Here is a 72,089-nt window from a genome sequence, read left to right as displayed (position 1 = left end):
CATAGTTTGATACGTATTCGTTATTCATACAGTTTGGGATAAACAAAACTTGAGAAGTTTTCCATTTGGAATTGTATCATCGGTTGCTAATATTATCTCCGAAATTCTAATACATGTCATTCTTTCAGAGAGATTCGGTTTCTCCGTTATCACATTTAGAGTTAGCCGATCTAAAATCGCGCGAGTGCTTGCCTACGAGTACGTTCTATTTTCATATGTTAGAGACTTCGCTAAGCATTCTATAACATTTCTTTTTTTCTTTTTTTTTTTTTCTTTTCTTTTTTTCTTTCTTTCAGCAAAAACCTGAAAGGCTGTTTTCAATCTAGTTTCTATACGGATCTCAAATAATCGTTACACGTACATTTCCTGACACGTTGTGTATTAATTATCACATACATACACGATAAATTCAACACGATACTAATGTTATAATGCACGGTTACATATTTGTTTATTTTTTGTAGGTACGATACGATACGATAGCCCATACGATAGTTGTACGTGTCGATTGTACATCGTTATCTTAGTAGTTATGTAATAATTTTAACGAAGATGCGATCGCAAACAAATAAGTAGACGGGGAACCATGCGTAACAATGTCCGATACGGAAAACGATGCAAATGAGATTTATTTCGGTAGCGTTTCTCGTTTTCCGTTTCCAATCAAAATAAGCGGCGATGAACGCACGCAGCATCCGTTCCGATTGAAATGTGCGTTATGAATGAAACTCACGTGTGAGTCACGTTGCTGTTCGGTATCCATCCTTTTACGCTAGAATTTTCTTTGTCATTACGATTGTCTTATTTTTCGTTTAGTAACCAGTGGTACCAGAAGCTCGCATATTCTCAATAGGTGTAATACTTACATTGTACGTACCGTCATTTGCGTTTTTCGCAAGCGGATGTGCTTCAACTATATTAATAACACGTACTGTGTGTTTTAGCGAATACTGGATACCGCGACAGGATTAGACAGTTGCTGCTAATGATGGTCGATGATAATTAGAACCGTTTAATAACACGAACGTTCTACAATACGATGGCTCGTCGTGATACTCTTGTGACATAATTTTTGCTCCAAGTATATTCCACGCGCTGTCTGTTAATATTTATCCGACAGTATATGATAGGATAAATATCGATAACCTAGCCAGGATACGCTGGTTCTAGTTAGTGTGCGCGAATAAATCGTATATCGAAATCGATTGTAGCTCGGCGCGCAGCTCGTAACGACTTTATTAATAGTAATCCTAGCCACGTTGTCGCGCGTTCAAGGATATTCAGAGAAGAGAGGGAAAGTCTGTCATCGAGAAAGGCAGATCCTTTTGTAACTCGAACGAACCGCGTTTGCTTCGCGGTTTCGTTCGCTTCGCTTTGCATTACGTTTCCCGTTTCCCGACGACGCGTCTCATCGCGTCAGGGAATCTCTGTCTGTTGCAGTTTTTCGATCGATCGAGATCGCACACCGTGCGATCGCATGATACGCGCCCGGAAATTCGATTTCGCTCGGTTATCTGACGCTCCGCACAACGTCGCGCCTCGATTAAATAACCATCTACCTGGAGAATACTCGGTCATTAGCTAATGTTTGACTTTGCGCCGCGATTTGCTCGCGCGCACGCTTACAGCAGGTAATTCCTATTCGAGGGAATTACATTCTTGCTCGTCGCGCGCACACGCCGAGCCGAGTTGTTCCGATGTTACGAAGTACATGTTCTTCTGTTTTTCTATTGACTGTAAAGGTACGCTAGATTGGTAGCTTTACCAGCCACACTGTTGCGTTATCACAACTTTTTTAACCATCATACCTTTTTTTCTAGACATGAATTTTCGCGTTGTTGGATCGATCGACCACGAGGTATTTATTTAACCGTAGGTAGCCACACACACACACACACGTGGTAGAATTTCATTTATCCGTAATAGTTGGAAGACAAATAATTGAAACAACTCAAGTTCGAATAACGATAGTTGATCGGTTTTTCTATTACCGTCTACTACGATAAAAAAGTTAAGTTGTCTTCAAATAAACGGAGTTCTACCGTATATGATAGGTTGAAAGACAGGAGGAAAATCAAATATCGCGTATCATCGTCGGACGAAAGTTTTGCTGTCATTGTTTCTTCTTTATCTGTCTGAGAAAACAAGAGCTTCGTCCGTTTCTTGCCGAACCGTAACTTTTTCGATTATATCACAGCGTGAACGAACAGGCGAATCTCGTACGTAGCATTCTTCTTGGTAGGTAGAATCTGATCGAAACGTCCTATTTACATTATGGAATCGCACGCATTATCGACAATACTCTCCTTGCCAGTACCTAGATTAATCATTGTTTACGTAACGAGATCGATACAGCGAGGGGTATTTACGTAAAAAATGAATGACACAGATTTCGTAGTAGTTGATCTTTATTTGGTGGAAAGAAAAGCATGACTCGTAGCAGGAATTACGTAAGTTCGTATAACGTCGTTCGTCGATTCGCGTTGATTCTCGTTTACCTGGCGAACGCGTTCGTAAGACCTACGAACCTGCGACGTGATAATTTTTCAATAACCTTGTAGCTTTCGTACGATCTTTATCATCGTTTCGATCTCCAGCGAAATACATGGAGAATAGGTATATAGAAAAATGGAAATTATTCCGTGAACCAGCGTGCAAATGCGTTTCGTTCCGAGAAGCATTCTGGTTATCCTTGTAACTCGTTGTTGCGCGTATGCATCCAAGAACGGAATCAGAGTAGCTTCGTTCCAGATGATATAATCTATCTCGTTGCTTTCGTTGGCTGGCTTTATCGAAATAGCTTCTTCCCCGCAATTTCTCTCGGCTCTTTTTCTCATTCCATTATTTCGTAAGCGAAATTCGTCGTCGCTTTATCGATACCAGTAATCAGAAATTTCTGACGAGACCGCGTTCCCTTACGTCCCGTTGATCCGATCTCGTTGATTCTATCGCGTTTATTCTATCTACGTAGATGAAATTACTCGATAGACGACTAGTTGCTTTTCGTCTGATAATCGAACGTAAATTTGCCGGTTTATCGACGAGTTTGCTTTGCCCCTATCGAGGCCAGCGAAACTTTTAGCCGCTCGAAGTACTTTCGCGTTCTCGCAAATGTGGCGACTGTCCATGCGTCGTGAATTTGTTTTTGTTCGGATATACCTAAAGAGGTATAAGGTCGAAAAATAGTGGAACACGCAGGATCTCTTCTATCTGTTTTATGTGTTTTTATGCTCGCGTGAATGCGTGCGTGCACGCGCGTGTAAATGGAGCAGAGATGAGCCGGGCTATACAGTGACTCACGAAAGTATTCGAACGTTGGTCGTTAAAGCTCGTAACGATTAGAGTGTGCACGTTACTCTTAAGACCCGAAAAACAATGTTATAACTGCTGTAAGATACAAATATCAATTATCGTAGGACATCATTTGTAGAGATATTATGAAGCATTTATTGCAACGATGTGCAAAAACAAGGTCCGGGAAGTGATCGAACGTGTAAATGTTAAGCGAGTTAAAGTTTGCATGCATTTCTGTGCACACGGTGGAAATGTTGGTCGACTCAACTGTAGAAATATCGTGTACCGAGCTTCGTGTTTCGCTGAGAATAATATTGGCTTGCATGCTGACAAGGAGTTACAAAAGATCGGAAACACGGATATTCGAGAGGGAATCGATATTAAAACCGAGATAGATAAAACGAGTACGCGAAGATGGGAATATAGGCAGATCGACAAATTATTAGATAGATATGCGTTTACGATACGTTGTATTTTCGAAAAATCCAAAGAAACCGAGGAAACAGTCGCGTACAGACACCGCACAGACGGACCGGAAAAGCTAACCGTTAGAGAGAAAAAAATGATTATACGCGAAATAAAAAAGGATCGAAGTATCTCGCGCGACGATACTACTTCGGAAAGAACGTTCATGCGGAATTATGTCACAGGATTTTGCGAAACAACGATTTCCATGTTAGTATTCCAAGAAAAAAATCATCCATCGATAAAACGTATCGAGCCAGACGTTTAAGATTCGCAAAGGAATTCATAAATAAAGCGCATATCATAGAAGCAGTAATCGAAGCCAAAGGAGGCGCAACTAAACATTAACGTAAAATAAGGTAGGTATAATTAATACCGTTCGATTATTTCCGTTACCCTGTTTCTGTATATCGTTGCAACGTTTCGTAATTTGTACGAATGTTATCCGATTCGCTCCAGGTTCTAGGTATATAATTCTCATACTTGTATCTTACAGCAGATATGATACTATTATCAGATCTTAAGATCGACATGCATATTTCGGTCGTTTAAAGATTTAATAGCGGCCGTTCGAATACTTTCGTCAGCCACTGTATATCGCAGCCAGCGCGAATAAGTGCACAGCTCACGTACTGTCTGTTTTCTTTCCTTTCTTCCTTTTAAAAAACGTGGGAGCGCACTCCGTCTGGTTGTCCGTGCAATCGACGATTAAACCCGATTAAGTCGCGCCTCTCGTTTGATGCATACGTGGAAAGAATTTCACGGCGAACGCGACTCTCTGTCCTCGAGTAGGCAATGGTGCGTCAGCAAGATGACTGAAATTGCAGAAGGAACGAGACCACGGATCGCTACGTTCTCCTTATTCTCCAATAGAGAACTTTGCTATTTCGTCTAGCCGCGATTTTGCACTTTTTCAATTTTATCCGCTGTTTAAGTTACGCGCGTTCGTTTGTTTTGGCCCGCCACGATCGCCATCACGATCATATCGCCGCTATACGGACAGGCGCGTTATCGTTGCGATTTCAGTATCGCGGTGATGATGAATCGTTCGACAGATTTATATTTCCCGTAACTCGATATTGAAAATATAAGGCCCGGCCTGGAGTGATGTAACCTCGTCGAGATTTTGTAGCGCCAACGACGTGATTCGGCACCTTCGCTTTCTCAACAGAGTAATCGCGCGCCTCTGTGCGTCGTTGCACCGTTGAAAATGTAATTCCGCTAAATGTAGAGTCGCTGCCGCGAAGTTACAACGACGTTCGTTCGCGTCGGGCCTTATTTTCCCAACGATGCAATAATCCACGGGCGTGCGATCTTGTTATCGAAAAGGTAAAGTTGCCGAATCACACCGCCGCCAGATCGCTGTTACATCGCTTTGCTCGCATACGCCTGGCGGTCTCTCCCCGCGCCCTAACGATTTCCCTCTTTATCTCTGTTAACGATCCGAGAATTATCGAGAACCAATCTCAGAACGGTTATTAATCGGCGTAGCTATCGGCCGATCGGGCAATTGGTTCATCGACGTATCGACAAGAAGTTTCGGTGTAGATGCGGTACGCGATGGCTCGTGCGGCCACCTTTCGAAGCGGTCGATAAAAGCCGCGCGCGCGTCACTACGAATGGATCGTCGAGACATTCGAGTTACTCGATATTGCTGGAGAATCGGCGATATTGTTGTCCCCGTGTTTCTATTGACGTTACGTAACAACTGGATACAGTAGACTGGGAGGTCGGGGGGAGGCGGACGATCGCGTATACTCGCGGTATCATAGGAGACGTTTCCTCGAATACCTCCGTAAAGGCATCCGCGGTGATTCCGCTCTTCTTCTCTTTCCCCCATGCAAGCTGCTTCGAGGAAGTTTGTACGGCTCGGAATGATTTGTATTTTCCGAAGAACGCAAATCACGTCGAAACGTCGTATATACAAAGATACGCCGTATAAGATGCCCGTTCCGTGGTCGTTTCACTTTAAAAATCGTTTCGGACGTTTATTACGTTCCGTTTAGGCGTGCCGTTTATTTGTCATCGAGATGACGATGAGATCATCGTCGATGAAATGCGAAACTCCGTTCTGTTCGAACGTTTGGTCGCGTAGTCTCGTCCCGCATCTTCGGAAACTATACTTTCTCCTATGGCAACTCGATAAGCTCGGCTGGATCGCAGCGATAATACTTGACGCGCGAATTCAGGCCTGAAATTGAGATCGAGATCGCGCAGGAAACTACCATATAAATTCCGTGCCAGCGTTTCTGAATTATTATGTAACGAAGAGTAGTGTCGAGCGATTCCAATTGAGGGTCACACGCACGTACGCTATACACGACGAACAGATAGGCAGAGAAAGCGAGCGAGATCGGGGGACAGAGAAGAGGAGGAAGGAGGAGGATCGTTGAGACGAACCGAGAGGAAAAGCAGATTCAATACATGTAACGATTTTTGAATCTGCTTTTTGAATCTGTAACGATATACGCACGGTGAATTCGTTTTAATTTTCCGATTAACCGCGCGTCTTACGAATTTTTTAGCAGCCGTTTAAACGAATATTTTTCATTTTCTCGCAACACGGTGCCAGATGAAAAATGTCGAAACGTTACGTGTAATCCTTGCGTCGGTGATCTTGAAGAACCGGCGTCGTTCGACTCGAGGGAAAATTTTCTCACGAATACCGCCCTGTCCTTGCGCGAGCGAAATAATAAATATTTCATCAAATCGGGCAAAGGGTTAATTGCAAGCTTCTTAAAAATCTGCGTCCGAGAGACAGAATCGTAAACGCTAGATAGGCGAAAATTACACGGTTGCTTCCGCCACGATCGTTTGCCTCGCATTTCCTCCATTCGTCGGCTATGAGTTTCTCCGTTTCCGGTCTCTTGCGTCTCCCTCGAGCCAATTCGAGTCGGCTAAGCCGATTACGAGAAAGATACAGAGGGAGAGATCGAAAGAAGGAACGATGAGTGGTGATCGACGATCGAGCGAGACGATTCGTTCGGCAAGCTACCCTCGTCAAGAGAGAAACGTTGCAGCGAATGTGCGGCGGCAGTTTCTTTTTGTCGGCAGGCGCCACCGCTTCCGGCGCGGCAGACGCGAACACAGGAGTCTAGAGCGAAAAAGAGAGAGCAAAGGAAGCAGGAGGAAGTTTGCTGGAAGCGTATATACATTAAAGCAAGAGTTTTACGACTCGGTCGGGTGTCGAGCTCTCGCGGCCAGCTTAAGCCTCGATGTTTCGGCGATGTTACCCTCTTAGAGGTACGCCGTACCATCTAAAGAAAGTGTCGCGTTGCTAGTCGCGATTCTACTTCCGTAAATCGAGTTACGCGATCGATGTACGTACGATTCGTTCGACTTTGCGCAAAGCTTCTTTTCCCACTGGTCGGTCGCGTGACAAGATTAGCGTACGTACGTAGGTGGCAGGATTCTAAGCCCTTTCGAAAGTTAAAAAAAGATACTTAGGAAAGATTTGATTTTATTTCTGTTTCTGGACGCAAGGCCTAGCCCAGGCGGTGTCGGTGACAACGGTGTCCAAGGAGTACGCGGCAAAGGTTTGCCGCACGTGATCTACTGCCGACTTTGGCGCTGGCCAGATTTGCAGTCGCACCACGAACTAAGGGCAATCGAGCATTGCGAGTACGCGTTCACGCAAAAACGGGACGAAGTCTGCATCAACCCGTATCACTATCAACGAATACAAACACCAGGTACGTAGACGGCACGTTTCAATGACGGCCCCAGTTCCTGTTTATGTTTGTATTTATCTCCCGCGCGATTCGTCCGATATGTTCGGTATAACATCGACGTCTATCCGTTGTTTGAAATTCTGAAACTTTGGAAGGTTGTTTTTTCTGTATTTATGCAAACGTCTATCAGCGCACGAAATTTTAGTTTTGCCAGCCATTCTCGTACCACGGCATACCTTGGCCGGGGACGAGTCCGTCCTATACAATACTTCCATCGAGGAGCTCAGTGTCAGCGTGCCAGAAAACACGAGCTTCCACGCGACGTTAAATCATCAGCATCATAATCAACAAAGCATACCGCAGTCACCGCAACAACAGCAGCAACAACAACAGCAACAACCACCGAACAATCCGTATCAAGGAATGCAGGTTGATATCGGACAAACTTCCGCTTCTTATTTCGATAAATAACGCGTACGAATTTTCTTTGGATAGAAGAGTATCTTTTTCCTTCTTAGAGTATGCAGGCGACAAGTCCGGCTAGCGTTGGGAGCCTAGGAAGTGTTCAGGGTTCACCGCATCCAGCACCTGGGTCCATGGATCCTCCTGCCGATACTCCACCTCCGGGATATATAAGCGAAGATGGTGATAACATGGATCACAACGACAACATGTCCTTATCGCGTTTGTCTCCCAGTCCTGTCGACGCACAACCAGTTATGTATTGCGAACCAGCATTTTGGTGAGTGATCGTTCACGGGTTATGCAACATCATGCTCGAACTTCCATGCAAAGTGGATCCAGTTTGACGCATTATCCTTGTCAAGGGTCGATTCGAATTGTTCTTTATATCTGATTTCTCTCTTTTCTGTTCCTACAAGGTGTTCGATAAGTTACTACGAGCTAAATACGAGAGTAGGCGAGACCTTTCATGCGTCGCAACCGAGCATAACGGTGGATGGATTCACCGATCCCAGTAACTCGGAACGTTTCTGTTTGGGTTTACTGTCGAACGTTAATCGTAACACCGTGGTTGAACAGACGAGACGACATATCGGGAAAGGAGCTAGATTATACTACATTGGTGGTGAGGTGTTTGCCGAATGTTTATCGGATTCGAGCATTTTTGTTCAGAGTCCTAATTGTAATCAACGTTATGGTTGGCATCCTGCCACTGTTTGTAAAATACCACCCGGTAAGTGCATAATTCGACGTAACACGTTACAGGTTCCCCTGTACTTCTTATATTCCTTTGACTTTAAAACCGAAGCTTATTTTATAGATCTTCTCTCGTTTGATCTTTCCCGCAGGTTGCAATTTGAAGATCTTCAATAACCAAGAATTTGCCGCATTGTTATCGCAATCAGTTTCCCAAGGATTCGAAGCAGTGTACCAGTTGACTCGTATGTGCACGATCAGAATGAGTTTTGTAAAGGGTTGGGGAGCAGCGTATCGTCGGCAAACCGTGACGTCGACTCCTTGTTGGATAGAGTTGCATTTAAACGGTCCATTACAGTGGCTCGATAGGGTACTCACACAGATGGGATCGCCGCGTTTACCCTGTTCCTCAATGTCATAAGGTTGTATGCTTTTCTCCTTGATGGATGCGGGAAAACAGGGACAATTCGCATGCTGTCATTGTTGTCGTCGTTGTGTACATTGGTTTTTCTTACCGCGGATTTATTGTTTTATCCGAATTCTTTCCAACTACCACCGACCACAGTGATAAACAGTGCAAGAAAAATAGATACGATCACCGTTTTTACGAAGCGTATACGTGTATCCTAGCTTGAAAAGTGCATGGAATACGAGATCGTGTTCGAAGTGCCAGAAAAGCATTCGTTCGGACGAATGAAGATAAAACTGGCGATCGGTTAGTTATAGAAACGCTCAAGTGCTCGAATCGCGTTGCTTCGTCGATGTTTCCTACGAAGAAAAGGAAAGGACGATCTGCGGGCAAATGAGTGAAGATGAGACCGGTTGAAAATATCATTTATACAGCTATCATCAGTACAGAAAACCAATTTTTCAATAAACTGGGACATTACGGTTGAGAATAACAAATAACGAAATAAGTAGATACTATTGACTCACTTACCGCATTGATATGTGGATATAGTGCTTTACGATCCAGGGTTACGAATCCGATTTTAACTGAATTAACAGGGCGAAAACAAGCGCGACTCTGTGTGTGCATGTGTGTATGTACGTATACATATGGGCGTACGTTTGTATCCATATATGTAGGTGCATATGTATACGTGCATCGCATTAAAAAAAAGCTCAGTCTTTACATATTTTTATCGCTTGTTAAGTCAATGCACTTCAGTCGTACAGTATACGTCAGCCCTTACAAAATAATACATATTATGTACGTTCACACTGTTTATAGTCTGCTGAGAAGAATTTCTATATAGAGTGGGTAAACGTGTATACCCGTTGAAAAGTTTCTAACAGCACTGGTCTATTTGGAGTCTTTGTCAGTGTTTTTCCTACGAATAAAGCGTTAAAAAAGAAATACATCTGTAAAGTCTATTTCTCTTACACGATAACGATACGGAAGGATTACAGTGTTCAACATGTACGTAACTATTTACACGTTTCATTAACGTTATTACATCCTTGGATGGACCAGAATGTTCAAATATTCTCATAATGGATCGCATCAGGACGGATAGTTATGTTTCTGCGTATTTGGAGGTTTTGTGAATGGTTAGTCAGTTCAGACGAATCATTCAGCACATAATGCGGACAATGTTTTAACAAACATTTCTGGGTCGAAATTGAAAATGTTGTTACGTATTAAGGTGTCTTATCTCGAGTAATTGATATTCTTATTAAGGATAAGCGCTATATTTCTTAACGTTGATAGGAGTACTAAGCGCACGAAGTCTATGGTAGACAGATATATCTATTTACTTGATATCGCATGGAAAAAATTGATCAATACTTCAGAAAATTATGTACGTATATTTACTATCGAGCATCTAAAACTTTATGCGCCACATAGCAAACGTTAACCGTATGAGTGCCACGAATTATCGCAGAAGTTAATCGGCAAGAGCCAATCTTATCCTTTTATCAATCTCTGTTTTACAATTTACAATATCCATTATTAATTTAGTTGTTTATAATTTAAAACTATTATTGAAGTTTCTGTATTGTAATATTTCTGTATGACAGATGCGATGGCATTTTCCGATATAGCGTGCGAGCAGCGTAATCACGTTGCGTGGCACTTAGAGGGTTAAAAAGCACATTTTGGTGTTGATATTCAGCGTAGCGAATCACTTGTTATTTAAAAATCGTTGCAGGAATGTTGGTTCGTTGTATAGGATCGTAAACGATGTTTTTTTTTTTATGGAGAAAACATGTTTTTGCATGCAGAAGATAATCAATCATTTGATTATACTGTAAGCTTTGAAACAATATAATTGAAATGTCTTCTGAAATTTTATATGAAACTAATGAACGTAGGAAAAGCGCATACAGTTTTCGAGCGATACAAAAGGCACAATAAAATGAAAATTTATAAGGATAAGGAAACTTTATCAAGAGAGAGTGCAAGAAAATAATGGTCTGGCCTTGAATGTGAGATGCTTTTAGATATATCGAGCACATTGTTTCTACACTATTTTAAATTCATTTACAAATTGTTTTAGAGTCGAGTGTATTAAAAAGTTTCTATTTTATTGTAGAATTTATAAAATATTTCATATTCGAGACTAACCGAAACAAAAGGAAAACAATTTTTAGAAACATCAACGTCTTTCACGTAGAACATATGAACATAAAAATGAGATAACGAAGTTACGTATTTTATTATATTATGAGATATATATTAATATCGATGTACGAATAGTCTTTGCACCAAGTGCATGGATTCAGTTATCTTCTTCTTCTTTTTTAACGAATAAATTTTTAAAAATAATCTATACACGACTTCTATGGAGTCTTTATGTACGATAGGGGCCAATTGCACGCACAGAATGTGAGATTTGATCTCAACAAAAACGTCAAATCTTATAAGGAATCGGTTCCTTTTTTATATATTTTTTGCCAGCATCGATCATTTTACAATTTTTCTAATTAACTTTTGAAATAGTAGACAATTGGTTTAATCATTAATTCGTGTATAAAACTGTATAAATTTTATCAAGTAGAAAGGAACGATCGAATGTTTCCGTTAATTATTAAGGCAAAGAAAACATTGTCGTGAATAATCGCAAATGCGAAAGATCTATTTTTTTAATAGTGTCTTAATCGTTTTGACGAAGAAACATTATGTGCTAAGTTTTTAATCACTTTAATGAAAAGGCAAGTGATTTTTCATCCATTATAGATACATAATAATTCTCATGAATCGATCGACGTCTTTTGTTCGTATTATGTAGCTGATCACACTGTAATATCTTATATCATTTTTCTAATATTTTATTTTTCTTTTTTTTTTTACTGTTTACAGACCTGCCTTTTGTACGTCGTTAGATCAAGAAATACGGCAGTGACGAAGACGATTCGTGAACTTACTGATTACAAATTTTTATCGAATCGATACCATGTTCCAATGATTGTGTTACATTACCAATTCTAGAAGAATATCGAAGGGAGGACGAGCTTGGGCAGTAGCTATGGAAAAGATAGTCAAAAAAACGTGATTTTAAGCGATATAATTTTATTGATTCTTAGGTAGTATTATTAATTGCACAACGTAATAACACGAATACGTTGATCTTTTACAAGGATATTTCCTACTTCTAATCAACATGCATATCTGATGTTTCATTCACGAGGAAAATTTAATGTCGTCCTACGTTCTTCGAAATCATAAAAAAAAAAAAACGTATACAGACCTCGTGAAAGTCAAACACGACATCGTCGGGCAGCTCGAATAATCGAATAGTAATACAAACGAGAAAGAAAATAACTATATATTAGTAATATGTGATGCACACCTACTTGGACTCGTGTTAATTGATATTGTCTCGCGTAAGGAAAAATTAAAATCGTTTGATCGTCGAATACTTAACAACCACTTGCCTCTCTGTCAGACTGCCACTAGTATATTAATTAAGGAAACATGAACAGGGGAATCGAAGAACCCGCCCTCGCCTTTCTTCGTCGTCCTGGAAATCCTACTCGTTCGTTTTACGTTAGCATAAGATCAAAATAAATACATCTATGACGTGAAGAAAGAGACAGACCACGAAAAAACGCGTTTAATTCGCCAAAGTATATTAAGTGTAGCAATTGCCAAAGTTTTCCTTTTCTTTTTGTAAGTACAAGAACGTCGAGCCGACCGCGACTGTAGTAGTCGCGATTCAGATGCGCACGAATTGTTAAATTGTGACGTTCTCGTTTTTCTTTTTCCCTTACAAATTCGTAATTGTTACCATTGTTACCATTGTGTTTCTTTACTTTTATTCTAGATATGTTTAGTGTCTTGACCTGCCGAACAATCGAGCGGTCCGACGATTTTATAAATTTTTAATTCTATAGCTACTTATATATTTTGTGTGCTAATAGACGCATGCACACAAAGGGAAGCATCGACTAACGTATAACTTCTACAAATCAGATATTTTTTTACATATTAAAAAGACGTGAAATTTTTTTGCGTGCGATACATTTGATGACGGTTGTTATCGTCGATGTTCCCCTGGTGTGGATGAGATGTTTTACGAGAATACGAGATAAAATCGCGAGCTTGAAAGAACGAGTGCGAGAGTATATAGGTGAGAGACGTCGAGTCGATAAATATCGAGTGTGAGATTGTATGATAATTATAAATAAATGTACACATTAAGTCTAATAAACATGATTCTGTCGCTTTTTATTAATTCATAGTTACGAAGGGACTGTACCTAATGATATCGCCAATGCTACGAATATACCCATAAGTACACGGTAACATTTTGTTTGAGATATTTACGTGTTTAGGAATATTATAAATTTTAGTGCAATTTTGTAGAACCGTAAAGTAGGACTAGGGCATATAAAACATAAATCTACTAATAAAAGTGAATTAACAGTTTTATGGGACAAAATTTTGTATCATTTGACTACGATGAAGTGAATACAATCTATACAAGTGTACAACATTGCGCTTATATTACTTATTATAACTCATCGGTGTCTGTGACTGAGTAGCAGCAACAATCGCAATAAAACTTCGATAAACCGGTTTCGTGCCATAAAGTAACATGTTTAAAAGCTCTTACGAGTTCTTACAAATCATCCATCCAAAATGATCGAATCGCAAAATTATCGTTTTTCTGTACATGGCATGTTAACTGAATACATAAAGAGTTCCGCAATACGAAACAATTGTCGATTTATATCGCTTACGCGAAATTACATTATACGTTTTACATTTTTATAGTTATCCCTACTTTAAGTCTTTGTTTCTCGTTTGAAGTATTTATTGAAACGTGAAATCGCACGCGTGTTCAATGTAGTTAATGTGTTTCGTTAGAAAAAGATTAACGTTTGCGGGATACGACGCGATAATATAAGACTTCTGATTTCCGCTATATAATACAATCAAGGGAGTTTCTGTAATATTCTAATATTCGGTGAGAATCTTTCGTCCCAAACAATTACGCTGTCTTTCCTCTTTTTTCGGATTGATCTGTTGCTGCTGACTTTAATAACAATTTTACGAACGACCATTGTGTTTCGAGGCTAGCAACTTCCTCACAGAAAATACGCTCATAGATAGGCCAATAATTGCAAGTATACATGCTGATGTGGTGGTATAGCGATCGATCGAATTTCTGCGGAGCACAGACGAGACAGATCCCTACAACAATCAATTAATTTTCTTTCGTGATGTTAAGGTTCAAACGAATCGAAAAAGGTATAATATTTCAAGATTTTATTTTTCTAGGAGAAGCACAGTAAACGCTATTACATAACATTTACCTTTACATGTCGAAAATACTTTACCTGTTGGAATGATAATCTAAAAGCATAGAGGGTTGCAGGAGTCAGATACATCTTTAAACCACGGCTTTTCTTCGTACTCTAAAAAAAAATGTAGAATGCGTAGATCACGTATTTGTTATATAATCTACAAAAAAAAAAGGCGGGTGTCAAATTTACAGATGGAGAATATGTAACATTGGATCACATCCAAATTGGTTATTGTAAACAATTCGGATTGCGCTGTCAAAAACCACACATTTTTATCATGCCTAGAATTGATCCTTGCATTTGATTTTTATAGAGAATGGTAGCGTCAATGTACAAAATTGTTCATAAAATTATGTTAAAAAAGCTATTTTATTTTTAAAATTATCTCACGCTATATATCATGAATTTTTATTTACTATTTCAATTTTTTTAAATTACGCTAAACAATTTGTTTAATATTTTACTTTTGGAAACTGAGAAGTACACAGGAAATGCAGAATATCAATGATATGAAAGTTGCATTGATAAGTGATCAAGGCATGCTATGTTTCGTCAAAAGAGTACTATGTATTGCGCAAATATCGAGATATCGCTATTTAACCTTTTCAACATGAAGATTTACGTAAATTCTTTTTTCGATTTCAGGTGACACTTTGTCGAGGTTACCAAGAACCGTAATTATTGATACTCTATATCGCTAAGACATCGACCGTTTGATGTATAACACAAGGTCCATGATATTTTTGTTGGCAAAGCTATTATTATATTCATGTTTAAACAACCTTAACGGACACTGTTGGATAAACATGGCTTGGCGCCGTCTAAGATTATAATATTCTTCTATATTTAAGTATATTTATGTAATAATACATGATATTTTCATTCAATGACAGAAACGTAATAAAATTTTATTTGTTGCAGTTTAATATTTCGAAATGTTATACAGAGTGTACCAGATTTTTCTGAGAAAATTTTGTTAGGACAATCTAGATTTTAAAGAAACAAGCGAGGAAAAATGTCGTATAAATACACGTTATTCGAAGCATTAATAAAAAGTTATCAAAATAGAAAATATTCTGACTCAAGGCCTTTGATATTCAACCACAGTAAAATTTATATAATGCTAAATTTACATAATATGTGGGTAATCAAATTTACACTTCATTATTATTATTAACTTTATGTTATCATTAATATTCCCATTATACAACATCAAAAACTAGATTTTGTAATACTAGGAAACTATGCACACGTGATATTATAAGCTGGAATACAAAAATGGCGTGTGACGACGCTTACGGCACATTTATGACTCCATTTGTACACGATATCGCATACATCAAATGCATGAAAATAAACAAATACATTTTATAACACAAAATCTACCGTTGATTTAGTGTAATTTAGTTTTTATCTGAACATAAAGTTCAGTTAAAATAAACAGTTTAGTTAATCTTTTATTTGTTTTCATGAAAATGCTACGCATGGTTAAGTGAATCTATACATTCACAATGAAACGGTTTTCAAGACAAAAATAGAGCGATTGAACACAAAAGTTTAATGAACACGATTAAAACCATTATTTTTAATTAATGCCGAGACACTGGCGCGTTATTTCATTGATTAAACGTAAACGGGAGAAGTTTTTTTATAGGTTATCCGGTGTAAATTAATGAGATGTACGATGTGGAACATTCTTGCATGTTCTCTTACGTAATCAATAACAGTAGCGTTGCATATTCAAATGAAAAAATTCAAGTCTACAACGAATTTTAAGTAAAAGTGTACCTTAAATTAACGCACCTACCGTTGTATCCAAAACCAGCCGACGAAAGAGAATGATCACTAAACGAGCACGAACCTTCGTCTACAGTTCTTTCGCCGTTGTCGATTTTCAATTCCTAATTTCCGGTTAAATATATTGCGCCATCTTTTGACGTTTCAATATACTTAGTTCATCATTTCAACGCATGGCTGGACAATATACTGTAAGTTGCATTTCCAGAATATGATATAGAAGCTATATATACTTATCATGCGATGGTATCTATAGCTGACACTTTCTAAATTACTAAAGACATAAAAGATGTCACTATATCATACTTTAGCGGTCTGTGCTTTAGCGTAATAAATTAAATGTTTACGTAATATAATAATATTCTTGTATATTCTCGGTATTTAAATTCATTGAATTATATCATTTTACAATAAAATTTCCTGCTCGAAGATGTTCAATAGATTTCTAATGCCATGATCGTAACTGAAAATAAAGGCCTTTGTTTAACGCTTACCTTACCGTTGATTAAGACATAAACTTTGTCAGTAAAAATAGTTACCTAATGACGCATGGTCACTTTATCTCGGAGTCATTTCCGTGGGATGCCACAATATCCTTGTAACTTACCAGTGTAGCCACACCTTGCTCGTTTAAAATTAAAGTGACATTAAGAGAGAAGCTATGACTCGCTGGACGATATTTCTCTTCTGGGTTCAATTCTTCTCGTTGGTGTTTTGTGAATACAAAGATCCGGAAAGCCTTTGCGCGTCTCAACAAACTTGCAAAAATTGTCTACAGATTCCACGATGTGTTTGGTGCTCTACTCCGGTGGTTATCGTTTTTAATTCGTTAAAGAAAAAGTTTCGCCGATTCGAAAATAATAAGGAATTTATGGTTAGGTTTCCAATCAAAGCGTGAACAGTCCATTGGTTCGTTGTGTCACCAGAGAAAAATTTTCAAACGAAGGCGATCACTGGTGTCGAACGTCGGACGTAATAGATGAGATGAATCAGATGCTGATACTCGAAGATCGACCGTTGTCTTCGACCAGAGGCACAGATCCAGTTCAAATTCAACCTCAGAGAATTCGCTTGACACTAAGACGAGGAAAGTATAACGTTTAGCATCTACGATTAAGTTATTTCTCTCGGGTAGAAATTTGATTCCAATTGATACGTCTGATCGAATTTCACAGGCGAGAAATACCGATTGACTTTAAAATATAGTCAGGCAGAGGGTTATCCGGTTGATCTGTATTATCTGATGGACTTATCGGCATCTATGGAGGATTCTAGGAATTTATTGTCAGAATTGGGACATGAATTGGCAGATGCTATGCGAAACTTGACTTCGAACTTTCGACTAGGATTCGGTAGTTTCGTGGACAAAGTTGTATTGCCTATGACTAGTACGCAACCGGAGAAGTATCTTGAAACTTTGACGATTTTTGTTCTGTCGATATCGCTACGCTTTCCTGATCCGTAATTTTCTTGCAGATTAAAATCGCCGTGTACTTTGAAAACAGGAAAGCCATGCGCAGCGCCGTACGATTATAAGCATCAAATGCCTCTTAGCGAGAACATTGATCTTTTCAAAGTTCGTTTCAAAAGTCGTTTCACCGTATCATTTGTCTCGCGCGTTACTTTCCAACCTCTTGATGCTGATCGATTGCTTTTTGGCATAGACTCGCGTACGAGAAGCACCGGTGTCTGGTAACTTGGACGCGCCCGAGGGTGGTCTCGATGCGATGATGCAAGCGATGGTTTGCACCAAGGAAATTGGCTGGCGACAGGATGCTCGACATCTTATTGTTTTCTCCACAGACGCCAGTTTCCATACCGCTGGAGATGGTAGAGTACGTAAACGCGGTTAAACGTAGATTGCTTTTTCTTCGTTCGAGTATTAAACACGATCGCGTTTCAGCTGGCAGGAATTATCGAACCCAACGATTGTCTCTGTCATTTGGACGAGAAAGGGTTCTACACGCACTCGCTTCTCCAAGATTATCCGTCCATATCTCAAGTATGCAACTTTCTATTTAGTCGATTAGACGTGCAGAGGCGAAGCATTCATTTACAATTTTATTCTACTATCGAATGTAGATCAACAAAATAGCTCGCGAGCGTAATATCAACATCATATTCGCGGTAAAAAGCGACAGGAGAAAGACGTATGAATTGTTGAGCGAAAGCATCGGTGGCTCCTCTATCGAAACGATACGGAACAACTCTAAAAGCATAGTTGACCTTATCAGAGGAGAATACGAGGTATGAATTTACTAATCTTCCTAACTCTATTACGCGTTTCATAGATAAGCGCAAGCTTGACAATTTGTTTAGAAACTGGTTAATTCCATAACAATGACGGATAATGCGCCGAAAATGATCGATGTGAAATACTACTCCCGATGTTTGGAGAAGAACGAGGAATTGAAAGAACGACAAAAATGCGGGGGATTACGAGTGGGCAACGTCGTCGAATTCGAAGTAACATTACAGGTACTTGCATAAATCGGACAAGTTCATCGGCATGCTGTAAGATTCTGTGTAATTTCGTCTTGCGAGATGCGAAATGTTCTTGCTGGTCGTAGGCGACCGAATGTCCAGCGAATTCCAGCGAATGGCAGACAAGTATGCAGATAAAGCCGAGAGGTATAGACGAGAGCTTGACGATCGAGCTGAGCATTATCTGCGATTGTCCTTGCGAACATCCAGGACATCCGGTAAGAATGACGATTGAGCGCGATTTCTCTCGTTTAAACTTGTCTCACGCGTCTCGAATGAAAATGTAGGGATACGTGGCAGCTTCGGAAGATTGCAGAGGAAACGGTACTTCGGTTTGCGGTGTATGTTCTTGCAACGAGGGCTTTTACGGGAAGCAGTGTGAATGCGAAGGGAACGATGCCGGCGCTGAGAGCGCAGCTGCCATGGCCGACTGCAAGCCTAACAACGAGACCACTGAGATTTGTAGCGGCCATGGAGACTGCAAGTGCGGTGTATGTGATTGCGCGAAGCGTCCTAATCCGCAAGAAGTTTTTTATGGGAAATATTGCGAGTGCGATAACTTTTCTTGCAAACGCAGCGAGGGATTGGTAAGTGAACGCTTGCTTCAATGACACGTTGACTACGCTAGGTGATTGTTATGGACTTGTTAAATATAAACCTATAGATTCAATTGTACGAACGGTTGTATTCGAAGATTCGTCGACATTTAAACCATTATTTTTGACAATTGTTTTTTGATATGTGTCGTAATCGGTGAAGCGGCAAACACTCTGGTGTTGCGTGCAAGATATGCAAAATACAAGGACAAAGATGGTTCTCAAGGGTTAGCGAAAGATATTTTAAGATACGAGAAGGATGACAGCTAAACGATTTCACGTACGGTGTAGAAATTGTACAATGAATACAGGCGTAATCAGAATCGGCAATCACCCAGCTCGTGTTATCAGCCACGGACCGAACGTATATTCGCGTATCGTAAACTCACTTCGGAATCGTTTATTCGTACGATGAAGTTGCTCGGGTAATTTCCCTTTTAAGGAAACCTGTACAGTACCTTTCAGGTAGACGGTAGATAAATTACACGCGTTTGCGTGTATTCTATTATTCCGTCTGACGTTGTTGCGTTTAAGGTTTGCGGCGGGCGAGGCAAGTGCGAGTGCGGGACTTGCAATTGCTTGCCGGGATGGGGCGGCGAGACGTGCGATTGCAAAGAAACGAATAGCACATGCATACCAAGCAACGGTGAAACCATGGAGATTTGCAGTGGACGCGGGGACTGCATTTGCGGTAGCTGTCATTGTCATGAAAAAGACAGCATTCGATATTCTGGACAGTACTGCGAAGAGTGTCCTGTAGGTTTCCTTCCGCTTCAAGAAAATCCGAATATTCACTTTGTTAGACAACGGTTACGACGAATGCGTGTTTTCGTGATTTCAGATATGTCCTGGACAACGATGCGAGGAACTGAAGAACTGCGTCGAATGCATGGCGTACGGAACCGGGCCTTTTGCTGGAAATGGAAAGTGCGACGCGTGTCTGCATGAGATAGATATCGTAAGCCGGTATTCTCTAGAAATATATTTATAAGTTTCACGGAGCGTCAGTTCATGCGCCTGCGATTTCCAATTAAATAGGTAGATAAGGTCGTAGAGGATCCGGAGAAGGATCAAGAGACCGGAGCTCGTATTTGTCGAACTCCAGGAGACGCTGGATGTACGTTTGTATTCAAGTACGAATATTACAGAGGTGGTAGCGGAGGAGATATTAAGATATACAAGATTCTCGCTGAAAAGGAGAGGGTATGTCCTACTCCTATCAACGTCCTCGGTAAGCAGATTATGATAAATCAAATATAATTTATATATTTCGTAATATATGAATTTTAACTTTCGTGCCATAGGTGTCGCTGTGGGATTAATCATTAGCACCGTGATTATCGGTTTCTTCGTTCTTCTCGTTTGGAAGATAGTAACGACGATCCACGATAAACGAGAATATGCAAAATTCGAGCGAGAACGAGCCCTGGCTAAGTGGGATAGGGTAAATAACGTTAATTTTTTATTTCAATATATTTAAATAAATTCATTTTATTGATGTAATAACCAATTTATTTAGGCCGACAATCCGATTTACAAACAGGCCACATCGACGTTCAGCAATCCGACGTTCAACGAAAATTCAAAGGATTAAATAAAATTCATTTTCGCGCGAATTATTTCCACGAGAAGAATTCGATTGTATCGAAAGGTAGTCGATCCGGTAGGTAGCGCCACCGTAATCGAATCGAGCACGTCGACGCCATGTTGGTTAATTGCTTTGTGAGAAGACAATTTCTAGTCGTCGAGATGAATGTTTATTCTTCCAATCCCGTGGAGAAAAACCTCTGTCTACCTTTATTCCTGCATTCTTATCCAGTAAGTGACGATATATCCATCTTTTCCTTAGCTTTTGTTCTGAAATTTTTCCCGAACCTTGTTGGTACCTTGCGTCGCATCTTGTCATATCTAGAGCGTCGTAGGAATTTTTGGCGGCAATTAATCTACGCCGATATTTAACGTAAAATATTTCGCGAGGGGGGTCTACCAGGAAGTAAAACGAATGCGATCGGGACGGATGAGAAGACGAAGGTCGATAAGCGATCACTCGTAAATCAGTTTTAAATTTGATCGGAGGATTTTGCGTGGAGATAGGTCCTGGCCTTTCAGACGATTGTTTCGAATATCCTCTGGCCTCGTACTTTATTGCTTGCTATGCTCGAAGAAGGCAGCCTCGTAAGGAGCTCGTAAATTCGTCACCATAGTCGGCTCCTGCTGCAAAACCCTGCGGCGACTCGCTGTATTTCCCACCAGAAACCTAAAGCTCCACTCACATTGAATCCGCCCATACGACTTGATTACTCGTCCCTGATTACCTCCTTGGCCTCCATTATGTATAGTGGCGCTTTACGGATAAAGACGTGTCAAGGAATGCGGAACAGCACTTTCAACGATTTACTTTATCATCGTTATTAAGTGTTACCGACGATTGGCAAATTTCGGGAGCTAAATTATTGTCATCGTTACGTCGAGATGTAGCGACGAATAAAAATCTATTTACCAATATCGTTTCTTTATTATAACAGAAAGTCTCACTGTCGTTTTAATTTTACCATACTATTATTTCGATAAATAAATTGAATTTTTCAAAAGACAAGACGACGTTAGATGGCGATTATCGCGTAGATACGATAGTTGGTAATTCGGTGAAGTTAGAAACTATCGAAAATTGAAATAATCGAACGGACGGCAACGATTCGATCGCGTAATCGGGCCTTAAGGATAGCACAGAAAAGCATTCGAAGGAAGGAGAGAATAGCGGAGCCGGCGCTCCGCATACTAAATCACTGCCGCACGTCCGTTTCTTTACATTGTACAGATTTTATTGATTATTTTACGGCCGGGAACATTGTAAATCTCTTCATCCTGTATCGGCGTCTCACCTCGGTCTGCCATGAGATGCTCCCACCGGGTGCCTATGGCGCCAATTACGCGAGTCGAACAGTATTGTTGTCGTATTCGTTCTGATCTGTCAGCCATAGCCTCACGAGTATTCCCTGCCAACTAACGATTACTTTTCACGTCCGCCGCTGTTCTTGACGAACCTTTTGGATTTCTAAAGGAGTTAGCTGTACCACGATCAGCATCAGCTTGCCTGTAACGATAATAACCGTCGGTAAATAGAATACGAATTTATTACGATCGAATGTTTTAACAAGCGACAGATGGAAAGTTTCTTTGTTTCTCGTCTATATCGTCCTTACAAATTTTGTTAATACAATATATATATATATATATACATGATTTATACGAAGTCTACCGGGACAAAATAGGACAAATAGATGGTAATACAATAAATAAGGTCTTGTTGTAATCTTCGCAGAGACGAAATTTTATACGCGTTAAGCTATTCCGTGCGTTAATTTATACACATTGTCTGTTTATTGGCATCTCGGTTTCGTGTAAAAATTTCGATTGGTCGTTGGAGAGTTTGATATATGCCAGTACGCGTCGATGAGCACCGGTCGGGTTTCGCCCGGGGAACAATGTTGTTCGTTTTCACGGTCGCTAATGGCCGCCGCCGGTGCCTTAATTACAGCCAAATACGGTCCAATCAGCCCTCGGGGGCCGGCGATGCCGGCCCGTTTCGAGTTTTCAAGCCGTTTGGCATATTGTCGGATTCAACGTTTCGACTGGCTTTTATCCCTCCTCGGTGCATCCATGCTGAATGTGGTGTTTCTAGAGCATTGGCGCCGATATTGTAGCATCGAAGGAAGGTAGCGTGCGACGAATCGCATTTCAAAGAGAGTCGCGTATAGGACGAACGAATGGAATGGCGTTGGTCGTATTTCGCGGACGCTAGAACGTTGTTTATGATACGCGAATGGATTGTTGGTATCTTAGACGGTCGGAAGGTTGATGGGCGCGGAATAAATTTTCGGCGATACCGTTGATCGTGGCGCATCGTGCGGCCAGAACACTGTCGGCCGATCGAGAGCTGGTGAACGGAGATGCACCACCTCTTCGCGTTCAGCGCAGACCCAGGCTCGTTAGTGCGCGCCCGTAAATCAAGCCGCAGGGGTGCCAACCCGCTAATATTACCGGGGTTCCTTCGGGATAGGAGGAGCACGTTCGCACCGCCGACGCGCACAGTAAACGTTCGATATATCTCATCGATAATGAGTTTGTTAAATGGATTAATATTCCAGTTTTTCTTTTCCCTTCTGCCGTTTAAACCGATACTCAAGCCGGTCGTTCGAAACAATCTCGGAATTCACATCGATTCGGTTACCAAGCTGCTCTTTTGTTACGTGCAATTCATGACGATCGTTTCATATCGACGCATCGAAATCTTATATATGTATATATATATATATATATAGATATATAGCTGTATAATCTTACGATCATTGAAAAAGATCGAGGAACGAGCACAGGTTTTAGTACGCAATGGTTTCGTTTAATGGGGAAAGAAGAATCGCCTGTTGATTGGATTTTTGCCTTCGTTCAATATCCTGTTGCAACGTTTTTTTGTAAAGGTATCGAACAGCGTGTTTCGATGTTACGATTAGCCTGATCCTAACGACGGCTAACTAATAAACGAGATAGCGAACTCTCGTACGTTTCATATCGATTATCGGTGAATATCGTTGGAATTGTATGGAATCTAGTGCGCTCCTGGAGGCTGGATAACTCGTATACACAGCCGGATAATTAATGGAGCCGGTAATGAGCTGATTATTATTAATAATATTTAGCCGAGGTTAAGCCGAGGCGACCCCGCCGTGCTGGAGCCCGGCTGCTCGTTAATTGAATCTGCCAATCATCGTAATGAGCGTCAGCGCCGGATCCGCTGTCTGTTCTTCGTTGTTGCTCTTTAGGGCCTCGAGCTTGATGCTCGTTGCTTTCGAAAAACGAAATACGCGTCTTGCTCTCTGCAACCCTATCCTAAGAAATGTGAGCAATTTTCTTCACCGACCGCCTTTCGAGAACTTGATCGATATCGCGAACCCCGTCTAGAAACCTCCTCGTAATTGTTGCTATTCGTTTACATTAATTACACCATGCGCGCGAAACAAACTTTTAGTAGCTACGCGAATCAAACGGTGTACGATTCGTTCGTACGATTTTGCGTACGTAGTTGCGAATCGATGGACGTTTTCACCTATCCTTCTCTCTGTTCGCGTCGTCAAAACATAAAAGTCGAAAGTAGGATGCGTTTAAAGCGCCTGCTTTTAAACCTACTTTCCCCTTTACCTTCTTTTCGTTGCTTTTTTTTTTTTTTTTTTTTTGGTAGAGAGCGACCGTATTCTTGGTCGCGTAGGTGATATTCGAAAATGGAATTGTTTACTCGTTACGAGGCAGGTTAGGAGGCAGAAGTAGCCGCGATAAGTCAAAGATAAAACGTTTGGCCCCGACCACTTCTACCCTCCGTCGTCTGACCAGAATCCCCGAGAATGCGTCCTTATCTTTCGACTTTCGTCGTCCGAAACCAGGATTTCCGGCAATTTCAAGTACATAGAATGCTAATCGACTATAGAGCAGTAAATGTCTATCCCTCTTTTCTTCCAATACCTCACGTACAATTTCGACAAAAGCGTTTCCAAAGTAGTAACGGAAGGTACGGTAATCGTAGTTTACGTAATAACACACGTTGAGTAAAACGGATTAAGAGAGTAAAAAGGATGGCGAAAGAGAGAGAGAGAGAGAGAGAGAGAGAGAGTAAGTGAGAGTCGGGAAGAGAGGAAGAAACAGCAGAGGAAAAAACAAGGATACACGGTAGAAGCGGTTTCGCGAAAACTCGTTTCTGTCGACGCCCGGTGGTAATTTCGTGTATAGGAATTAATAGATTAGCGAAGAGCACGTTTCCTCTTAATTCCAGCCCATTACGGGTTCGGTTTCTTGGCGCAAGGCGGGTCTGGTCGATTATGGAAGATAGCCGAAATCACCGGTGGATCGCGGAATTAGATCGAATTACCCAGACGCGAGATGATCGCCGTACGTAATTTCTCGTCGAATGACCAACAACTATGCCGCCTGCCACGTTTTTCACGTTACCTCTGTCTCTTATTTTATCGACGATATTTTCGTTTCCGGATATACTCGCCGTTCGCCCTATCGTAATCACACGTAAATCACATCCGACAGGAGGACCCATCCTGCGTTTCCTATCTTTTTCTCTTCTGATTTTTTGCTCGCTTGATTTCGCATAGATTTCAATTACAACGAAATTAGAAGCGAATCGTGTTACACGAATATATCGGCGGCACGATTCTGCTACCGAATGACGGGAGAAATTAATCAAAATAATCATCTCTGGGGCCCGAAGCGGCCAGCGGGGCCTGTCATTTACTCCCCTGGAACTCTTCTCCTCCATCCTGCCTTCGGATAGCCGGCGTATATATGTGTATATTCCATGCTATCCGGTAGCCGACCGAAACCTCCTTCAGCCTTTAGCCGGGAATCTGAAAGTCCACGGTGGGGCCAACCGATCCATTATTCCGAATCTCCCGAGCTAGAATTTTAAATCAACCTTCCGAGACGAGTGTCCGACCCCGAGGAAATTTCGTTCCAAAAAAGATTTTCGGCCGTTCCGAGTAAGAGCAGGCCTGGAACGACGTTCGATTAACGTTTATGCGCGGTTCTCCGTTTTAAGACAAACCTTTCGGCCGGATGCAATTACCAAGCCCATATACGAGAGCGCGTCCGCGCTCCTGCTGCGTATTTAAAACCAATCTCGAAACGTGTTCCGTAACACTTGCTCTCGATATTTACCGCGCAATACACACGCTGTAATTCCGCTCGAATATTCCGTCGTCCATTCGAGCCGGAATTTCTTCGGAATTCACGAAACGACCGTGAACGATTCGAATCGATCGTTTCGTGGATTTTCTGGACGCGAAACGCAACCAGGACCCGACACGAGACGAGAAGAGAAAGAGAGGAGCAAGAGAGACGTGGTTTGGAGGAAAGTGGAGGACGAAAGGGGTGGGATTCGAGGGCGCAAAGTAACGCCATCAGACACGCGAATGAGAAACGGGACGGTGTTTCGTGGAGGCAGGAGGTCCGAATGGGCCAATAACTTTGCGAGCTTATGTTCCTGAATATAAAGGGGACAGTGGTACTTTGCGGCACGATGTCACTCGAGTATCCCCTGTGGCACCCTTCCTATTATTCCTGTTGCCCCCTGTCCCCTCTGAACGCTCTCTGATGCACGACTGTCGTTTTTATTCAAATGCACGCCCCTGCAAAGCGAACGCGATGGCTCTCGCAAATTTGCTCGGTGATTCACGATTCGCCATTACATCCATGTCGCGACCGAACCGAACATCGTCAAGGTTGCGCGTTTCTCGTCACGTGGAACGTCGCGTTAACGTTGCCACGTTGCTTCGTCGTGTTTCTAAGCGATGTACGCGAATCGTTTGAATTCCACGGTTGAAATCGGCCGAAAGAAAGTCGCTGGTCCGATGGAACAGCATATTTTTGTGTAGGTCGCGAGGAAGCGAAGGTCGGTGCTTGGCACGCGGAGAGCAAAGACTCTTGGAGAACAGTTGCTACTCGCCGGTATTCGTCTACAGACACGCGGCACGTTGCCCGCGAGCTCCTGTGGTGCTCACCGGGTTTCGACACCCACACGCCGTGTCGCCTCACCAAACACATAAATAACGACAGTTTCGGAGACTCTGCGTCACAGTTCACCGTTCACCGTTCACCGTTCACCGCGCGCCAGCCATTTTCGACTCCACCAGACACGTACTCGATCTATCTACTTCGCCATCGTTGGAATCGTCGTCCATGGCCTCCAACGTTTCACATTCTCCTTTAAGCAATCTTTTTTTTGGTATAATTTGTGAGACGATGGATCGTCGTTTCAGTTACCTTTGGTTTCCCGGCCGGAAACGGAGCGGCGCCGGGATCTAGGCAGAGGGTAAATTGGAGTTCTAAAAGGGGAATTTAAAGCGTCAATTGACTCGCCGACAACCGAAACGCCTAAGTAAGCGATCGACCAAAAATCGCTTTCACGCGGCGCCTTCGTTCGTTTGCCACCTGTTACGCGATAAATTTCTTCATCTACCTAAATCATCGACCAACGTCGAATGTACGGTAGACGATACGTTTCCAAAGATTCCATCGGAAAGTTTCGCGACAAGGTTCGAAGGCTTTTCTGCTAATTCGTTCAAAGTCGCTTTCTTAATCGCGCGTTGACGAACATTTGCGTTCTGGCGATAGCTACGAGCCAAGCTGAGATTTGCATTTGATGTGTTCATTAGAAAACCTAGAGACTCGTGTTAATAATTACGCTTACCGAGAGTGCGAGGATACACGTCAAAAGCAAAGGAATATTCCGTGACGCCTACGCGGATCTCGCGTGGCTGCGGGCATTAAATTAATCGTGCGTTTCGTTTGTCGAGAACCGCGGTCACAATCGTATACAACGGATACTATGTTGCCGCTGTCACGAAACTGACGTTTCGCATTTACCGTGCTCGACGGACGACAAGTCCCGTACCTCGCTTTCGATTACCCCGACGACGCCTTCGAGATCGTCTCGTGACCGTATCTCGACCGAGTCGGAAAACGATGTACCTATCGCTCGTCTATATCTCTTAGTCGAGTGAAATCGTTCTGTCTTTTCTTTAAAAGAAATTCCTTTCGGTACGATTATTTACGAGCTGTTGCATCTACTTTTCTATCAAGAGTTAGTTCTATCGACCGGTCTTTATTCCGAAGAAAGGAATAGTCCGCCTTACGAATGACTTTTCGTTCGCGAAAGAATTCTAATCTTTCGATCGCGCGCGCTCACGCGTGTGTGTGTAGACGTGGGTCTTAATAACGAGTCTATCTTAATTAAATTAAAATTCTCATTCAGGCCCAGCACGGCCTGTTTCTAGGGCGTGTCCGGGGTGTTCGTTCGGAGCGGCCAGTGAGTTAGCGGTAACCTGACCTCCGCTGGCATCGTCGAGCCGAACCAAAGAACACGAAAAACAGTTGTCGAAAAATCATTTGAAAGTTCTCTCTCACGCAGCTACGCATACAGAACACCGTGGTAAATTAATCTATCCCGAGGAGAGGGCTAATCGATGAATTTACTTTGTAGTTTCCACGCCTTTTGCTCCGCCGACCGTACCGTGTACCGCGTCTTGGGACGAACACGGGTCCCCTCTCTTTCTCTTTCTCTCTCTCTCTCTCCCTCTCTTGAAACGTAGCATCCGCGAGGCATAATATTACCATTCTTTATTCTTTAACGATCGGCAGCCAGCCGAGTGTTTCATGGTCGAAGCTCGTCTCCTATCCTCCTCCTCTCTTCTGTCTCGCTGCTGTTCCTTCTTTACGATTCCGTCCCAATTTATTACGAAACCGAGGGCTTTTCCCGCGAGAATCGAACGACGGACTCGACGGGCTAGCGTCGACTCTCCAACGCGCCCTCATTTCGTATTCATAAAGTGGTAGATTCCGAGAGTCTCTTAATATTCGGAGAATACGAGGCTTCCTCGACTCGTGTCTCCACGATCTGCACGACCCTGAACGATCTTGTTCGACTAATTACCGTGAAACACGAGCGATCGAGAAATTCGGGTAAAGCGCGCCGCGTCGTAAATCGATCGATATTATTCACGTTACCTCGATAAGCGTCGTCCACTCGTTCGCTGACAATCGATACACCGATAATTTGGATGGCGATCAGCACGCCTTTGAATTTTGGCGAGAGGCAAAAGTGGCGAACTCGTAAAGAACATTCGCTGGAAGGAAAGAGCTCGATGATTCCGAGTCGATTGGTTATTCCGATGCAGGAATCAAAGTCGCGTTAACGGTACGCGCGTAGAACGAAAGGCGAAGCATCAATTACGTTGGAACTCGTTTCGTTGGACGTTGGGTTAAAATTTTCGAAAATTCTCGTTTCGTAATTGTTTATTGTGATCGAGGGTTCGGCTGGAACGAAGCGCCCCCCCGTGGCGCATCGCGAATGGGATCTAAAAGGACGAGAGGAGTGGAACGTGGGTTCCTACCGTTAACATCCGACTTTACGACGCATCCTGGTCGCACGAGGCGTGCACCTCGCGGGGCCTTGTACAAGCCCCCGTAATTTGATAATATAGGGTTATGGTGGCGCCAAGCTGAGCCGTTTAAATTCATAACATTGTTTATTCCTATTAGACCGACCTATTGGGTCCGTTCCGCGCGATATTTCATTCGAAACCAAGGCTGTGCCGCGTGTGGACGCGTTCTTACCTTGATTTCGTCCGGTCCCGAGCATTTTATGTAGCGACCATTATTGCCGACGAATTTCCTCTCGGCTATAACCTGCGACATTTTTCAAATAAAATATTCGTCGTAACTCGTGTCTCGAATAGCCTGCGTGAGAAGTCATCGTCGTTGACTATCGACGAACGCGATTAGAAACTCGGAGAATATCTGACCATTTTGGTTGTGTCAGACTTGCTCGTTTTCGGTCTTCGTTGCCTTGTACTTGTACCTACTCTTTTAACAAACAGACACGAGTAAATTTTGAATTTCGATTGCGAGTTAATTATCTCGTCGTGACGATGCCGAATGTTTCGAGTACGTGTCACTGGTGCAAAGGATTCGATTCTAGGAGGATGATCGAACTCTTGGGCATCGTCCCAAGCTGTTTACGAGCACGGCGTGCTTGGAGTTCCTGCGCGGGACCAAACATTCTACGTCCTTGTTGCTCCTGGTCGGCTGGCTGTCAGCGAGAACGTGAAATATCGTCCTGCCCAACTAGCATCCAATAATTAGTTTACTCCTCATTACGGTTTGGCCCGCGTTATTAGGAGGGCCACGGAGGTTCCCCGGGATGAAGGGAGATGGAGCAGGCTGAGAGGAAAAGGAACGGGCAGGAGGGAGAGCTCTAATTAACTGAACGTTTAGGGGTTACTCGACCGGTCGACTCGCGACCACGCCCGATCGGTTAACCAATTCCTTTCTTACCTGCTTTGTGCACCTTCCAGATACTTTGTGCCAATCTGGCACCCTATGTTTGACCAACCGATGAACTCCGTTTCTCGTTTTTTTTCCTCCCTCGACGCGAACATCGAAAAGACGAACGGAACGAGCGTGAATTCCGTCGTTTCGCGAGTCTTTCGTAACGTTGGATTTCACCACGACAGATCACGGATGGGAAAATGGAGAAAAGCTAGGAAGAAAAACGATCGATGAACGAGGAGAACGAAGAAGAAAAGGAAGGAACAACAGAGAGAAAGTCAGGGTGCTCGCGCGAGAGGTTATCTCCGATCTTTGATCTTGGCAAGCGGTTCGATCGAGTAGTTCGGGGAGCCTGAAGGTGAAACGAGGAACCCGAGGAACGCGTAGGACAAGAGAAGGAGACGGAGAACGATCCGTAGGAGGTACGATGCGCGGGAGCCATCTCTGTTAATCATCGCGTAATTACCGCTCCAATTATCAGATACCGAGATACGAGCATGGTGGATCACGCAGGATCGGAAGAATCTGTTAGCCGCGTCGTGCCGCTTCGCCGGGGCCTGGTTTGCGCCGAAGCTGTTCGTCATTCTGAACGAACGGGTAACGACCATCTCGATCGCTTGGTAACCGCTGCGAGAAAGTGTCAATTACCGCTAGACGTCGATTGATCATCGTCGAGGAAATTAATCTGGCGCCATGATCCGAAAACGACGCGAGAGGAATTTTAAGCGGGCGATCGAGAGAGGTGGCGCGAACGATGGGATTTAGGGGATGTCGGTGAAACGGCAGAGTGTGGCACGAATTTCGAAAACGATTCGTTTCGAGTTGGTTCTCGAGACGCGCACCATCGAATTTAGGGTTGAACAGGGGCGGGACAATACTTGTCCAGCGGCCGGTAGGTTGAACAGGGCGTTACCTGGCATTCCTTGGTAAATTAACTTAGCGGGCGGCTGCAGCGCGCCGGCGAGCGGCGCGTCTCCCGCCAAATATTCATTTAAAAAGGTAAATGCAATTTTGCCGTTTTACGTGATTGAGATAATGCCCTCCGATTAACGGGCCATCTCTTCTTCGCTTCCTTCGTTTACGCCTGGATCTTTTCTCTTCTTCACCGAGAGCTCCACGATCCAACAACCCCTTTTCTTATTTCTCTCTCGTCCTCCTTTTGTCCTGCTTCCAAGAGTATCCCCTCTTCCACCCTACGGTAGCAAACGCGTCATTACCAAAATTCAACCGGTCGTCCCACGGACATCAGCGCGCCTTATGAAAGCGAGCGGTTCAATTTTCTCGCAGGTGTACGAATTTCGAGTCTCGCGGTCGCGTTCGACGCCTGGACGCGTTCGTTTTTGTGCTGCGGATCGTGCGAGCCGGCGAATCGTTCGGATCGGGGCTCTTTTAGATCGCGTACGCACGGACAATGAAACGAGCACTGCTAATGCCGGCCGGTTAAACTCGCAGAAAGAACTCGATCGGTCGTTGATTCTCGATCGTTCGGTGGCTAAAAGGGGCGAGATTCCAGAGAGAAAACGAGCCGACGAGTAATTCGCGGAGGTCGTACATCATCCCCGGTGAACGGTTGTCCGCCTATTCGGTCGCTTCGTTTGGGTTTAAATCAAATTTACTAATTAACACCATTTACCAGGATCTATAGCGAGGGACTCGCGCTGTCCGCCGTCCGTGACTCTCTAAGCTCCTTTTTGTTTCCTCTTCAACGTCGGTACGCGTTATTGATGATGCTCGTTAAAGAGCTCTCACGTGCCGGTGGGGCAGTTCTTCTTCGTCCCGATACCTTCCCCCGTCTCTCGTCTCGGCGTATACCATTCCAGGGACTTCGTCTCGGACTCCTGTATGGCTGTGATCCATCCTCGTGCCACTCGGCGTGGCTGCCGCGGGACATTAGTCATCGACAATCAAGATGAATTCACTCTTAAACAATGACGCTTAATTTCAAGAAGCCACCGACGAACAATCACCGAATTCCCGACCGGCTTCCCCAACCAAACCGAACAATCTGCTCTCGGTCACGACCGCCCTCGCTCTCTCTATAGCTTTCTCTCTCTCTCTCTCTCTCTCTCTCCCTCTCTCGTTGTACGCGTACGCTCTCTCGCCAAAGAGCATCTTCACCGGGACCTCGGCTCGCACGTCCGCTTCTCTCACGTTATTACCTCCGTACGAACACACCGTCCAGGGTAGATTTATGGTGCGTCGCATTATCACGTAAGGTAACGCGACACCGCAATTCCACTCGGCGGCACTGACGGGCAAACGCGCAAATTACCATCGCGATTGCGGCTAACTCGCCCCTTTACGCTAATAACGCAACACCACGCGGCGAATTGCAAACAAGGACGTGGAACGCGAATACTGCTCGCGGGACAAGCAATCTTTCCCACCGAGGGAGTAAACCGCAACCTCCTGCCACGTCATCCCGTCGCGGAATATTTATTTATCCGGTCAATCGCCGTCGCTTCTGAAGCTTTCACGCGATCCCGCATTATCCTTAACAAACCGCTTACTATGCTCGCTCTTTCCAGCTACTTTTTTTTACTCAATTATCTTCACGCGTTGTTGATCTCTGTTCTCGGGCCTCTTTGATTTTTCCTTGAGATCGCCTCTCGATTAGGTCGAAACACGATCGAGCGGAAATAGTTTCAATGTACTCGAGTTGCCACGATGAAGTTTCTCGGCGAGGTTTATGGACACCCGAACGAAGGATTTTCTCACAGAGAATGCGTAAACCGCAAGCAATATCACGACCACAGCTTTGCACACGGCTCGACCACCGCTAGTTCCGTTCGTTGCGTAGAACGACGAAGGAACATTGTGCGCACACTGCTGCACGTCGATGTCGTAGAAGCGAGAGTCGCGAGGAAATCGAGTAGAGTGTCAGCGTCGCTTCGAAACGAAAGGGGTCGTTTAGGGTAATCGTGGGCGTTTGTTATTTATCAGCGGCGACGTATACACGCGTAAGTTTTATCGTATAGACTCAGTGGGGTTACATATCCACCGACGCGATCGAATGCAAATACCACGAGACGCCTGAGCGGAATTATATCATTATTTCTCGGTTCCAACGATGGTGTGGTCGTGGTCGTGCTCGTGGCCGTGTCTTTTTTCAAATAAGGAAATAAATTAAGACGTAATGGGCTTAATAAGGCTCCGGCCGGATAGCATTCCGCGACCGTGCCAGTAACTAATGGCGGCGTTTGCGCGTTTTATGCCATGTCGGGGGAACTGCTCGCCTCGACATGCCTGCGTGTAAACTTCCAAAACTCCAACCGCCTCCTTTTTCCCCTCGACTAAAAACGCTGTCCGATTTTCAAACGGCCATCCAACATGTCGGTCGCCCGATGACTTTTTAACTCGACCGTCTTTCGAATCATCGAAACCGTCAAATCGGATCACGCGTGTTGGGTAATATCGGGAGATTCCGAAATTCCGTAAATCTCACGTGGCTGGCTGTGATCTTCCGTTTTAACATCCCGTTCGGTGTCGTCGAACCTGGACGTTGGCTCGTTTAGTCGATGATCGATGTCTACGCTTTATCGAATAGCCGCTCGTTGGTGAAAGAACAAAGAATACGGAGAAGGAACGAGCGAGATCGCGAGATAACGTTGAGATGGTTGCCGATGAATAAATTATCCTCTTGCCTTGCATTTATTTTCCTTTTCGTGTTATGCGTCGACGTTAACGAGAAAATTTACACAATGTGCGTAATATACACACTTATTATGCGTACCGATGTGGAGGGAGCCGATTCGACGAAAAATGAAACGGGACGAGAAAGATGGCAAAGGGGGGTATAGAAAGAGAGAAGCAAAGGGAGAAAAGAGAGCAAAGAGGCGAGAGGTATGAAAGAGAGAAGGAAGCGGTGTGGTGGAAGCAGAAGCAGCCAAGCCAGGGCCAAATATGATGTGGATCCGCTACAGAAGACTGATACTGGATACCTGGGATACAGGAGGCCGTGCAGCGGTGTAAATGCAATCAAGAAGGCCTCAATTAGACCGTCACGCCGTACATCCCTCATCTCGGAGTCTCGCCGCTCCTCCTTCCTCTTCATCCACCGTCGGTTTCGTCGTCGTCCACCTCCTCGTCGTCGTCTTCTTTTCTTCCACCTTCTTCCCTTTCTCATTCACCTTCTCTGCAAGCCTTTCGTTCTTCCCATCTCTTTTATGCCTTTTACGTGCCTCTATTTCATCGTAGGTACTTACTCTTACTCCCGTATCCATCGTTTCGACAAATTTAAAAAGGAAAACAAGAAAACGCAGAGCAATCGCGACGATGCGAACGGATCTCGGAACGGATGCCTCAAACTTCTTGTTATTCGACGATAATCGAAAGTATAACGAAACGTTCGACACCTTATGGCCTAATCGAATTATAAAATTGGAGACATAATTCAAGACATAATCGAAGGAACAACGATTACGGTCGATTAGTTGGAGGTCCTTGGCGAACGTCGGGATGGGGGCCGCGATTCTGTCGTAAACCGTTTCCCTATCGTTAGACCCTATTAAACGAACTATAAGGGAGCACAAGGGAGGTCTGCGAGGTTCGAGCGAGCTTGCAAAGTCTGAGATTAAGGTGCTGTTTAATCTGCATCTATCGCGATGATAGGTAACGTAGCTGGAGAATCATCGTGGGGGCCTTCACGTTAACCGAGTTAGTTACAGCAAACCCTGCAATTAGGGATTGTTAACCGGATAAAACCTTACGCGTGCTCCGCGTGAGTGGACGCGGGAAAAAACGAGCAGCATTTAGAAAATGAGGAGTAACGCGGCTCCCTGATGCGTTTAAACGAATATTTTATCCTATGAATTTCAGCCGGACGAAAATCAAAAGCTATTACTCTTCGTTCGGTGGCTTCGAGTACCTTCTGGCGAAATTGATTCTTTCGTAATCACGATCCTCCTCCTTGTTCGAATCGAATGGTTAAAAAATCTGCGTCTACGTAGTTGCTTCCTCCGATATCATGGATAGATCCATAAACTATCCTCTCCACGAGCTATCGGTCTTCGTTCGATATTTTCAAGTACCTGCTTGATGAAATGGATCCTTTGGTCGGATCTTTTGCCAGCTGTAGTCCGCGATTTTTTAACGAGTCGTAAGAAATTTCTAACAATCGTGCTTTCGGTTCATTTTAAAGCTCTCTTTCTGAATTCGAACGCCACTCTGTTAGAGGAATAGAACGGAATGGTATCGTCGACCAAGAACTGTCTACGGTATCGTTGACCGTGTATAACCCTAGCAGCAGCTCGGAAATTGGTATCGAACAAATCACTGTTTCGAGAGCACATTCTTTTCGACCCGTCTAATATTTCTTTTTTGGAGAACGTAGCCGGTTTGGAAGCCGGTTGCTACCGATCGCTAAATTCATTCCGATGTAGACAGTTATTAGGTGGCTAGAGCCGGTGTAAAACGTCGCTATAATGATCGGTTACTAACTAACTGGCTTTCTCCACTATCCCCGCGACGTATAAACATCTACGTATGCATACGTAGACCGGTGCACGTAGGCCGACGTACCCGCGGGCATCGTCGATACTGTTTACACCGTAGTAATTTGCTAATGGCCAGGCCAACACGATGAATTTGGGATCGAGTGGTTGCGTGGTCTGCATCACGATCGCGCGGGATCGACAGATCACGCGGCTCGAATGATCGAACCTCGATCACCATCGGGACACGCCTCTACTCGTTCTCGTCCACCTCTTATCGTACGCCGCGCGTTATCGAGTCAACTTTTTCTCAACAAATTTTTACAATCGAACGCTCCAACGTTCCACTATCGTTCGACGCGATTGATATTTGAAGAACGACGCATCGCGGCCTTCGTCGTTTTCGAACTGTCCTTTCGGTTGTTTGGATTTCATCTAGAAAATACGTACGCGAGAAAAAAAGAAAAAAGAGGAAAAGAAAAGAAAGACGATTATACGCACAGCGGATAATCCGGTGTCCCAGCAGGTAATATTTTCAGAAAATTAGATCGCGCCGTGTTGGATCGAGCGTTAAAGAGTAAAACGCGTGATTAAAGCGCGTCCGTTATGCGTTTAGTTGCGATTGAGTTCACCGGAGCTCGCGAGACATTACTTAAACCCTGTGTAGCACGCAAGTTCGATCAGAGCATATGGTCGAGTTGAACGAAGCAGCGTACCTAAGGCTGCGTCAGTTTTGATCGGCGGATCGTTTTGTCGGTAATCGTTCGATTTATCAACCTGAAGATCGTTAGCACTCAGAGGGGGACGAAGGTATTCACGATGCCGCTAATTAGCTGACGCGCATTAATGGTCTGGGACTCCATTAAACTGTAAAATATTTAAATAACTCGTCGACGGGCGTGCCTGGGCGCGAATTACTTGTCATAAGTCAGTCGAGCAGGAGTTGCAAGCTCTTGAAAACTCCTAACCAGAGTTATAATGTATGTGCAAGGGAATAGCATACTCTTCTTTTTCCTTCAGGAAGTTGACGAACCTATAAATTAAATATTTTTCATCATGTCGCGCGTGCTTTTATTCGTTGAATATCGATATCATTGGATAATCGATAGAAAGGGTTCGTATAATAAAGAACGCCGTTCATTTTCTTTCTTTTGTCTGTCCCCTCGCCACCTCCGCTTGCTCTTTCTCTTTTTGTCTTCCTTTCGCCTAGCAGTAATTTATTCGTGGTAAAAAGAGGAAGGTAAAAGGATCAATGAAATACAATGAACTGGAAATCTAGTGTTCGTTTTTACTCGTGGAAAATGAAACGAGAAATCGTTCGAACGACGTTGTATTTTTTTCGTTTTGTCCAAGATCTTCGAATAGATTGATAATTCCTAGTCACAACTTCGATCACTCTTTACACTAACATCTGAGGAATCGTAATATTTCTTCTTCACTATGGTACGATGCGAACGTTTGGAACGTTGCTCCTCTGAAACGACTTTCGAAAAAAAAAAGTCTAATATTGTCGTGCGATACGCAGTCGGGAAATTATTTGCAAGATCCCCTCACAAAGTTACGTCGTTAATTATTTACAGGTAACTTACGCAACTAGGTATACTTATACAGTCGTAAAACTTATTATAACTTGTCGTTGAACATTCAAGAATTAAAGAACGCGTATATAAATAGTATTTTCTCTTATCTAAAATGCGTACGACGGTCTATGTAAAAATAAAGAAATAATCGAAATTAAATAATTTCGTTCGTATCGGACGAATATTTCGTCGAAAATCCTTTAACTCGCGTCTTACAATTTCATTGGTTCGAAACGTTAACTCTCCTTTTTAGAATAAAACATAACAATTTCGATATTGACGATAAAAATCTTGTACGGTTAAAAATATACTCGAGAGCGAAGTTCTTGTCGCGTAGCCAAGTATTTTTCTGGACGGACATCTTTCGATGATGTTTGCTTAAAAATAATCTTATAATCGCAAGTAGATGTTCTCGGTTCGCCAAACACGGTGAGTGACTACGTCCTCCATCCTTTCGCCGATTGTTTTTCAAATCTATCGAATCCGCGTTGAACGCGTTTAAAAATTCCATGAAAATTCTGTATGTTCTCGTCCGGTGTTCCTCGTCGGATGCTTCCCGCGAGCCATAATCACAAACGTACTTGTCGTTGTTTTGGCGAAATCTGTATTCGCGGAATCCTAAATTTTCACGATCGCCGAAAGATAGATTTGAAAGACATTCCGAAGCACTTCGTGTAAATATATATATATAGTATAGATATACGTATGTTATAGCTCGAAACATTGCCTCACCATTACTGCATATTATACACATTATTGTACACGAAGAAACACATTCGCTTGATTCTTCGTTCTTTCCGTAATCGTCTAAACGTAGAGTCGGTATTCTGAATGACATTAAGAGAAAGGTTGAAGAAACGTGTTTGTACATGGACAGGTATATCGTCCTTCTTTTAATGAACGATGTCGTAAAAACTGTCTGTCGCTTGAGTCATTGATTCATTGGGTCACGGTCCATGCTAAAGAGCAATGACAATTCCAACGTCCACCAAAAAACTCGTCTGCTAATTGCGAGTTTTCTAAACGGTCGCTCGAGTTGTCAACGCAGACGCGACGCTTGAATCGTTGGTTTCTCGTTGTGTATTGCAAGAAATCTGTCGCACGAAGCATGTTGCCTAAAGTCTACCGAGAGTCTTCGAATTCCATAAGAGCCAACGATAGTTAAGACGATGACAAGTATCCCGAGATCGCGTTCGGTTTACCTCTTTAACTCGATAATCGCTGGCACGCAATTTGAAATACAATCGAGTCCAGCGTTCCTAAGATTAGATATTACGTAACGAAGGCACAAAGTGATCACAAAGTGAAAGAAGGATAACTATTGTTCAACCTTCCTTCGCGTACACGCGATTAATTACAAAGTGGTCGGCTACTTCGCAGCGACTTCTTTGGCTCGTATCTTGTACGAAACATACGAAAGCGTGGACCTAAGGAGACGCGAAATACTTTGTATCGGTCGGCAGGATCGCATTAGGGAACGCGTATCTCGGAGGTTACGAGTGAATTTTTCCACCACTTGTCGCATCGGCCACGCCAGCATGGTAGGTCGCGTTTCAGGTTTTTTCTACGCAGTTCCGTTCTACTGGCTCCGTTTGCTCGATCTGGGTCAGAGGAAACAGTGGTTCGACGGGAAGAGACGACGACCATCGTCGTGGTTGGCGATTTGGATCAATGAATCAGAGTAGATGTAGAGGCACCGGTGATGGAATCGCAGTTTCTAGCTGTTTTTAGAACAGCGAGTCTCTTCAGCTGATGAGATCTCCGCTCTTGCGAAGCATCTCCAGGTGGAGCTCGTATTCTCTGGCCTTGAGTCTGAGAGAGGCGATGCTGTTGGTTCGTCTGTCGATGTCGGGCAGTCCGACGCTACCCGTGGGCGAACCTTGGGGTGAACTGGCTGTCGGCGGTGGCGGTGGAACCGGTGGATGCGCGAGACTGATCGCGGGCGCCGTTGGAGGCGGAGGCGGAGGTGGTGAACCGCGTACCAATTTCGGCCTCTGCGCCGCGGATATGTTCGCCAGGAGACTTTGAAAGGACGCGGCCGACGTGTAAGGCAGAGGCATTCCAGGTGGTAGCAAATGTGGCGGCGCGCGATGATAGGGATGAGCGGCGTAACTACCGGGAAGGACCGGTCCGTGACCCAAAGGTGGGTAACGAAATGCGTCGTAGGGTTTCCTCAGGGGAAACGTGCCCAGGTGGGCGAAAGGGTTCGGCAAGGTCGGCGCGACGACCGCCGATGGTGGTGGCGCACCTGATCCCAAGTACGGATTGTACGGATGTGCCTGAGGCCCAACCTTCTCCTGTTTCCGCCACTTTGCGCGTCGATTCTGAAACCAAACCTGTAACCAAACGGCGTATTTTATTCTCTCACCTTTTCCTTCGTCCTCCATCTTTGTCTTTATACAGACTGTTCCTCTTAAACGTTTAAACGCTACCGAACAATCTACGATAATGACGATTTTTCTACGCTCGTTACCTTTTTCCTTTTCTCCCCCTCCCCCCCCCCTCTCTCACTCTCTGAAACCGATCTACCTCTGAGTATGTCTATTTTTGGAATATCGTCCGTTGTTTCGTCGATGCGTTTCAAGGAACCAGGTCGAAGGACGAAGAACCGAGGAACGATCGAAAGAATCGATTTCAAGTCCGGTTTCAGGAAACCTATTCATCCGATTCCGGGTCGGAAAGCAAATACTACTTCGTTCTCTGAAAGTTGTTGGCGAACCGTGGAAGTGCGAATTCTGGTTAACGCGACGTATTCTCCCTTTTTCAGGAAACTCGCGGTGTATCATTATTGTCGAGGATGGAAGGAAACCGACGATCGCTGCGAGGCAGAGCCAGTGATCTTTGTCCGTTCGTTCCTTTCTCTTTCCCTTCTCGCCTCTATTCCTCCATCGGCCTATCCAGTCCCTTGTGTTTTTTTTTTCTTCAAAATTAACGAAATATCGGCCATCGTAAAACCGTTAGCTGGCATTCCTCTGGCCCATTGTTACCATCCCAAAAATTCGAAACCCGAGGAAGATCCGCTAGACGAGCAAAAATTGAACGTCGGTTCTTCTCGCGAGAAACAACGGAAATCAAATCACATTCGTTCTTCCTACACCGAGCAACGATTTTTCAAGGGAATGGAAGGGCCTTCGGGAGCGTGTAAACTGTATCGAACAAACGATTACGAATGAAACAAATATCGTTCGTGATGCGTCGACCATTGGAGCGCATTCCATCGCGAAGGTTCCTCGAAGACTCGAGCTCTAATCAGTTCAACGGAAGCTCTCCTCCCTCGTCTTCCCTGCTCGCAATCCCCTTCTCTTCCCAGAGTCCTTTCTTCTTTCTTTTTTCCTCCCCCCGTTTCTTTAACGGACTTTAATTCCGCAGTCTCCTTTTCGGTTGTTAGGTCGATTTCGTGTGTCGTGCTTCGAACACGAACACGCGTATATACGTCGGATTTCACGTTATCGTGGAGAAGCCTCGCAGAAACGAGACAAACGGTTCCACTCGAACAAATTGCCTTCATATATCTCGTGACAGAACGTAATGACGACGACCCAACGTGGTTCGATAATCGCGAGCTTTGTACTAAACATCTGCTCGTTTCTGCAAGACGACGAATCCACGAAGATACTTTGTACGCGTTCGTTTCGTAACCACGACGCGATTCAAGTTCGAGTAGAAAACTTTACGAAGCAATTTGTTTCGAAGTACGGTTTTATAGGCTTAGCGACACGCGACAAATTATCTTTGACGATTGTTTGGCCAACTCGGTTCGGGGATTCTTCGCTGCATTGGAAAATACCTCGTCTTGAGGTGGTAGGAAGATTCTTCCACATGGATATTTTTATTCTCGGCTAGGAAATCAAAAGAACCGCCGGAACGTGTAGACCGTAGACACTCCCAGTACAATCGGCGACGATGGAGCCTCGTCATTGCATAGGCAAGGGAATGGGATCGATGGAAGGATATTTCGGGATGACTTAGCGATTCGAAAATCGATTCGATCGATCGTTCGACGCGAGGAAAGTATTCTGTGACTCGTGAGATTATGGATCATGTAGACTACCAAACTAATCGTTTTCCCCTTTCCCCTTCTTTTTTTCTTTTTTTTTCTTTTTTGTTCCCTCGAAAGTTTCGATCTCACTTACATGATATTACACGCACTAGAAAAACGAGTGGCAACTTCTGTGAGTGACGTTTTCTTTCTATCGAATTCTCGGTTAATCGAGAACGAACGAGACCGAGTAATATGTACATCGGTTAGAAGGATTACGTAACGCGAACTGGTATATTCGGTCATGGAACACGAGGGAAAGAAAACGAGAATACGAGAGTGGAATAGGAAGAGAAGAGAACGAAACGCGTGTGTTCCACGGGTGATTCGAACGATCGGACAGACACAGTGGAACATGCAAAGTCGTTGCTAGGCGTATGGAGAGTTAAAGGTGACGGGGTGTGGGGGGTCGGGTGCCAGGACCCCCCACAGCGAGCAGGATTGCCCCCAGCAGGGAGCTAAACATCCGACTTGTGGCTTTTAAAACAAAACGTAACCACGATTCGCCGCCGGAACCTAGTCGTTTCGTGCTTAATCGTGCCGCATTAATTACGCGGACGCCGGCTACATTCTCTCTCTATCTCTCCCCCTTTCAACGGTTCTCTTGCTTCTATCCCTAGCCGCGGCACCACGAGCACTTCCTCAAACGAAAAACCTTCCTCCTTAAATAATTATACTCTACGATAGACCAGGAATTAATACTCTCTGGAATATTTCTCAACGCGTCTACGAGAACATAGATCAAAATTGCTGTTCAACACGGACGACGTGTTAGTTAAACTAACGTTGATTGAATATTTGGATAGATGTATACGTATGTTCGCATGTATTTGGACACCTCGAGTATACATATTACAAGATGTACTTTAAACGACTTATTTCTTTGGTCTAATGTCGGTCTTTGGTCTCGATCGAATTACACCAGGTGTCCAAATACTTACGGGGTGTAAGCGCATGTTTTTCGACGAGCAAGCAACGCCTTAGACAAACGAGAGGCGTGTACAAGTTCCGGCGGATTCTTGAAAATGATTAGCACAGTAGCGAAGTTCCCGATACCATAGCATTCGTTTAATAGCGATTCTCGTGGCGTGTGCTCGTATAATGGCTTTAAACTCGAAATAAATCGTCGATTTGCAGTGGATGGAGACATATTTGCAAGTATAATGAAAAGTACCGAGCGTGGACTTCCATGGGGCAAGAGAGACGCGTATAAATGCGCGCTGTGCGTTTAAGAAAGACGAAAAAAGTGTGCCGAGAAAAGAGGAGACCGCTATATAAGGAACGTTCGAGTGACGAACTGGAAAAGGGCGAGATCGAGTAAATACCGAGAATAAATTAAACTAATTGAGCGAATTAGTCGGTTGTTCGAGCACCGAACTTCTACGGACGCATTCTGCTTGCCAACGTGACGCGCGCCGTTGTCACGCAGACGATTACCGGACGATACTCTCGCCCTCTGTTCTTGACAGCTCGTGTTCTTTCCGTTTATCGCGACTGCGAGGTAGTTCGTCATTCTAGTAAATCCTACACTACTCAATTACGTTGCTATCAGAATTATCGAGGGAAAAATATTAATATCGTTACTACGATTTTACAAAAGTCATAAGTTGCAAGTTATCAATATCGACAAGCTCTTTTGCGTAACGATCATCGAACGAATAAACGTTTCAAACGACATTTTATTCGAAATTCATTGATATTATTTTAGAGTAAGAAAATAGAGGAGAAAATGACGTACGATTTACTAACCTGTATTCGTGCTTCCGTAAGACCGATCTTCATCGCTAATTCTTCCCTGGAAGCAAAAAAAAAAAAAGGAGATAGAAATTGCAAGGTTAGCGAAGTGATATATAACGTGGCCGGATAATTACGAGCGTATGCCGCATTAAATTGTATACTTTTAAGAAAATTAAGACGTTAAACGTATGGCGATCGTGTCGTGAATGATTGTAGTAAAGAGACTAAGAAATCTCCGTAACAGAAGTAATCGTACGTTAATTAAACTAATTAGAATGCTAGTAAGATATCAATTAATTGCATTAAATCTTCCAACATACTTGTTTTTCAATTCGATTGCCATTCGCATAAATTAATGTGACGAGTGTAACGCATTGTAGCACAACATTTTCATAATTATTCACTATTGCCCGGGTAGATTGTATCTTGGTCTTACATACATACATATTTAACGAAGCTGCATGTGTGTGCAATTCTGTTTATCGACGTTATTACGCGCATATCATTATTTACTATAAATTAAATGATTATTAGCCTCATAAAATGATCGTAAAGTACAACTGTTTATGTAACAAAATTGTCCGTACTTCCGCAAAGAAACGAACGATCAGTAGGCATTTTTGCTCCTCATCTTCCTCTCTCTCTCTCTCTCTCTCTCTTTCTTTATCTTCATTTTTCTACAACAATATTTTTTCTTCGGTCTTCTTTTTCCTTTTGCTATCGATTCCATGAACTCCTCTATCACGCGATCGTGAAGCAAAAGTCGAAGAAATAACCGATCGATATAACCGTGTGTTGCGCGTCGTTCGAACAAAGCAAAACAAAATTCCGGAAGCCTTTCGTTTCTCGATCTGTAGGGTTTTTGCAGGTTCGAAAAGGATTGACCAGCGATTACGGATCGGTGTCCGAGGCAAAAGCGAATCTCGCAACGGCTGTCTCGCTAGACGGCCTGCGGGGTTTCTCATCTCGCACGCAAATTGCCCAGATGTTCCACGAAATCGCAAGGAAATCTCGGTGATTATATCGCGCACAGAAGCTGCTGCTGCCCCTCTTACCTTTCGATCAGCTTCGCTTCAATTTCGTGTTTAGGCGCATTTGAGTACACGAGCTTCGTTTCAGTTAGTTCCCGCCCGAAATTACAGGCAGTTTCGGGCGAATCGTCCAAGATCGACTGCCCTGATTTATACCGTTTTCATCATCGCGTTTCTTCTTTTCACCTCTACCGGATATAACGTAGAATCACCCATCCGTTTTATTGGAAATGAAATCGGGTCAGTACGTCTATACGACGATATTCCACGCAGTAGATTGGTATTGGAACTTTGCTCGTTTTAACATATTGCGATATATGTTTCGATCGCACAATCTCAGGCAAAGTTGCCCGTAATATCGATTTCTACGAACGGCGAACCAAGGGAAAATGTTAATGAAAAACGTGTGAATAAAGACCGGTTATTTAATACTCTCGTTCCCATCCACGATCGGTATTAAAGATCCTACGTAAAATCGGTGTCTCGGCAGAGTCCTGAAGAACGCTCGAGATCCCAGCGAGCACCTTGGCCTGCGAGTAATAATAATTTAGCCTTTCCCTTTTTCTCTACGGCACACTCACGAACGTCCTTCTGGATTTAATAAGATCACGAAATTTCGCGGTTAGACGGGCGTCCCTAATTACAACCGCCGTTCACTGCGACTCGGTTATCCTCGATTCGCGTATCGTTATTATTACGTATCTCCCCTTCTTCGATGTCCTTGCCATGGGAAATGTGCTAGTTGCTAGTACTCTGGGAGGCGCACACAGCGTCTCAGATTAGTCGTACGTTCGAGTTAACGGGCTTGTGCAACTTCTTTCACAAATCCTCCGTGCAATTTATCGCTGTGTAATTTTTTAACAGGCTCATCCATCTCCGACCTGAACGAGCGTGCGCGATGACGTCAGGCATATTTGTATCGTAAAAGTGCTGGTTTCCTTCATCGAGGTTAAAACTCGTGTTAATACCGTTGGCGATCGTGCGAACGAGACGTGTACGAACGTAAGAGAGGAAGTAAAACGTTCGAGTTTCCTTACGATAGGACGCGATGTTGATGCAACAGGCAACCGGCCGCAATCAACTTCGGAACCAATGCGAGAACGGAACTGCTATTTCGCAATCTCATCGTGATAGAACAAGCGCTCTCCATCAAAGCAGCCGCTAAGCGGATTAAACGCGAGCTTCTCTGCAATCATTCTCGCCTCGACTCCACTCCGGTCGTTTCGTTCTTCTTTTTCTTTTTTTTTTTTTTTTCAGATCCTTGTTTCTCTCTCTTAAAAAAACTCACCGTAACGTATGCAACAATTTTTTCAACGAAATCGCGGGGACCGATTTTCTCGCGTTACACTCGCGATTTTTCCCCGAGGCATTTGTCCGATCTCGTTACGTTGCTCGTTTCGCTTCATTAATATTTTATGTTTTTCTGGGACGAATAATGAATAAATATCGCGAAGCTAGATAAAAGATTAGAACTAATGCAAAATTACGATGTCTGACGCGAAGTATAAAACAAATTTTTTTTCCTCCACTCAAGTACACGTGTGATTTTGTAACGATTCGATGCGATATCGTGTACGTTCGCTTCGTACGTGTTTCTCTATGGATCTGGTATACCCGTTCGAACGAAGAGGAAAATGATAGGTGGCGTACGCGATCAAGGCGAGGCGAGAAAGGGATGGATAATGAAACCATGACTGGGAGGAAGGAAGAGAGAGATATGGAATCGCGCGAGTGGCGTGTGGCGATATAGTCAAGAGAGGCTTGGCGCGCGAGTAATTCGAGTAATTGCCGGACAATTACATTATCTAATTAACCTCGGAGGTTGAATTAGCTAGCCGCTGTGCACTGGCGAGTTCGTGATTGTCGCTTCTGTGACGCAACCTTGATCGTTATTGTTTAACATTGTCGCCGTCCGCGATCGGGCGATCAATCGATTCACGGAAATTCGAAAGTTAAGATAAAATTGTCCTTTATTGTTTATTATTATCGTTCCTTTTATGACGCGTAGGCATCCGACAAGCCATGCAATCACGTTGCGCGATTGTGCGATCGGTCGTTCCAACCTCGTGAGTCTCTTCCTCTTCCTCGTTTCGCTCCATCCTTTGCTTTGTCCGTCTTTTTTTCATTGGCAACCGGATATCAATCAAACGATGGCTCGAGCGTACTCAAATTGCCAGGACACGTGCATCGCGATGCGTTCGGCGCGGCGCTCGATGATTTTACGCTGCCGCGAAGGAAGGTACAGAATGTGCCAGATCTGTGTCGTGCAAGACGATAGAAAAGCTGGTAGCTACGAGGTAATATCCGTGCATAATGCGATGCAATCCATCTCCGCTCTAACGATCGGGTTGGTCAACGAACAACCCTTGGAATTTGCCATTAATCTCGGTATAAATCATACGTCTCGACTGCTGCTAGAATGTTGTGTTCGAAACGGCAATTACCGATGGAATGACACGGCATTACGGACTATTTCGACGGTAGCGTGGCAGTCGCTTTCCTAAGAAAAGCATAGCACGGAAATTAATTTGCCGTAATCGTAATAACGGAAACGGGATGTTCCGAAATTAAAGTCTCGCGGTGCAGGTAAACCATCGAAATTCACCTGCGTTTTCGTCTCGATTTGACCGCTTTGATCGCGTTAGGTGGAGACGGGATGGAAACAGAGACATAGACAGACAGATAGGTAGATAGATGAAGAAAGAGAAAGAGAAAGAGACACGGAGAAAGAGAGAAAGAGAGAGAAAGAGAAAACAAAGTCGGTAGTCGGTCGCGTAATGCGTGCGAAATGCGTGCGTAATATGTGCTTAACACGCGTACGCCGTGAAGGGCCAATTACCGATTAGCTACACTGTCGTCGATCGAATCGCGAACGAGTCTCTCTAGAAGCCTCCGACGTCCGTTCCTTTCGAACGCTTCGGCTGCGAATCGTGGAAAAGAAGATGGGTCGGTCGGGTAGGAAGTTCTCGCAAAAAGTTCGGTTCTGCGATTAAAGCGAAAAAGCAGAAAAAAGGATTAAGCGCAACGGGATCGTCGATTACGCTCGCATAACGAAACGAACAATAAGAGAAGCAGCGAAAATTAGAGAGGACGACCGCGGCGTTGATTTTCGAGCGTGGAGTCGTTCTAATTAGCGATCACAGGGCCACTAATCTCATTTGCCAAGAAACGAATAACGGAACGAAGAGGCTGGCGGTATTTCTAATCGGGAGCATGACTCGTCGGTCGATTAATGACAGAAGTTACAAGCCGGGACAGGGTATAGAGGAAAGGTGGGAGAGAAGGGTGGAGAGGTGGGCAGGGACGAAGAGAAGGACAGGATCGAGAAGGTAGCCAGAGATCCGTGGAACTGGTTCCGTTCCACGGATCACTGGAAACAATCATCCTTATTAAACTCACCACCGACCCACCCCACGGATATAAAGGTATTCTTCGGAATGATTTACCGAGAACCGTGTTCTGCCCTTTCTGAAACAGGTGGATCCTTTGAAACCGCGTTTCGAACCAACGATAAATTTTATAAGTGAAACTGCAGCTCTATATACGACCCGGCCTTCTTTTTCTTTTTCATTTGTATCTTCGCTTTCGTCCTAGAAGTTTATTCGCGATAAAAACAACGAAGAGAAGCCAGAGGAGGAGGCGGAGAAACAAAAATGAAAACCAATAGCGAGCTATTCTGTCCGGCAAGAGAAGAGAGTTCCGTCGGATGATTAGTCGAGGCACGGTAGCTCGAGCCACACGATTCTAATCTAAATTAGATCTTAAGAGCTCGTAAAAGTAAGTGGCTGCGTTTGAAGGCTTACAACATCCTCGCGTATCTAGATATTTCATCGTACAGATTTCTTTGACCTCGTTGATCGGGACAATTCGATCGGTCGAGACGTTCGACGATCGATCGACATTTTAAAGCCACGCACGCTCACCAAGCGCTTTTCCATTTTGATGAAAATTGCGTAGAGAGAAGGCAATCGGCAATGGGATCGGAGTAGCTTTCGATAGAACCAATCGCGTACGCTCCTTCGTAAAAGCAGCTAATGAATATGCATCGCGATCGAGCGAGGCTTACCTCCTCTCGGTCAGCTAGTCAATAAACCTAAGCGACCATAAAATCCAATTAGTGTGAAATTAATACTCCAACACGGTATCGAGAGAGGAGAAGCAAGAAACGTACGACCGAGGTAGGGATTAATTTATATGAAAACGGCAAAAAGATATGGCACGACTTGACGCGAAGAGGAAATGATCCACGATTACGAAACTGTGGATTACGCTGGCAAGGCGAAATTACGTACAAAAATTGATCGATTTCTTTATCGAGCCACGCCATCTATTCGCCGCGCTCTCCTCGGAAATTGCAAAATTAACCTTACCATCGGTGTTTTCCGAAGAAAGCAAAAGTGGTCGGGAGTCGTCGTCGGAGAGGAGCGGATCAGACACGGGTTTCACGTCGTCGAGATGCCACAGACATTAGGCTTTATCTCGAGACGCGAGCCTGGACTTGGAATTTTTCGATAAGCAGTCGGGTCCACTCGTCTGTCCGGCACGGCCATAATAAGATAGCCGTTGAAATTTTTACTCAAAGTATCCATGCGTTACAGCTGCCAAATATTCGTTGCACGACTGCTAAATATTTCGTTGCATCGTTGTTGTACGCTGTTTGTCAACGCGTCTGCAGTCTGCATACGTCTCAACCAGCGAACTCTTTCTCCGTTTCGAGCTGTGAATTCGTAGCGAATTTTAATCGCGCGTCTATTCTATCAATGGAACACCTTAGCTGTATACCTGTACACTCGCTCTTCTGCATATCCCCTGTTGGTTAATTACGAGAACCCATACCCTGGCCGCAGGACTGGACCTATTACGAGCGATTACACCGCTATTAGTTACCTACCGGGTGTTCCAGGCTATGAAAGAAGCTACAGAGAAAAAGGAGATGAAAGAAAAAGCTACTCGGATAGATTGCGCTACAGTCCGTTGCCGACACGTTACTCTATGCAACTGGATCCAACAGCCGGGAACTTAATAACGCGAATCCATGGTTTTGACGCGGCGCAATAGAATTTACAAGAGGATACACGCTAACGGGAAAAGTAGATGATCGATGGGTGCGTATATACCGTTTCCCTGAATCGATAGATCTCGCGAGCTTTCCCGGATTCCGCTAACAACCTCGTCGATCATGCATCATCGTGAGAATTAGGATTTTTCTAGTATCGCGTTTCATCGTATATCTCGAGTTACTCTTCTCGCTGTTTCGAGAACGCTGCGCATATAAATCATTCGAGGAAAAAGTATGACGGAAAAATTACGCAGAGAATTTTACTAACAATAGGTCGTTCGATATTCCGTAAGATATACGTCACGAGCAAGACACCCGGGTTTGTTTTACGACCACGTCCAAGGTCTACCTGTACATCGTAAATTCGTTCGACTATGGAATCCATTAAAAAGCAGATTTTCGAATAGAAGGATAAATCGTTGCTAAGGATCGTAATTTCGCTTGAAACGATTCCGTAAACGTTGGTGGAAAGCGCACGGGAGTCGCTGGTCACGAAATATTTCGGCTCGATAGCAGCTAATAGCTGGCGCTGCAACTTCTTGCCGTATCTTGATCCCGTTACACGGGAAACCTGGCGAACGCGATTAGACACCTCCTGTATCGTCTAGAGTAGCCTAGACCTCCAGGAAGGACACGAGCTTCTTATCAGCCGTAACAGACGGTCCCGGACGCTTACCGAAGAAGGACAATTTGGATAGGAAACACGTCGGGGATTCCATATTTTCGAGCTCGTAGATATTAGACGATAGCGCTTCCGCATTTTCGCTGGCAACGCTACTTTGGAAGAACAGCATTGCGTGTATCGGTTTTACTGGACTTACCTGGTGAACACGTCGGGATAATGAGTTCTCGAGAAAGCTTTCTCGAGTTCCTCCAATTGGAAGCTGGTGAAGGTAGTCCTATATCTGCGTTGTTTCCTTTTCGGTGCAAAGTCGTCGACCTCGGTTTCACTTTCAGGGCTGGTCGGCGCTGCTCTAGGGTGGTTGCTCTCTTCCTCGGTCCTCACCTCTTCCGTAGAGATTCCCATCTGAGTAGATTGAGGTGTCGTCGTAGTAGGTGGCGGTACCGATTGTTGTTGGTGAGCTTGTTGGCTCACCTGTTGTAGGCTCACCTGAGTCAGCTGGCTCGAGCTACTCGTGCTGCTCGCAGGACTTGTCTGCGGGACAGCGTGCTCGCCGCCGCCGCCTCCTCCTCCTCCTCCTCCTCCTCGTATCGAATGATCTGCGATCAGAAAGTTGTCTTTATTCGTGGATCACCCTGTCACTTGATTATCAGAGACCCGCTCCATCTTCACATGCAAAGTCAGTGAAAGTTATTTTCCAATGAATTGCGACCGTTGCAATTGAATTTAACGGGCAACATGTACACGTTCGTGTCGAGTTATCAGTATTTTAAACTGGATTCTCCGACTGGATAGGGAAATCCTGTTGGTTTAGCTTCCGTCGCAGACGAGCTTCTTGCGAGCCGCTGCAATTTCTTTAGTTCGAATCGCGTTTTTTACCGTCGTTGATTTCGATAGAAGGCACCGTTAAAAGGTGGAGAAATCCCTAATGGAAATTGCGAGTGCTCCAACCATTCACCTAGCATCAATGTCAGCCACTGTACCTTCATAGAACTAGAATCACATATATGACGCACGATATAGGTTATTTCAAAAGTGCGTCGGCAAACCGAGCGGACAGGCGGCGCTCGCGACCATCGACAAGAGCAGACGCGTGAAATTAAAAAGAATCGCGTAATTAGAAGATACGGTTATCAAGGTGTCGCCGATATTAGTTAAACGATGATCGTTCTCCACTCGAGATCGGTCAGTTGTTTTTGAATCGGATTATATGTACGACCACGCGGACACGCAGAGACGGAGACACCGAGACAGAGGGATACGAAGAAGGACAGAGCTATCGTTCCTTTCACCGACCTTGCTGCATTAATGATCCCTACAAGCCCACACTTCGGCACGTTCGATGCTGTGAGTGATCATGTAACAGCGTTCGATTTGCTTGTAACGACCAGAATCATTTTCACGCGCGATCGATACATGGACATAGCAGCCGAAGGATCCTACCGCGTGCTTACAAGCTGCTACTGATAATTCTCATTCGTAATTTGCAATGGTATTTTACTGCTCGGACCGGTTTTCGGTGCTTAATAAATTTCGTCAAGTTCGTTTGCCACTTGATTCGATATTATTGAAATCTCGTCGCTCCAACAGATAGTCGGAAACTCACGGATCGTTGTTATTATCAGGTGTACACTGTAAACGGGAATCGATGTAGAATTTAAAAAGTCGAAAGAGAATTTGATTTTTGGCCATTCGATACGATAGCTCGAAATCAAAGTCGTGGAAGCAAGAGCAAGGCACGGCACGCGGCCAGCCAGAGGAAAGAGAAGGAAAAAAAGGATAGACCAAAGCGGTTTGTGCAGGCTTTAGCAGCTGTTTTTATTTGGGCCGATTTATCGGAAATGAGTTTATAATGCAGGTAGCCTGAACGTAATGCGAACGATAAGCGAGATCTAAGGCTGGCAAAGTTTCCTTTTCATTTTTATTAGCTTTCGCCATAAACATCGAATGCGCGTAGCATCGTACATACAGGTTCGTGTTGTGGCTGCTCGCAGATAGAGAAGGAGAGTAAGAGAGGAACGCGTAGGTAGCCTTTTACATTATAATAGCATTAATGGGCTCGAAGCCGCACTTAATGCTCGTTCGTTCGTTGGCCAGTTCGCTTCGTTATTAACTGAAAATTACCGAAACCGAAATCTAATTCGCGTAAACACTGTAATTTCACGGAGGGAGGAAGCGACTGTTCGTGGCCGGCGCGCAAACTCGAGATTCCCCCGACTCGAGAGAGAAGCCCTCGCGTTCAGCTTCCCCAACGAACCCGGCAGAGTCTTCGTCCAGAGACTCGTTTCTTTTCCACATTTTTATCAGTTTTCCGGTCTAATTTTGATTTTCGAATTAAAAGAGAAACCGGAATAACCGGTACTCGAAGAAGGAAAAGTTCGCTGGATCGACGATCGATTCGTTTGGTGCCTTTTTCTAATTGTCTCGTTATTAATTCATCGTTCGTATTAAAAAATTTGCAATGTTAATTCGTATCCACTCGGTCAATTGCGAGTAGTTACAGCGTATAGCAAATAGCCGATTAGATGCGTCACGCTCGATTAGATGGTTCGGATAGAATGATTTCCCGGAGAGCGGCTTGAAAATCTTGCTAGTCATATTTGTATTTTCTGTTCGTCATTTCTGTCATATTTACACTCTACTAAGAGCCTTGCACGTGTTTGAAACAGTCAACTTCTATACATGTATACACATTCATTTGGTACATTACGTGTTCTGTGTATATACGATCGCGATTTATGGGCATACAAATTAGCGCGGCGTAATAAACTAATTAGCCGACTCATTGAGGCCGCGTATATTTCTCGCGGATGCGTTATAATAGGCGTACAGCACATTGGAACGATGATCTTCAGTTACCAACTTCTCGAGAATTTTCCACGATTTTCTATCGCGATCCCTTACATCCGCGTAAAAACCTGCGTCTCTTCGCACGATAGTATGTATCGCGCGATGCGACTGTTCCTCGCGCGAATCCAACTTTGCAAAAAGCGTAACAGATCAACTACGTAAATAAGGGGCCGTACGGATGAAAAATTCGCGACGAGCGAGCGGCATGAATGAAACGATAGAGCTATTTACAGCGCAGAAAATCATCGTTATTCCGAAGAGTGCGTTGATGCGTACGAATCAGGGAATCGAGACGTCGGCGTACCGGGACGCGTTACATCGAAGGAGATGTTTTTGCATCGAATCATACTTGCAAATTCTCGCTAATAGACGCATCAATGCATCCTGTGACAAGAACCGGCGACGGTTGAACGTGTTCGATTTCTCGGCACGATAATAACAAGCAATTACGAATTATCGGCAATCCTTTGTAGCCGCTGGCTGCTCACGCGATAGCGCTCCCGATAACCGCTGATATTTACCTTCCGGATGCAGGTTACGCCCGCACATGCGTTTTAAGCTTTCCAGCTGAATTAATTAGCCCGTATAATACATCGACTGGCCGATAGTAATTGCAACAATGAAGAGGTTCGCGCAGAAGTATTAAAAGATGTAAAAGGGGAGATGAGGCGAGGCGAACGCTCAAGCCGTGTCGATGCGAGGCGTGGCGAGGCGAGACGAGGCAAAGAAAAGAGGGACGAGTGAGCCGAGTCCCTGTTATAACCGCTTCTATATATATATATATATATATATTTATATACACACATATATACACATATATATACATATATATATACACACACGCGCGTGTTACCTCTGTATTATCTACCTACCTAACGTTGCACACTACGAGAATTATCTTACACTGGATCGTAAGGAGTAATTAAGTTGGTAACAACGAATTTTTCTTATTTCTCTTATTCGCGTCCAATGGGTGTCGAACTGGCGAGAGTTTCCCATGGAACATCTGCGACGATATACGCCATTCGAATTCGAACAGGGAAACGATCGAGGATGCCAGCGGTTATACCATAATTATCGTAAGTTTATTCTCAACATGCAATAACGTTTAATTAGATCGTTAATGGATCGAATTTCACAGTTGGATGTTCTCGAACTTCGTTACATCATTAATCCGATCGCGTAACGAACAACCGAAACATCGACGATTCTTTTGTAATATCGTCTCTCAGTAACCGTGAATTATCACGATTCGCTATTCGGTTTTAACGTTATAAATCGGTTTGATTTCTCGCAGATCGTTGAAAGAAGACCAGGAGTTTGATCTTACGTAAGAACGACTACGTTTTTTCTCGTTTGATAAGACGTCGTACGAAAGTATTCGATAGAAAAGAGCGCAATTTTCTGCCGTAATAAAGGAAACGATGTTCGTAACCGTTGCTCTTGCTGGGTAATAAAGCATTTCCAGCGATTAAACGATGAACGCACGAAGTTGTATGCATTCGTTGTTAGATGCGTAATAAGTCGGTAGACAATTGCTTTCCAGTAATTAACTCTACCGCGAGAACGATACCATTTTATTTATCTGGGCAAGAATCGCGTAACATATTTTTAGTGTTTCTAGTTGTAATAAAACGCGATCTCGTTTTACGACTCGAGCGAACGATTCAATTTGCGGGCACACGCGATTTATTCCGACTCAACCTTCCATCAAATTGTAGGTACGCGTGATCGTTACCAGACTTACATTATATACGCGAAACGATTAAAAAATTAGCCGCGCGCTACCTCTAACTCTGCTCGTTTGAGGTAAATCCAACGATAATTACGTGGCGCGTTGGTTAATTCCTGGAACGCGGTGTGTTGTAACGTTGATCGTGCGTTTCGTTCTTCCCGACTCTGATGAAAATCTCGAGACGGCACGACTATAATTTGCAAATTACTCCATTAGACGTGGAGTAAGCTGGATTAACGATTGAAGTCCGTAAAATCAATTAACGATAGAGAGATAGCGTTGAAATAATTTGTCGACGTCAGGAAAATTGGATGATCATCGATCATTCGGATATCAAAGGAACCTCTTGCTCGCGAGAGAGAGAGAGAGAGAGAGAGAGAGAGGGAGGAAGTCTATGTCCCGAACTGGCGAATAAAAGCGAAGCCCAGCAGTACGTGCTGGTTTATCCGTTTTGCCGGCCGCGTACTGCCTGTTAAACCGTACCGTTCCGCTCGTATTTCGAGCCGAAAGGAGGATGTTAATGATTCTCGTAGACGATAATCGGACACGTGTAATGGCTGTGAGCGATATTTTTGTTCGATCCACGCTCCGCCACTCGGCGTACTCGTTTTGTTACAAATTGCGTGTAATATATTAATGCTTAACGAGAGGCAAGGTGATCTTTGAACCGAGCAAAAAATTCGAGTGAGACGCGATGGTATGTCGTAAAGACGAGACGTCATAGAATCGACGCATGGTAAAAGCGCGTTCGCGAACCTCTCGGAGCCTATCGGTGTTCGGATAATCGAGAATCGCGAGTCCTGGCCGATTCGACGAACGTAACTTTCTTTACGTCGATTGCTGATAATGATCTGCAAACGATCATTAAGCCGATCCTGAAAGGTGCGTGGTACGCACGATAAATCACGCTGGCCACCGATGTGCAATTTACTAGCGCACTAACATAATTGCACGCATCCTAATCTACATCTAAATACACAGCTACGGGAACGCGTAGTTGGCTTGTCATAAATTGCCGATAGCGCCTCTCGTTTCTTATTACGATCGGTTCAATGAACTTTCATAGATCGTACGATGCGAATTACGCTGGAATCCTCCCAGCATAACAATCGGCTCCATTTTTCCCTACCGTTTATCGAATACCTTTCAAAGTATTTCCCTTAATCGTATTTGCCATATAATACGTACGTATATGTGTCGTATTTGTCGTTACGTGCATTAGTCTCTCGTCCTCGTAGCAGTTCCAAGAACAAGCTCATCCTTGCTTGAACAAAGCGAGACCGGACTCGGGTACCGTCGACAACGGCGATGACGACCGCGATGAAGATGGGCTAGGTTTGCCAGTAAAGAACACGCAACGGTGCATTCGTCGCTTTTTTTCTTTTTCTTTTTCCCTCGCCAGCATAGTCGCGACCAACGGATAGAACTTAAGTACAATTACAATTATTTACGGCAGTTAATTATCCGCAATGTCACCATTAATTACTAAATTGCAGCGTTGCTGCGCTTCCCCAGTTGGCGTATCACGGTCTTCATGCGTGGAAAATTGCGCGCATGCGAGGCGTTGAAAAAGTTTTATAGAAACCGATAATTACTCGCGGTACCGACGATAAATTTCAAACACAAGCACCGACTACTTGTAACCATGATCGCGTATTACTTAACCGATCGTAGCTGACGTGTAACAGAATCTGATGAATAATTATCACGGAGTCTCCTTCTTACGTTCGCAATGTAGATTCGAGTGGAACGTTTCAAACGCGAAACTCGAAGAACTTGGAAATTTAAGAAGCTCGGAGACCTTCCTAAATTGAAAAACTGGAGCAATTTCTAAATTGGAAAATTAAAGAATTTGGAATCGTAAAATTTAGGACGACACCAATCGCGTTGAACGGTCGATCGGCTGAATCATGTTAGTCAATAGGCATGTTTTAGTCATGAAATTAAGTTATCGCGTTTATCTTTTCGTATTATCTTCGGCCTTGTTCGCTATTCTTTCAGAGTTATTTTCCACAGAGTAAACATTTCGCGGTATTTGTGAATTAAGGTAATCGTTGGCGGATAGGTGGTGGTAGTGGATATGGTGGGACGATAGGTAACGCAAGCAAGAAAGAAAAGAAGACGCGCGTGCGAAACGGAGATAGGTATAAACGGTTGCGAAGAAGCGGGCGCAGGCTTGTTGATTAATGGCGGGTAATTATGTTTTTTGCCGTTCTTCTAATTGTTAATAATTGAACGTAATCGTAATGCCTTTTTAATCGCATTAGCTTGCGTCGTGTATTACGCAACGGAAAAAGAATCACCGACCGTGTTCGCTTGCCAGCTACGAATATCCACAACGACGACCACGAGGACATTTTCTACGGCGGAAGACCGTCATCGTCGTTGTCGTCCAGTTTTTTGACATCCGCGGAATTATAGCAGTTTATGATACAGGCGCTTAACTTATAGGACTAGCTGTGTGTTCGCAAGTACGCGGCCATCCACGATACACGTTAATTAACGTGACGGTAAAGGCGAACGTTTAAAAAGATAATGCTGTTATTCGGTAATGTCATTCTCGTTTGTTACCACGTTGAATGCAGCAGGAATTATTAGGTATAGTTTTGTGGCGGAAGTGCATTATTCGTCGCAACGTTTTTTTGTTCTCTCGAGAGAATAATAACAGCGTTGCGGGACGATGCACCGGGGCGCGAATAAAAGGACGGCTGTTTTGCATAATTGTTGAACCGTATACCGACGGTGTAATCAAGAAATGAGGCAGCTTTTTGGAAGCGGCCTGGCAAATTTCACCTTGTAAGTTCGATGCCGCCTCTCCGCAGACCGATCTTGGCCATTAACTGGAATCTCTTCTCGCATGAATAGCGCGGCCGCGAAAAAGAAATTGAAAACTTTATAACGCCAACAACCTTCGACAGGCTACAACGTGTTTGCAGTCAGGTCGTTCGCTCGTTCCTTCGTTTCCATTTACCAATATTATGATACTTTTCGACCGTCCGGTAAAATCAATCCACTTTCGTACCCGATATTTCCGTAATTAATACGAGCTCATAAATTATCGAGCAACTACAGAGGCCACTTCATTAAACGCGGCCAGCGGTTGCGCGCGCGCGCTATTGCCCGTAGAAACCGAGGAGGGAACGAGAAAGCGGTAATCAGGTTTTCTACCGGTTTTCCAAATCCACTTACGCATCGTTATGTCGCATACATCGTACGAAACGTTGTTTCTTTTCGCCGTGAATGAAGTCGTTTGATTTATGTACGACGGTTAAGGGCCGATTACTCTACCTCCGCGATACTTTATCTAGCTATCGATCATAGCCTCGGGATCTAGCCATATATCGTACAAGACAATGTACCACGTACCACCGTTCTTCGATCTTCTAATTTATCCCTGTTTCCCTCTCTAACTATTATTTCTGGCGAGTCACGGGCGACTCGATTAAACATCGAAACTCGAAAATTTCGGATCGCCAAGGTGAAAAAGTAAATAGACATAGGACGAGAGGAATCCACTAGTCACGAACATCGGATGACGCTGCAAGGTCTGAGAGTATAGACCATCTTCTCGCGGACTACCGGCACTTGGCGTACCATTGTTTTAGCCTTTCCAACGGAATTCTAATTAAGGAGATCGACAGATAGGCCAGAGGAGCGTGGCCTAGCGACTAGCGAGGCGAGCAGGGTTATTAGACTTTTTCTTTTTTCTTCCCTTGAACCGTTGCCGCGCTATGGAAGCGGCGTTCGAAGGAAGGGAGAAGGGTGACCGAGGTCTGCAATTATTATTCAATTTCCGTAACTGCACCTATCTTAACCCGATGTCACAATCGCGCAAGCCAGGTATCGCGTTGTTGCGTGCATCTTGTACACGTACGCCGCGCCGCGCCGTGCTACGTTTACGCTCAGCCTTTCCCTGTTCGAGTGTGTTGCGCGGTAGTAAACCGGTGGAAAAGAAGGAGTTGCCGCGCGTTGCAGAGGGTCACAATTAAAGCGCATTAGTGCACAGACCACACACTCGCGCAAGCAATTTTCGAGTCACCGCAGCACCTTGACATTCTTAGCGCCGTTCCCTTTACATCGCGCCGAGTCAGTTCCCTAGTCGTTCGCGTTACCTCTTCCTTTGTAAAGCGATATCGTCGCATTTTCAATATCATCTACGATCGTTAATCCGTTTCGTTTTCGATAGTTATTCCAATCTCTTACAGTCTCCATTTTCCACTCGATCGCATCTTTCTACTCTGCAAAAAATTCTCAGGTCTTTTCGTCCTTTGAAACAACGTTCAAGGATTGCATGGTAATTGTAATCGTAAACATAATGCTTTAGCGAATAGACGCTTGTAACACACACGTTGAAATCAACTCTTATCCGTCGCAAACACGATGAGATCGTAATCCATCAGCATCGTGGAAACGATCCACGGAGATGGCAACAAACTTCGATCGTTACTAACCACCAAAGCTATTGTGTGCAAGTCCCAAGATGCTCCGGTAGATACAGGAAACAGGCGAGTACCACAATTGTGTGTGTACCGCTCGATAAGGATCGTCGTGGCTACAGTCAGAGAATGGTAGTGGTGGTAGTTGTCATCGTTTGCGGCGACATGCGTCCTTTTAATCGCGTTCCGAAAGCCTGCCGAGCGCATCGAGGCGACAACCTGCATGACCCTTGCATTCTACGCGAGGTCCCGCGACAGCGGAATAATTAGTCAGGGTAGCCGTGAATCGTCGTTAAGTGTACACGACGCAGGATATCCTCTATAGCCGTAGTATACGCAGGTCGAGCGCGATCTCTGTCGTACACGCGTGTCTCTGGTACACACGCGCGACAATTAGATACGATCTTAGAATTGCCGTGCGAATCGTTTCTAGATAATTACGATGTAAAATTCCTGAACGAGCGTTCTCGACGAATCGTTTATCGGAAAAATATTTTTAGGCAGAAAACTCTGGTGGTCCGTGCTCGCGGTGGTTGATCGTGATCCGTAGAAATCGGCCGGACGTAGCAAAAATTCTCCCAACAACAGAAGTTTCCGATTCCAATTCCATCTCTCTGCCGCAGTTCCTTTTCTTTAATCTTCTCCCGCGGGCAACTTCTTCTCTCCTGCTTCGTGGAACCCGGGAGGATTAACCCGTCACAGATTCGGTGGAGGCCCAGGGACCAATTTAGCCTCTCTCTCTCCATTTCGGCCTGCCGGTGTCTTTCTCTCGTCGACAGGCCGCTCTACCACGGGCTTTCAACGAACCCGGGTGTCGGGTTCTCGGAGTTTCACGGTGGTTTTCGTGGCGCTATCCTACTGCTATCTGGAGCCACGGTAATGTGCTTGCCTTGTCCCCGATTAATCCGAGTCCTCAGGACCACTCTCGACTACAGATATGTGCACGTCCTTCGACAGTGGCGGTCAAAACGTCGCTTCGAATCTTTTTTCGTAGCCGGCCACCGCTACACAGGAATTCAACGATCCCCGGGTGTACTTCGAATTTGCCGGATTTTCGGCACAGTGTAATTTTCTTCGTCGACGGGACAAACGACCGATTGCCATCGAACGCAGAACGATAGACCGCGGCGAGTTTCTCGATTTTTCCCCTCTTCCTCCCGTTTCCTCGTCCCTGCTAGTTTCTCCAGCTGCGGGTTATCCAGCATTTTCTAAATACGAACGCGTACAAGAGAAAGAGAGAGAGAGAGAGAGAGAGGAAAATACGAGGAAGGAATTGGATCATCGAAACACGCCAGTTTCTACGACGGAGGTCCCCGAGGAGGAAGACGGTTATGGGTGCCGCGTCCTGCGGTGTCGCGTCGTTTTCGCCCCACCTCGTAGGATCATCGGATGTTATCTGTGACGTGGAATGTCGCCGTAGGTACGAAATACAAATAAGGTCTCATGGTGTCCACACTTCGAATTAGGATCGAGAACCTTTTTTTAGATGTTATCTGAGATTGGCGCACGCTGTGGAGCCACGTGCCCATTCGTAGCGACGCATTCTTCATTGGTGCCCGTCGAAAAGCTCTAATTAGTCGGTATGTCCCGAGACCAGATTCAAATTTGAATTTTCCCTTCTAATTTGGAGATTTAGAAAGTATCGTCGGTTGCGCGCAACGTAAAAACCAGCGAACATATAGAAATGGTGTAATTAAGTGATCGGCTTGATAAGTAACGCGTTGAACTCGAGCGTCCGTTTGTCAGAAGAGTTTTGCACCCGTGTAAAAACAAGCTGGCCGCATTATACTATGTAGGTAGTTTCCTCCGTTAATGCAAACGTCGATTGGCAACGTTCATCGAACATAGTCACGCGAGCAATTAGAGTAGAAGAAGTTTATTCCGGTCGCGATGCACGATTCTCCGTATCTTGACATTCCACGATGACTTCTGAGAATGCGATCGTTTAGCGGGCATATGGGAGCAATTCATCGAGACAACGCATTCCGCTGTCTAATCCGTTTAACATAAAGCCGCCGTCCTCGTCCCGCCTCTTCTTCTGCGCCTTTTTTTTTTACCAAAGAATCCGCGCGCGACGAGTCAATCCTCTCGGTCCCAGGGGAACGTTCGGTTCGCGACAACAGAAACCACCACCCGATGGGTGGTCAACGAATTCTCCAACCGCTCGAGACGGAACGACCGGCTATATAACGAGTAGAGAGATGGGCCTCGAAGTCGAAAGGTTGTGTTTTCTAGCGGTCATCGAAACGTGCCACGAATCCTTCCTCTCTTGCTCCTTCTTTTCCGCCTCATTTTTTTTTTTTTTTCAAACATCGTCAACCTCCTCGTTGCTCATTCGTTGCTCGTTGCTCGCCTCTCACCACGCTTTTGTCTTTTATCCGGACGAAAAAACAGGCACAAGGTGAAATTGCAATTTTCGCAATTGGTTTTTAACGTAGTCTGGTCGAATTAGGGTCGCGGACTCCGCTCTCGATAATAATAATAGTAGCAACGATAATAATAACAATAATAGCAATAATAAGCGCGACAAAAGTAACAATAATAATACGGCCATTTTTCGAATTACTCACCTTACGAGACTATCTCTTTCTACTATCTTTCGCAACGTAGTCGCGCACGAAGCACACTTTTACAACTTATCACCGTTTCACACTAGCAAATAGTGCTTTGTCCCCGACATTATTCTTCCATTCTGTCGTTGAACGCATCGGTGCACACCGTCGTCGTCGGTGCCCAAAGCCGTCCCGGCGTGTTATTATATTACGTTGAGTCATGGTGCTCGTTCGTTCGTTCGCACGTTATTCGAAGAAATTGTGCACGATTTTGAAATGTTTCCTCTCGACTCGTAAATAGCCGCACTCGATTCGGATCGGCGTCGAGCCGTTTTTGCGCGATGCTCGAGCGACGGAAGCACTTAATGCATCATTTCTGGCGACACTCGAGCACCGATTTCTTTTTCCGATCGGGACTGTCGTTCCCCGAGTGGGAAGACGTCCATAAAAGTCCGCACAGGTGTTCGACCTAAACATGGCAACCTTCGAGGAATCGACTAAAGTTTCTTCGTCCGTGTCGGAACCTTATAGGATCGAAGCCGCGCGCGGATTCCCCAACTGTCAACTGTACGCCGCGGCTAGGCAGGCAAGAAAGTCTGGAAGATTATCGGGTTGCCGATCATCGGTTGCCTTCCGATCTTCTGTTCTCGTAGCTGCCGTTCGGTTCATGAATTAAAGAGGGAGGCGCGCGCCATCGGCGATGACACGCTGCCTACCTCGCGCTTTTTGCCCGCCTTTCGTACGCTCCGATTTCCACTTGGACGAGCCGTAAGATCGACCACGGCGTCGTTTTGCGGTAATTGTTCCCTCGACTCGAGCTACCCGCTCGATCGTCTTCTCATTGCCCGTTGGTGCCATTAAAAGCTTTTCAGCCACGTCCCTCACGACTTCTGTCCCTCGTATATTTCCTTTCATTCTTCTCTCCTCTAGCTTTATCTCTCTCTCTCTCTCTCTCTCTCTCTTCTTCTGTATCCTTTGCCTTCTATTTGCTTCTTTCTTCAGATGGACCGTCCACTTTTTGTCCACGAGCACACATCCTGATTGGTAGTTCCCTGATGAAGACGTCCGCTCGTACGGTCACATGCTCGACAAAACTAGCGATACCTTTAATCCGGTTACCCACTCCGTTTCACATCCGGACATGTATACCTTGTTCCAAGAAATCGGAAATTGCAAGTGAGACGCGCTGATATATTTTTCTACTTTTCGATGGTCGACCTGCCGTGTTCGTATTCTTTTTCCAGGAAAGAGAAAAATCTCGACAGATATACGCGTAGACATTTGATACCTTTTGGTCGATGGTTCGATCGACTTCCTGCGGGGCGAGTATGCACGCGGAAGTGATAAGAAAGCTGCTTTGGCTCGTAAATAGAAACGATATCTCGTTTCATCGCGTTGTAATTACGCGCAGTTATTATCATGGAGAAAGAGCAAGATAGATTGGTAGATATACAGATAGATAGATAGATAGATAGATAGATAGATAGCGAGAGAGAAAAAGAGAGAAAGAGAGAGAGAGAGAGAAGAGAACGTACTTCTCGTGCGCGTTCCCCAATTCGATAATTGCGAATTATGCGTACCTTTGGTCAAAGTGCTGCCCTTCTGTGCAACGTCCGTAAATCAATATGTTTATCGTATGCAGGAAACTGGCACGTGTGAACTGGCTCTAGGCCTCGGTTACTCGTAACACCTTGTTTTCATCGATTCATCGAACGATTTATGCATTTACATATTCAACATTAGAAATGATAATCTCGCTCGCTTCCCGCGAGGCACAGACCGCGACACCGTTTTTACAGCTTTCAATTTGCATGCGCGCATTCTATATTGAATACAGTGTTGCTGAGATAATAAAATTAGCATACGTTACCAAAGAACGTTGCAAATTGCAAATAGCGATGTCGTGCAAAACGACTGAACGAGTCAGCTGTTTTTGCAGCAGCAACCGTAACTAGTATGGAAACGAGTCGTTGGAAAACAATTTCTTTGAGTTCGAGGTGTCGTTTCGCCCCGCCGGATAAAATACGACCGAACGGAACGGACGGTATTAATTTTATCCCATCTGGACTCGCCGTGGTTTTTCCAAAGGGGCGTGTTCCGAGGTCGCATTAGCTAGAGGAAAACACCTGTACGATTACGGAAAGGCTAGACTACCACGTTTAAACTCAATTAGCCACAAAATTTCATTTCCTCTGCTTGTCATCGTCCTACGCGCAGGCTTCGTTCACATGCATGGCTGCATTCCACGAGCTAGCCAGCAACGAAGCTAAAGAACAGAAAAGGAGTCGAACATCTTGGAACACGGATGTTTGTTAATGGAAGGAACGCAGCTGCCCGTGAAGAAAGGTGTGCGATGAACCCTGACCTTCCCCTGTCCGATCTGACTGACACTGACTTTACAATTAATGAAACGAGCGCGACGGATCCTCGAAAACTGATCGATACACTTTCGCTGGTTAATTAAATTTAGCGCCAGCAAAAACTTACTTGGGATTAACGTTGAAGAAAGAAAACGATAGTTGCATTAATATTCGCGAGTACGCAGGATCGAAATTGAATTACCGAGAACGATTACGTGTTGAAGGAGTGACGGGATATACGCGAAACGATGGAGGAAAAGGGGGACGCGGGATGCAGAAGAAAAAAAGAGAGGAAAGGGCGCGCGTATCGGCCTCGTGGGCTGCATCCGTATGATATGCAACGGTATGCGTGCACGATTCGGTGCCCGAGGGCATACTTTTAATTTCGCGGGGCCCATTACGAAAAGTGATATGCACCATTCGGAAATAAATAGCCAGCAGCGAACTCACGTGCTTTTTGTAATGAGCCGAAGCAAGTTGCGAGCGGACAACGAGAGGGGGATAGCGAGGAAAATGAGCGCAGGTATGGTGGCAGGTAGTGGTTATCTCTCGAGTGAGCTCCCAGTTAATGACAACCCCTGGTCCAAGCCTCTGCCCTGCCTATCCCATGTATATCAGCTGTCTCTACCATTTCGCATCTTCTTACGACCAAGTTTCGTGATTTCGTTTAGCGATTTCGCATCGCTGCCTCGCCATCACCCAACCACCGTTTCACCCTTGCTTCCCCTCTCGCCTCGTCTATACCGTTCACCACCGACTTATCTAAATTCGCTTAATGCCTTCGATATCTGCGTTATATTGCCAAGGTACTACACCGAGTGCAACTCCAGATAGATATAACGCTCGATGCGTTCGACGTAATTAAAAGTTAGCCACGACGCGTTTCTAGATTGGCAAGCAGACGCCAATTCAGACGCATTCCAGCCGATTTCAACCGACGCCGAGGCACCCGGCCGATAGAATCGCGCGAACCCGTTCCACCGGCTAAAATTAATCGAAGCCTTAAATAACACGGTTTTACGACATGGAAATGTATAGTGTCGCGACTGAGTCGACCGATGCCATAAAGCAATTTGTCGCGAAACGGCCATGGTTTTCCTATTTTTCTCTCTTCTCATCCCGCTCTCGCCCGCCATACGCGTTCATCGCGAGTACGATCGTCGCCGGACGACATTAAACCGATGTATCCTCTTACGACGCGATCAACGTCAGCCTCGTACGTAGCTAGACGAGCCGTCGTTCGCGGGAAGTTATGCAAAGTAATCGATAAAAGACAAACGTGTCGTAACGAACACGGATTATGGTTATCGTCTAACGATATTGCCGGTATTTTAATAATATCGTTTGAATAGCACAATCGCCACGGGTGACACGTTGCTGACGATAATTCATTTAATAACTTATAATACGCACCGGCAGCGGTTGCCAGCTGAAAGCGAGCATTTTTCAGCCACGCTAGATTATTAATCGACTAGAATAGGGGTAAAGAGGCACGCGGTTTAATCGAGTATTCCATCAAGTTGGCGTAACGCTTACCGACGTACACTTATACATTTATGTATATTTGTCTGCAAACGAAGATAGCGCCCGCATATCCTCGCCAGTTTTTCCGCAGGTGGACGGGATGGACGGTTAACGAAACGGAACCTGCATCGTGCACTCTTTGCCGGACACTGCAAGCCGAACCAAGCCGAATCATCCTCTGACTTTCAACACTCCGCTTAGCATCTAATAATCGCGTCTACCTGTATCGCCACTCTGTATTTTCCGTCTCTCCTTTGTAATATTACATCTCACCACGTTATCGGGGCTGGTATTTTTCTTCCGTTATTTTTTTTTCTTCGACGCATCACTTCGTTTTAATACAAACGAACGTACAGACGGTGCAATAAAAAACGCGCACTTAAACACGCTCGCAATCCTATCCGCCTACCTTTTTGGTACACCTTTTGCAGGAAATCGGCCAATTTATCGGCAAACAAAATACTCGCTGCTCTGAATAAATTTGCACGCGATTAAGCGGCTTTCGATTTAGCGCTAGAGACGAACCGAGAGGAGGGAGAATTTGTGTCAGCGGAATTTTTTTTTTGCTACCTGAACTAATAAACTCGATTAGTTGATGTGTCAGGATTCTACGTATTTTAATTCACGTTATTTATATAGACTGTGATGTCTCTCAAAACGTTGGGGTCAAACTCGAGGAACGTGTAACATATCTTGTTCGTTGTAAATAAAAAAGCCCGAATAAATATGTAACAAGTACTATGTGATAAGTATAAATATCGTTTGCTACAGAGTTACGTGTATAGGTAATATATACGCATACATATACACACACTTTGTCTATATGTATATAGTCTGTTTAAAGTCTGCTGCACGTGCCTTTCATCAAAGTAGGCATATTTTATTAAAGAGCGTGCTTCAATGAATGAATTTACCTCATTAGAATCGAAGATCTCTCAACGAATGCGTGATTATATGAAAAAATAGGCGGCGATTACGTTGAGCACACGTAACAGACAGAGGATAAACGATGCATAATCGATGAAAATTTCCTCTGTCGTCGAATCTGCTGATTAAACCTACCATTTGCTCGAGACTTTGCGCACGTTTCGGCGAGTACCATATTACTCGTCGCGTTTGATCTCAGCTTCTTGAAACGGCTTGTATAACTCGATTGTCTGTTTGATCGTCGATAATGGTTCACGGCGTTGATTGGATGTTTCGACACGGACCCGAGGAGTAAAAAACGAAGCAGCCGTATCTGTCCGTAGTTTATTTGTTGATTTGGTTCGGTTGGCTGCCGCTGTCCGGGGTCAATCTACTGTAATCGAGGAGGAGGTACCGAGGGATTTACGAAGATGCACGCGATAATGAGTTCCTGTTAACGCTATCGACGCTTTGGTCGAGATACAAACGTGGTAACAATAATTGTTGCGGTCGACGGTGAGTACGCGCAAGGGAGAAAAACCCTGTGATCGTTCGAGCATGGAGAACAGCTTTATAGTGGCGTGAATTATTTACTCTCGCTGTTTTTCCATCCGATTATTATCCGCTGTTAGCGCAATGCGTAAAATACTCGTCAAGTTTCGCGAACGAGCAATACTACGTTAATTAGAGCATAAACTTATTAAAACCAGGCCGAGCGTACGCGGATTAAGCGTATAATTGTTGGACGAAAGGAACGGCTATGTCGGTCATCCAAGCATCCTCTCGTTAGCATAGTATCAAGAAAAGAACCGTACGTGTGTGTTCCTTAATACGAATCAGCAAATATTGCCTGTAGCTATACTGTATCTGCTATAAACAGTATTGAAAGGAAGTAAAAACGATAAATAACACGATGAGGTATCGTAAGGTGAACGTAAAGCCATTATCCTTTTGGACATTCGTATACTATATATGTACTGTATACTAAATATATACCCACGTACTTTTTCAAACATCGTTCGAATCCGTACAAATTAGTATTCGCTATGACAGCCTATTATATTCCTCGAATTTGTCACCTCGCGTCTTATTTCTTTCCTGAAAGCGACAAACATGTATATGGATGGCACTGTTCGCAGGAAGTGGAGGTAAAGACGACGGACCAGTTGATGAATATCTCGACGAAGGCGTCTCTACAGAACTTCTCGAAGAGTGGAAAACGCGTATGCAATGATGTGCAAATGACAGTGGAGCCTGTTTAGAATTTAGATGGTGAGCACGATAAAATTGTTATAGCTTGTTAATAAACCGGTTATTTAATAGCCGAAGTAATATAAAATAGAACGGTCTTGGTTTTTATGCCGAGCTACTGCACGCCTAACAAGGCAAATGAAATCGTTAGACAACGAGTTTCAACACGGAGACTCAGGACAAGTCATTCAACGCGTATCTAATCGTCGCGATAATCGAATTACCGATCAACAATAATGTCGAATCAACTTTAAAACGGAGATTTCCGTTTTTCTATTTTAAGCGAAGGAGAGAAACTCATTATCGCCTCATTGAGTTTCCCCTCTTTATACTATCTCAGCGAACGACAACCCGCGTACCGTTAAGAAAGTATGATGGCGTATAATGGTGTAACCGAACGATGTAAATGTCGTAAAGAAAACGGCCAGCGGAAAAAGAAATCGGTTTTGAACGAAGATGCTGTGCGATGGCACGTTCGACTCCGCCACTGACGCGCTTTTTCGACGAACAAGGGCCCGGAACGCGGTTACCCATCCGATTGTAAACTCGTAAACGGTAGTGGTCGCTTCGGGAACCGGAAGTGACGCAGTCTGGTAAATGGCAGTTATCGATAGCCTGTAGTTAAGTTCGATGCGCGCGTTTCGCCCCGACGCCAAGACGAAGAGAGAGAAAGAGAACGCCAGAGTTACGCCAGAATACTGAAAACCGAACAAAAGTGGTCGCAACTGAATGGCAACCGAACGAATCACCCTCTCCTAAATAATAGGGCGGTCGACCAAGCCGTAAACCTTTTACAACCCCCGGTCAATCATTTCTTTTTCCCCGCCTGTTTTCTTCTATTCCTCTATTCCGCTCCAGTTGCTTTATCTCTGCCGGTTTCCTCTCGTAGACCCGACGTCGCGGTACGCATCGTTTTTCTCTTTAGCCTCGTTCGAAACGGCGTTCGCCATATCGAAAAATGTGTTTTCACTGGAAATTTAATAATCCGCTAGCTCGTAAATTCGCTCGTTAATGCCTGTCATTGGCGTCGCGTTCGTTTGCCGGATTCGTGCAACATCCGCGAGGCAGTATGTGATTACAAGCGTGGCTGTACTACATTATCGTCACCGGTAATTACCACGAATAAGGCATAACGATTATTATCGTTTGCCGATTAATGCGCCTGATTTCTGAACGCTCTTATCGTAACCGCAATTTGTATATTCAGAATATTGCCGTTTCTCGATTAATAAGCGAGCGGGAATTATCGGCTCGAACAGCAGAAAAACAACGTTCCCGGTCCCGCCTAGCTTTCCCTGACGTTTGAGTCACGAACCAGCCGAAGCAACTCCTTCGCTAGAAAGAATGTTCCTCCGTAACGTAATCAAGGCGGCGGCAGCTCGAAACATCTACGGAAAATCACATTGGAAATTCGATTTACCGTGGATATCGTACTACGATTTCAAACGAGTATCCAATTACCCGGGTTTTCTGGTAATCAATAGGAGCAAAAAACGATTTCCAGCAACGTCCAAATACGTTATCGACCGTGCCCAGGCCGAGCGTTAAATTCACGCTATCCGAGATTTCGAAATGCTGATCCCTCGGCCACTCGTGCAAAACAGTAGGATGCATGTGTACGGTGGTAAGAACGATGATGTGTGCGTGCGTTGAGAAAGCTCGAGCGTACCGAGCCTCTCTCACGGTTTGCATGGTTATTTGCGGTTTGCAAAAACGCCCGTTGCAAATCTCTTTAATTACTCTCGTACCTTCGCGGTGCTTGCAAAAGGATTTCACGAGCTCTTCGTTGGTAATTAACCAAATTTAACGCTCTCCTGCTCCACTTCCGTCTGGTCTCTCTCGAACCACGTTGCGCAACGAGATTTCGCGACGTCGCCGACAATGTCGATAATGAAAGGCGTTCAACCGATTGACGAGACTCGCGCGATTTCCTCGTCGTTAGAAATATATCTTTCGTTAAATGGAAAGTGTAGCGGTGGCATATATCGTTTCTCGTTCCCGCGATTATCGTGCCGGCTAGGATAGGCACGATGCGAAACGATATCGCGGTAAACGCAGAAAGACAAGCGGCGATATGCGTAGACGGTTGGAGCGAGTACGGCGGTGAAGGTGGCCACCGCACGAGGATCGGTAGGATGCTTTTAGCCAGCACAGGGACGACAAGTTATTTATTGTTGCTATCTGCTCGTCCCGCGACAGCCAAAGAGCCCACCGGTTCGTGGTAGTGCAGGTACGGGAACCTCTCAATCCTTCTCTTATTAAAACCTGCCCTCGCTATCGGAACTTATACTTTAGTACTGGCAAGCAGTAGGTACAGTCACTCATAGAAGTTGTTAGGAGCTGAACCGTCGTTCTTCGTTTCGATTCTGTTCGCGTACAGCTCGAGCCAGCAAATTGAAGCTTCCGCGAAGAGCTGCTGTCAAAAATGGCACGATAACGGGAAGTAAACGAAAGCACGAGAATGTAGACGTCGAAAATGTCGCTTTTGCACGGTCAACCAGGAAGTTTGTTCTTCGTTATCCCAGCCAAGGATCTCGAAAGTCCGTAAACGGACGTCGATGGAAACCGGAAGGAGCTTCGACCGCGGAAATTTATGGCCGAACACAGGGGCGGAGGAGGAGGAAAGAGCGTACTTAACCAGAATAGGAAGAAAGCAGGATGTAAAAGCAAGTACGAGAGCGTAGAAGAGACAGAGTGGGAAGAGGAGGAAAATTTTAAGAAACGTTCAGAACGCGGGGAAGAAATTATGTGTGGAGAAGAGACGAGCGAGAATTCGGCGGGTTAAATGCGAAGACTATACGGCAAGAGCCATTACGCTAATGGGACGACCGAGCCGAGAAAGCTGGTCTCTATCAGCTTCCCGAAAGGACAAGAGGCGGGTAGGAGGGCAAAGAGGCACCGGATGAAAGAGGTAGAACGAGAACCACTGGCGGAGAACGTGCTAAAGAACGCATTACTCATAATCTCACCGAAGGGCGAGCTAATCACGTCATAAAAAAACCGCAGCACAATTGTTCTTCGGTTCTCGCATCGCAGCTACATCCTTACTTCGATGTATCGGAATTTTATTCGCAACGTTTGCGGGAATTTGCCGCGACAATTGTTCTTCCGTGTCATAATTATTTCGTGGTCTATCTATCGTTCGATTTCTTCAGGTTAGACTCCACGATAATTCATTCTCGACACGGTGACTGTTTGACAAATTGTCATCTACATGCCACGTATTTATATTGTATTGTTGCTTATCGTCCGATCTACGTATAAAAGTATAGCGCTCCCGTAATTTATTACGCTTAGACGGAAATTGTCACAGGAGTAGGATAACGATCGCTCTAAGGCTGTAATTGCCAGTTCTCGGAACAAGAAAGCACACTGCAAACGGACAACGAGTGTTTGTGAATGAAGGCAATTAGGAAGGAAAGCGTTGTCTGGCCGAGAAGAGCCAAGTCCGACGGTAAAAGACCGCCTTTCTCTTTGCTCTGGATATACGCGAATATGATTTACCTTTCCGTCACGTCAAACCGATAAACGTTACAAGAACGTTGCGTTAGCAAGGGTAATGAGCAAACAATATCTCATTGAGCATAGAGTTACGTAAGTAGATAAATGTTGTACGATAAAGTTTAAGTAAAGATCCTTGTCGTAAACGAGTCGCGTCGTATTAATTAACCAAATATCGAAATACAAATGTACGTCTGTTGTTGTACGAAATACGTAATTGGTGGATCGCAGGGATAGGTAGTTAGAATGCTGAGTTATCGAGCCGTAAAACCGAATGGTATTTTAACGGGCGGGGTATGTCGTAATAAACGCGAACGTAAAGTTTCATTATCGCGTTTCCCGCGGTTTACGTTCGTCGGTATTGTAGTCCGCGATAAATTTCATTAAGGCGTAAATCGACTATACAAACGCGAAACGAGGAAACGGGTAAACGAGCAGATGAGAAAACGAAGAAGTAAGCTCTGACGATAGTAGACGATAAAAGGAGATAACGAAGCAATGGGAGAAGATAAGAAAAAGAAAACGGTGCGGTAACGGAGTTTACCAACCTTGATGCGTCGACAGGGTTGTTCTGGTTGAGGCCGATCACCTCGATTGGTCTTCTCGAACACAGTTGTCGAACAAAATAGAAACACTTGACTATCGCACAGCTCGTCCACGACTACGACTGACGTTCGTTCACGCACCTTGAGGTCCACGGATAAAGTCACCGGCGAATCTTCCTGATATCGCGATGACGACAACTCGACAACAGCACGACGAATCGGCGACAGTCGGTACGAAATGGGAAGCATGGACGCGGACGCGCATGGAAAACGAGGCGAACGGGGAAAGAGAAGAAATAGGAAAAGATCGACGCGCACTGGAACGGCTTTGCTCGCGTTTGGAAGAAGCGAGAGGCGTACGCTGCGGCTGCGCGAACCGGTGTGTGGGGCCGTTTCCTCGGTCGGATAGCTGGATGGAAGAGACGGCAAGGTAACTTCCCCCACTGTGTCCGGAACTTTCAAATGGTTCGCGCTGGTGCTGGTGCTGGTACACGTCCACCTTGCCGTGGGTCGTTGGGTGAACCAGTCGTTTTGAAACGCCCGCCTTCGAATCGCGACCCGCCTCGACTCTCCTCGCACAGCCAATCCTAACAGCGTGCACCGGCGCCAATCGACGTTGTTCTATGGCTACGCCTTCTCTTCTCTCCTCTTTTCTTTTCTCTCGCTTTCTCCTTTTCTCTTTGCTCTTTACCTTCCCCTGCAACGTGCCACGACTCTTCTTTTACCTCGTCCACAGACCAAATCCCAAAGGTTCCCCGAGCCCGGTTGAAAATGGCAACCGGACCATTTCCTCTTCGATATTTCGCTCGATCGTTTCAAATAC

The 72,089-nt window shown here is 44.5% G+C and overlaps 3 protein-coding genes across 5 annotated transcripts in view; 2 read left to right on the top strand and 1 right to left on the bottom strand.

Moving 5' to 3' along the window:
* Positions 1-13,351, top strand: part of LOC117239368 (mothers against decapentaplegic homolog 3) — a 14,275-nt gene extending 924 nt beyond the window's left edge. Inside the window, exons 2-7 of the mRNA XM_033504866.1 lie at positions 7,243-7,451; positions 7,636-7,859; positions 7,949-8,172; positions 8,312-8,625; positions 8,741-9,010; positions 11,896-13,351. Coding sequence (XP_033360757.1) covers positions 7,243-7,451; positions 7,636-7,859; positions 7,949-8,172; positions 8,312-8,625; positions 8,741-9,009 — 1,240 coding nt within the window. The 3' untranslated portion in view covers position 9,010; positions 11,896-13,351. The remainder of the gene's footprint in view (positions 1-7,242; positions 7,452-7,635; positions 7,860-7,948; positions 8,173-8,311; positions 8,626-8,740; positions 9,011-11,895) is intronic.
* Positions 13,352-16,664: 3,313 nt separating this feature from the next.
* Positions 16,665-21,739, top strand: LOC117239357 (integrin beta-PS-like). Of its 2 annotated transcripts, none has more exons than XM_033504854.1 (15): positions 16,665-16,950; positions 17,022-17,229; positions 17,318-17,546; positions 17,619-17,718; positions 17,807-17,977; positions 18,046-18,144; positions 18,225-18,389; positions 18,462-18,620; positions 18,713-18,844; positions 18,914-19,213; positions 19,757-19,978; positions 20,064-20,180; positions 20,261-20,453; positions 20,527-20,666; positions 20,742-21,739. In XM_033504854.1, exons 1-15 carry the CDS (start codon positions 16,804-16,806, stop codon positions 20,814-20,816), a joined length of 2,457 nt encoding a protein of 818 aa, XP_033360745.1. In that variant the 5' UTR covers positions 16,665-16,803; the 3' UTR covers positions 20,817-21,739. The 2 variants fall into 2 exon arrangements, with proteins under 2 accessions (XP_033360745.1, XP_033360739.1); XM_033504848.1 differs by having other exon boundaries at positions 20,064-20,184; positions 20,265-20,453.
* Positions 21,740-36,806: 15,067 nt separating this feature from the next.
* Positions 36,807-71,889, bottom strand: LOC117236749 (homeobox protein aristaless-like). 2 transcript variants are annotated; one of them, XM_033499965.1, is made up of 6 exons: positions 71,270-71,889; positions 50,590-50,599; positions 50,096-50,205; positions 49,806-50,011; positions 42,907-42,952; positions 36,807-39,454 (listed from the first exon to the last, which is right to left on the bottom strand). In XM_033499965.1, exons 1-6 carry the CDS (start codon positions 71,513-71,515, stop codon positions 38,864-38,866), a joined length of 1,209 nt encoding a protein of 402 aa, XP_033355856.1. In that variant the 5' UTR covers positions 71,516-71,889; the 3' UTR covers positions 36,807-38,863. The 2 variants fall into 2 exon arrangements, with proteins under 2 accessions (XP_033355856.1, XP_033355846.1); XM_033499955.1 differs by having other exon boundaries at positions 49,806-50,205; positions 71,270-71,877.
* Between the last annotated feature and the right edge of the window lie 200 nt (positions 71,890-72,089).

Source organism: Bombus vosnesenskii, unplaced genomic scaffold, assembly GCF_011952255.1.
Source record: "Bombus vosnesenskii isolate JDL3184/JDL3185 unplaced genomic scaffold, Bvos_JDL3184-5_v1.1 scf7180000013264, whole genome shotgun sequence".
Classification (NCBI taxonomy): Eukaryota; Metazoa; Arthropoda; class Insecta; order Hymenoptera; family Apidae; genus Bombus; species Bombus vosnesenskii.
The sequence above is the reverse complement of the archived record's forward strand: the minus strand, read 5'-3'. Positions and strand labels throughout refer to the sequence as shown.

Excerpts from the sequence above, each read along its gene's own strand:
- LOC117239357 (XM_033504854.1), top strand. The coding sequence starts at position 16,804 with ATGACTCGCTGGACGATATTTCTCTTCTGGGTTCAATTCTTCTCGTTG. Across the intron at positions 17,547-17,618 it reads ACTAGTACGCAACCGGAGAA|ATTAAAATCGCCGTGTACTT; the intron begins GTATCTTGAAAC and ends ATTTTCTTGCAG. Across the intron at positions 17,719-17,806 it reads AGAACATTGATCTTTTCAAA|ACTCGCGTACGAGAAGCACC; the intron begins GTTCGTTTCAAA and ends TTTTTGGCATAG.
- LOC117236749 (XM_033499955.1), bottom strand. The coding sequence starts at position 71,515 with ATGCTTCCCATTTCGTACCGACTGTCGCCGATTCGTCGTGCTGTTGTC. Across the intron at positions 42,953-49,805 it reads TATCCCGACGTGTTCACCAG|GGAAGAATTAGCGATGAAGA; the intron begins GTAAGTCCAGTA and ends TTTTGCTTCCAG. Across the intron at positions 39,455-42,906 it reads TTACGGAAGCACGAATACAG|GTTTGGTTTCAGAATCGACG; the intron begins GTTAGTAAATCG and ends GTTTGGTTACAG.